Genomic DNA, 72089 nt, shown 5'->3' on the forward strand with positions numbered 1-72089 from the left:
CTTTCAGACTTGTTGCGATTACATCCATTGCATCCATTCATCCATCATTTATACCATGGCTTGTTATTAATCTGCAATCAAGGTTATTACTTCATGTGTCTTGCATCACGCTTTCATAGCGACATCTAACTGGGGGCAAATGTTCTTAAACCTACTGATGGGAGTGGATTCTCCATTGCTTGTGATTCATTGAGTTGCTCATTCAAAAGCATCTTGAAATAATACCAAAAACATTCATAAAATCTTCAAAAATCCCCAAAACATTTGCAAAATGTCCTAAACAAAATACCAAAAACATTTACAACATCAAAAAATCCAAAAACATGACAAAAAAATCAAAATCAATCAAAAACATTGCAACGTATATTATTCCTTGTACATACACATCGCAAAAGACACGAAACAACTTTTGAGCTACTCATACGATGACCACCTATCCAAACAACCAAACAATCAAAACATTTACATACAACCATCTTCACTAGGATGCATCTTTTCCCACAAACAAGACATGGTAACATTTTCTTTGACAAGAAAAAATTGTTTGGCTGATAAGCACTTGGTTGATTTTTTATTTATTTATATCAGGTCCCTATGCTACTCTAGGATATCCACAAGTGATTACGGTAGTTAGGATGGTTTCTGATATCTTTTTTTTTGTTTTCTGTCTGCAGATTGTTCCAATGAAGTTTTGGGGCATATACTAATTGTGTATACGTGGGAAGTTCACTAAGCTACATGATCCTATGCAAAAATACAGTCATGGATCACTATGGCTTACTGACTACAATGTATACCTCAACCATTTGTACATGAACCAGAATGGAGGGGAACTTTTCTTGTCTGCGATGTTTGCTTACAAGTGAAACGCTCAACCTTGGTTTCTGCTCCCTCGGCCAAGATTGATACTACCATGCTTGATGATGAAAATTAAGCACTGTGAATAATCTATGGATCACCATTTTATCTCATCTGTATATATTGCATTTTGTTGCATTGCATCCATCCATAAATCCATATCGCTTCATATCATTTATACATAGTCATGACAATGGATACTCTATTTTTTTATCCTCTTCCATAGGAATGGGTCCTAAGTCCTCCATACCTTCTATTTAACATCGAATCACCCCCTCACCCTTCCCATCTCGATCATCATGTCCCATCAACGCAATCAAGCCACATTCATCACCGTCCATCTCTAACAGGAGGGGTTGCATTTCCCATCCTAGGTCACCCTATAAGCAAAGAAAGTTACTCTGTCTACATAGGTACATCGACTCCCACACACCAAGACTATCAACAGATACTTTTTGATCAAGTATCTTTGAGTCTCAATAGGTAATCAATTATGACAATCCTAGACTATAACATGCATTTACATCAATTGCCTAGTCTTAATAGTCTGACAAACGCCACAACCAACCTACAACGCAAACACTGTCAATTGATCAACCAATCAAACACAATCAAAACATATAATTACATCAATTGTCTAAGTCTCAACAAGTATTTTTCTTCAGATGCCTTGACTTCATCGGGCACTTACATCAATTGTTTAAGTCACAATAGGTAATTTGACTCACTTACTCAGACTTTCTCCTATCTAAGCGAACAACTGACATCAATTGTCACGCTTTGACTCAACTGGGGCAATTCAACCGATTGCACTAGATTTTCCAACCAATTTTGATCAATTGTAAAGTATCAATCAACAACACAACACTACATCTGCACCGTGACCCCTGTGTACTTTCGAGGCTTACCATTTCTCCGTTTCACCCCCGTCTTCCTCCATTATCTCACCATTATTTCTATTTTTTTCTATTCTACCTCCCCCCGACTTCTTTCTCTTTTTCGAAAGATCGCTCGTTTTTTCAAAAAAAAATTGGCCCATCTCTCGAGGGGGCATACCACCCACTAAATTAACATTTATGGGGCATATTTCTCATACCTATCTTTCTTTCTTTGAAACGACGCGATAAACCGCACCGTCTCAAAGAGGGGCAAATGTAGACATAAATTTGTCCACTAGATTAAGTAAATATTTAATATTTATTTGATACACTAATATTCCTCTATTAATTAAATTCACATTTAATTAATTCATTCAACCCCTATTCTTCTCTTTTAATTAAATATTATTTAAATTAAAATCCCTATCTATAACCTAGTTATTAAATAAATCTAATTTATTTAATTTCCCTCATTCCTCTCATTTAAATAAATCAACATTTATTTAAAAACACAAATCAAATTCCCCTTTTAAATAAATCAATATATTAAATCCCATCCCACTTGCATTCTCCTACAAATGCAAATTGCACAATTTTTGTTGAAATAAATCAATTTTATTTTAATTAAAATCCTATTTTCTCTCACCCACCAAATCCACTTGCTCACTAACCCCATTCTAGACTCTTCTAATCCCCTTCTAGATTCTTCTAACCCATTCTAATTAGCCTAATTCCTCTCTCTAATCATTTGCACATTCTCAAACAAAGGTCACTTCTCAAAAATGCCTCAAAGTCTTTGAAATGCATTAAAGGCTTTATGTCTTTAACAAGTTAACCCTCAAAGTCTTCCAAACCATTTATGACTCTTACATATCCATTAATGGTTAACTCAACTCACTCACATGGTTAGAGGTTTTCCCTCTAACTCAACCCTCATCTAACTCATGCGTCTCTTCAAGCATTCATTGTTTTGACCATGGTTATCCCCATTAACTTTTTCACAAGAGTTTATCCATTGGATAAAGGCATTATTCATTAGATAAAAGCTTTATTCACTAACTCAAGCCTAACCAAACCCTCCTAGGGTAACCCTCATATCATCTGAAGTATTTAATGTGTCTTCCCTCTCCTCTCAAGCCATCTCATGTTGACACTTGTCATCATGGGATTGAATTGAAAGTCATCACATGGATCACAAACCCATCAATCCTAGCCCTTGTTGAGATTACTCAATCTCAACCATCCATTTCTCTATTTTCCCTATAAATAGAGCCCATTCCTTCTTCAAAAGAATCAGAAATATTTTATGCATCAAAATTGTAGTCATTTTAGAGAGAGCTTTTAGAAGCATTTACATTGTTATTATGCTAAAACTTACATAGACTAATTAGGTGCTTTCTCATAGTAAATCATTCACATTTGCATAAGCTTTGTTTTGTCTTTCATTTTAATTATCACAACCATCTTGAATCTTCATAAGACATCCATGGATAGTGCAAAAATATGAGAGCTACACTCATGCGGGATTTGGAGAGAAGAGGAACAAGGGTGGAATAGCTATGAGCATTTTGGGGAGCATCTTTGGGGGTTTTCTTTCCCTTTTCCATTTTTTTATGCTTCTTATTGTCTGCTTTACACCTATCTTGATATGCATGTTAAGGATTGTAAGTTCATTTGTATTTCGTTGGTGATGACTAATTTACTAACATCTGAACTTGTTTTATGCCTCCTTTTGCATAGCATGAATAACCATAGTGCAACAAGTGCTAACACATCCAAATATCCATATCTCCAAAGTATATAAACATATCAAGTGAATCTCATACCATCAATATATACAACCCATAACATGCAATCATAAGCTCCCAGTGCACTACCTATCACATACACATGTAGAAACTCCTACTACATAGGTAATGCCAAATTTGATATGAATCCACTAATAGCATCACATAGAAAGTGTAACCATAGCCATGTACTATCAAGGAATATCCATAATTAAAAAAATAACTCATAAACTATAACATTGTAGATTGTATCCATGTACAATTTCATCCTCACTTAGACCTCACCTTGGTGCTTCAACTTCCGATGCATGATGCCCATTCTAATTGTTCTCAAACTATCCACAAACTTGCATTTTAATATCCATCTCTTCCTTTCATCCAAGCTTGAGTCTTGATTAATGGGATTAGGGTTCCCATCACCCTAGTCCTCTTAATTACAACCCATTTTTGGTCCCCATAACAGTCATCTCAAATGAGCGGGAAAATTGATCCCATGTCAACCTACTCTGAAAATTCAATTAATTTTTTGGCAGTCAAGTATAAAAGGAGGTCTACCCCTCTCATTTGAATCCTAAGTCATATAATGATCTTAATTACACTTTAGCAAATTCAAGTGAGCAAGCAATTAGTCATTCATGAAGCATTGGAACAAAAGTCAAGTCAAGTTCATGCATTCAAGATGGAATCCATGATCAACCTTCTTTGAAGATATTCTACATGAAACCCTAAAACCTTTGCATGGGGATAAAACACAACTTCATCCAGGTATATTTCAATTACAAACAATTTTACTTTAAATCTGGCCTTTCCATTAAATAGAAAGTATTTTGCAACAATTTCCATTTCAATTCCTATTTCAATTTCAAGGTTAATTCCCAAATCAGGGTTTGTCATAAGGAAAACCCCTATCCACAGCATCTTTCCCTCTCTTTATGTGTGCAGGAAATAGTTTCAAGATCTATGCTCAGGGATTCCAATAGAGTCAATAGTGACGAACAAGTTCGGCTTTCAACAAAACAAAATTTAGAGGACTAGGGTGAATCTGTACTACCCGATCTCAAACAATCAAGCCAAACTTCTAGGAACATGTTCTAAACATCTTCTTTTACCCAAATCTTAGTTTTTGGCTCTGTGGGATATCTCTAGTAGTCTGTTTTTAGTAGTTTACTTCAATTATTCATTGTTTTACCCTAATTTCATAATTACCTTCCAAATTTAACTTAAAAAGAGGGTAACAAATCCCAACTAGTGAATCTAATTGGAATTTTAGCCCTTTCCATATTTGGATTGTGGCTAGATCTATTAGGTTAACCCCTCTTTCAATGTATTGGGATAGTTTCGCTTGTTAGTGGTTTTCTTATCTTAATTGAAACACTAATTCCAAATTTACACCCAATACATTTTTGGTGAACTTGACTTCTTTCATTATTGTTTTTGATTTATTGTCTCATATCTGATTTGTATGCACTTTAACATTAATTTTTGCACTCACAAATTATATTTTCAATTGAATTGCATTCACAAAAGTCCTCATTTATTATTCTAAAATTGACTTGTGGGTTGCAAAATTTTTCCATTGTGTTTTCAGATCTGATTATTATGACATGTTATGTTCAGATTTAGAAGCAACTAATATGAATAATATCACAATTCAAATTGCTTAAATAATTGGTTAATAAATCACTTTTACAAATAATTGTATTGCTTAACCATAGTTTTTGCATCCAATTATCCTTTCTTTGTGTATGAGTTTTGTTACCATTAGTCCTACATACAATATTTCAGTGAGAAGAAGTTATAGACTTAAGGCTTGTTAAGGTTTAAACATGAAGGATATGAAGCCTCAATTGGATAGCTTGTTCCATGAGAATGTTGGTGTTTCCTCTAATCCAACAAATGACATCATTTATCCCCATGCTTCTCATACTTCTCATGATGTGGATGAATCACTAAATAGGTTACCATTGACCAATTGGAGAAGATTGACAATGAATATGAGAATCTTCAACAATTAATCAGTCAACAATACCAAAAAAGTGAGGTCATCCCCTTGATTTAAGGATTAAAACAATTGGTTCGAAATGATAAAATAGGTGTGGAATTTCTCATGTTGTTGACACTAATATTATGCCAATCAAAAGTTGTGCCAAAGTCCTTGGTTATTCTCAACCTACTTGCCAAGTTATTCATTCCATTCCTTTGCCTACATCCTTGCCTAGTGTTCCTACATTTACATATTCTATCATGACTACCACACAAAATGTTAATCCTACACATGTTACTCATGGGGGAAATCCTCTTAACCAATAATCTTACATACTTCCTTTTGTGAGTCTTCCATTTGTTTCATAACCATCTCCCATACCAACACACAATAATGTTCCCCCTTCCTATTCTCAACCTCCACCAACTTACAACAGTGTTACTCCTCCCTCATAATTCAACATGTCTAATTTCAATCCATCCACCAAAGCAACCAACAATAACCTAACCCAAATTGTTACATCCTTACAACATCAATTGGCTTCCATAACTCAATCCAAGTTCAATGTTCCCACATTTGATGTAGGGAGCCCACTATCCAATGACATTGTTCATGTGGTTCCTCCTAAGCATATGGAAGCCTCTCATTTGGAGTTGTATAATGGAAAAGGTGACCTCTTGACTCATGTGAAGACATTTCAAACTTTATGTAGTGATTTTTCTCATGACCAAAAACTTATGGCTAAATTGTTTACTAGAACCTTTGGAGATGAATCTTTGAAATAGTATTTTTCTTTGTCTCTTTATTTTAATTACATCTTTTCAACATTTGGATAATGCTTTCATTCAACATTTTCAAAATAACATTGGTCCAAAGATTACTTTGATTGATTCGATTCATTGTAAGTAAGGAGTTAAAGAAAAAGTGACTAATTTTATTGGTAGATATAAACATTTGCATTCTCAATTGCTTATCAATTTCCTAATCATGATGTTCAAATATTTTTTATTGCTAATTTACAAAAAGACATTAGAGACAAACTTCTATTTTCTAAGTTTATTTTTTTACACAATTGTGTGCAGTACTTCATAATTATCAGCTTCAAGTGAGTCAATTTGAATTATCCCCTTCAATGGCTTTGGTTGATAAGAATGAGAGTTCTCAACAATCATTTGTGAATTTCAAACCCCAAAAAGGTTTCATCAAGATAAATGACAACATCAACACTCAAGTGGCAACCACAACATCAGGTGTGGCCCCTTTATCCAAATACTTTAGAAAAGAATTAACTCCTCTTTCTGAGTCTTTGCATAGTATAATGTTGAGGTTAATGAATGCTAATGTGTTTCAACTTCCTCGCATAAAGCCAATTGAAACTTATAAACCATTGCCACATTACCACGATCCTAAAGATTTTTGCCAATATTACCGTCAACCTAGTCATGATACTAAGAAGTGTTACTAATTGAGAAATAAGATTCAAGAATTTATTGATAATAGTACTATATACATCACTGGTGTCAATGACAAAGGGAATAAGTCCATAGCTTCCCCTAATGAAAACCTCCAAATATATACCAATCTATTACCTTCTCATTCTACCAATGATGTTGAGTCAAAGTCTCTTGCTTTTTCTCCCAATGACCTTGACATGGAATCTAATAATGTTGTGAACCTTGTTGACAAACCTACATCTCCAAAATATTTATGCATTACTTTTGATACTAGTGAAACTATTGTTGCACCTGATGTCCCATTATATATCACTGCAAAGATCAATGACAAACTCTCATGAGGGGAGCTCATTGATCTGGTGTGTATAGTGAATGTCATCATTAAAGAATATCTTTATATTTTATAATTGCATCAAGTAACATATGATAAATATGATTTTGTGGTTAAGGTGTATGATGGTTTCTCTTGACCTACTATTGTTTACATTACTCTTCCCATTGAGGTTGGTGTTAAGTGCTTAGATGTCATATTTGTTATTATTCCTTCATCAAATCAATTTTGTGTGAAGTTGGGACAACCTTGGCTCTCTTCCATGAAAGTTATCCCTTTATACAATTCATAAATGTTTCAAATTACCTCATAATGACACTATTATAACAATTAGTCATAAACTTTACCAACCCATGATGAAGCGTGACAATCTCACTCTTGATTACTTTTGGCCTAAACAACCTAAACCTCTTAAGCCTCAGAATGGCAGTCTTTTCTTATATTATCAAAAATGGAAAAATGAGATGATCATGTCCTTGAGTAAACCTAGACCCATGGATATTCCTCCTCCTCATAATGGACATGGTATTCTTCCTACGCCTTCTATTCCTCCTATATATGCCTCAGTTCTACCACCTACTTCCTATAAAAGAAAGTGTTTGGAATCATCCTCTATCTCTCAACCTATTGGCATTTATTTTGTTCGTTCCCCTATAAGGTAAGAAAAGAATCCTATGTCCATTGATCCTATACCTTCATAAATCTCAACTAAAACTAAAAGGAATCATTGTGAAAGAGAATGCTAACGAAGACATCATGATAAGGCTCATGAGCTTGCTTCCCAAACCATTTCTTACCCAAAGATGCCAAATGTTGACTTAGTCTCATCTATCCAACATTCACCTAACCCTAGGGAGGAATCTCAACTTCTTTTCATGTCATAAACCCTATTTTTATTAATCTCAATAATGATATGGATGATGATAATGTTTTTCACACTAACAATGTTTATTCTAATGATTTTGATGATATGTATGAGCTTGTTGAGATTAATCATGAGTTATCTTCACATTTTTTAAAAGTATTGACCCTAGCTCCTAGTGATGAACAAAGTGACTCATTATTAGAGCACGGTCCTTGTTTGGAAATTAAATTAGCTCCATCTATTACAGTCAAAGTGGCTCCTCTTGTATCTTGTCCACCATCCCTAAATATTGTTCAACAAGATTGGGAAGTGGATGATTTGTATGACTAGTTTCATTCATGTAGTGGATTCTTTTTTGTGTGTTTGCTTGTTCGTAATGTACTCCCCCTATGATGTGTTGCTTGACATTTTTTGTGTTATGTTAGGTTCTCTTTGGATGACCCTTGTTACTCCATTGGTGCAAAGTAATATTAAAGAGATCGTTCATATGTTATGACATTCTTCTATCTCAATTCTTTTATATGTTGTGCCTTTTGTTGTCTACTTGAGGATGATGCAAAGCGTTGAGATCTCCTTTTGGTCTCTTCCATGTTGACTAAAAAAGGCACCTGTTTGTTCTCTCTTGTGGTCTTTTATTGTGTTTGTAGTTCTACTACCTTTGGGAGATGAGGTCAATTCAATACAAATATTCTCGATATACATTATTTATCATAAGAGATTATTGACCCTAAATTTAGTGGATCCCTCATGTGCTTTTTCCTATATGTTTTGTGACCATTATCCTTTGATTGTTCTTTCTTGGGGCATCTCATTGTGGTAACGTAATTTCCTTTTTGGATAAATGCTACCTTAATGCAATTGATCTGGATAAGGCATATGCAATGGTTTTAATATGGGGGCATATACTCTACTCAATGTTACACTTTTTGCACACCATGACATGTTTTCGATACTCAAGTTACTTTGCAAGCTGAGCCTTTTGCTTTGTAATTTGGTATTTTTCATTCTTCATGACTCATAGTAAGCAAATATTACTAGGCCAATACATTCATGTTCATTCTCTTCTCCTTTCATGTGTTGTCATTTTTATCTTGGTATTAGAGTAGTAAGATCCTAAAGTCCCTAGGGGATTGGTGTATCTTGTCTCTTTGATATCTTGGTGAAAGTTTTTCAACATAACTCTATACTTTACCATGATTATGCTTAGTCTCATACTCCCACTAAAGTGGGGGCTAAATGTGGCATCATAAATTGTATCTACATACAATTTTGTCCTTGCTTAGACCTCAACTTGGTGCTTCGACTTTCAATTTTTTATGCTTTCTGATTCTGCTCACACCATCCATAGACTTGCATTTTCATCTCCTTCTCCACCTTTCCATTAAACTTCAGTCCTGATTGATAGGAATAGGGCACTGGGTGCCCTTTCCTAGCTCAAGACCAAGGTGCGCAACATCCTAGTCCTCTCAATTAGGGCCCATTTTTGGTAACCATAACAATCATCTCAAATGAGTGGGAAAATTGATCCCATGTCAGCCTACTTGGGAAATCCAATTAATTTTTGGGTAGTCGAGTATAAAAGGAGGTCTACCCCTCTCATTTGAAACCTAAGTTGTCTAATGATCCAAATTACACTCTAGCAAATTCAAGTGAGCAAGAAACCAATCATTCATCAAATATTGGAGTAGAAGTGAAGTCAAGTTTATGCATTCAAGATGGAATCTATCATCAACCATCTTTGAAGACACTCGACATGAAACCCTTAAACTTTTGCATGAGGATCAAACACAACTTCATCAAGGTATATTTCAATTACAGGCATTTTTACTTCAAATCTAGCCTTTCCCTCAAAAGGAAATCATTTTGCAACAATTTCCATTTCAATTCCTATTTCAATTTCAAGGTTAATTCCTAAGCTAAGGTTTGACCTAACGAAAATCCCTATCCACAAGATCTTTCCCTCTCTTTATGTAGGAAATAGGTTTAGGAGTTGTACTCAAGGATTCTAATAGAGTTGATAGCAATGAACAAGTTCATATTTCAAAGAAAAAATTCGAAGAACCAAGGTGAATCTGTAGTACTCGGTCCTAAAAAATTAGGTCGAACTTTTGAGAACAGGTTCTAAACATCTTATTTTACCCAGATCTCAATATGTGGCTCTGTGGGATATTTGTATCAATTTGTTTTTGGCAGTTTACTTCAATTATTCATTTTTTTACACAAATTTCATAAGTACCTTCCAAATTCAACTTAGAAAGAGAGTAACAAATCCTTACCAGTGAATCTAATCATAATTTCGGTCCTTTCCATATTTGGATTGTGGCTAGATCTATTAGGTTCACCCCTCCTTCAATGTATTGGGATAATTTGGCTTGTTAGTGGTTTTATTATCTTAATTGATACCCTAATTCCAAATTTACACAAATACATAAACCGATAACCTACATGTACAACTCTCACTACAAGTATCCAGTGCTCTCCCATGTTCTCCACAACCAACAAAAGAAAATAGATAAAGGAACCTGCATGTCATCTCCCACATGACAACACATGAACACAAACTAGTGAACACATAGCTCCAAACAACCTCAAATCCAATGTAACGTGTGAAATTGAACATCTAGGAAGATAACCAAGACCAAAGAGAGAAACATTGCAAATCAAAACCTGTAGCATGTCCTTCTACATAAACCTCTAAATTCCAATTATGTCGAGTATGATCTTGTCTATAAAACCCTCAAATGAAAATCCATACCAACACCCAAACTTGTTCAATACCTTGAACCAAACAAACGTATATAATACATAATCAACATGGATGAAAGCCTCTCATAACCAAGAAGATAAAACTACTATCCATTCACAATCCAAGGAATAAGCCCAATAAACCATCTCCTAAACTCAATATCAATGAATGCCATCATAATAACAAAACAGATGCACAAGGAGATAACCAATGTCAAAACATCTCTCAAATTGAATCCTTGAGAACTAACCATCTCCATAGCTCAAGATCCATATCTATGAAAGATAAGCATAAGAAGAATGCACCTGAAAGGTACAATGGGAAATACCTCTCAAGCAGTAAATTGTCAGGTAGACCAAGAGTGGGGAATAAGAATGTTCATCAAGCTATCCAAGTCATCATGTCTCATAATAAGAACAATATCCTCTCAAGTCCATACTAGGTGAATGTTCCTCGGACTTCCTACTAAAACTATCAATTGTCTCAATGTGTCTCTAATCACAAGAGAATACCAACATCACCAATGTTTCCATGTATCCATGAGCACCTTTAACCAATCAATCCATGTCAAAATCAAAATGCAATACATCATCATCATGAAGTAATCACACAAATAATTATGTACCCAATACAAAGAGAACTGCCAAGATCAATGTCAAAGCTCCAACTACAAAATCAAGAACATAAACATGATAGCATGATTTGACCATCTCGTCCTTGGAGATAACACGCTCCATGTGAACATATCAAATAACCATAACATGCCAAAACTCTAATACAACTCCTTGAATCATTAAAGATGTCAACATCCTTGAATATCATGAAGATCGCCATCTCCTACAAGTGTCCTTGCAAATGTAAAAGACCCTTTTGATTTTAATTTTCTTTACACCCCACAAGTGGGGCAATGATTTAAGTGGTTATAGACATCGTGAAGGGGGACTAGCCAAGCTAGGGCTGGTGTGTCAGATCACTGGTTAGCGAAGTATTTTTTGTGCAAGTACCGATAGTACCTACCATGGTATGGTACTATCTATACTTGCAGGGAAGGCAAGCCGCAGGGTGGTCTACGGACCCTTGCAACCCCACTCCCACCCTCGTCTTTTTTATTTTTCTTTTAAAAAAAGTGATCATTTTTTCAATAGAATAATTTCTGCAAGAATTTTTTAAATTATTTTTTTATGACGACTTGTGATTGGGTCATATGGTCGTATGACCTAAAAAAAACAATCCTTTGTCCAACATCATTAAAATAGGTTAAATTTTATATCAAAATTCATCTCTTGAACTCCCTGAACACACCATGGGGTTTGTTTTGTCTAATGAGATCAAATACAAAACTTCACCCCCAAAACCCACATTAAGAAAATTCATGGAAATCCATTTTGAAATAAAATTTTATAAAACCAAATCTGCAAAAAAGCCCACAACATTGCAACCCCACAACTTGCAACAAAACCTCATATATTTTCTTGTCTTACATTCTTTCATGCATTTCATAAATTCAACTCCTAGAGTTATAACACCAAAACCATATCTCTAATACCACTTGAAAGGAAACTTGCAACCATACATGTGATAATTTCCACATAACCCGGTTGATATATCAATCAAATAAACGCATAGAATCCACATGCAAGGAATTGTGCAAAGAATGGACAATATACCCATCATAATTGACACATGATATAACCTATAAAAACCTTCATGAGGGAAAAACCCAGCCTCCAAAAGAATCTAACATTCATGTATTATCAACAACACAACATTACTAATACAACCCCAACCATCAACAAGCACTCCATGTGAACAAGCTGTTGGTATTTTGATGATGTTTAGTTGTGATTGTCATTGATGGACACACACACTTATTTGTTGTATGAATTATTCTCAATCGGTACTATGTGATGTATTGCTCATACCGGTATTATATGTCATTGTATGTATAGTCTTTGTTTGTAGAAGACTATCAGTGTTTTGTAGAAGGAGCTTACTGGTCAAAGCATGACCGAGGACTTCAAGCGATACGAGGACCCCAAGTGGCAGCCAATCTTTTTAAGATCAGAACACTATGTTCTAGTTTACTAGTCTTTGTTTGTAAACCGGCAATCGATATACTTTGTTTTGTTAACCAACAAACTTGTAAAGTGTGATGAGTTATCATCCACCGACACCGATGCGGTGATTTTGTGTCGTGTTACAAATTGTGTCTAGATGCACTATACCTAGCAAATTATAGTCTAATCTCATTGGACTGACATGAACTCAGATTCCTATATGAGGACATCATGTCTAGGGTTTTGTATGTATGTGTGTGAAGTGTTGCATAAGAAGATTAGGTCTTTGCAAGAAGATATCTTGCGATAGAGATTGAACATGCAAAGGAAAGGAGACTGAAGTAATGTTGAAATGCATTAACAGAGAGAATTCAAGGATCTAACTAAGCATTTTGTGCTACTTTCTAGATCACTTAATTGTTGATTACTAATCTCTTCGACAAGTAAACCCTTAACCGGGTAGGCTTAGTTAAGCCTGTTCAAAATCCTCTAACAAGGTGGTTCACAATTGTGGATCTGAAATCCTTTAATAGGGTAGTCTTTAACAGGACTTATCTCCTAACAGAGATTTGGATTCCTAACAGGGTCTGTTCTGGTGAAGAACATTGTAAGGCCTTAATTCGTCTGGTTGCTATTCTACAAATAGTAGACTTATGAGTTTTACTCACCATGGTTTTTCCCATTTGGGTTTTCACGTCAAAATATCTTGTGTTATGGTGATTGTGTTATTGTGGGTGAATGCTTTATTTGCTATTTGTCTTGTTTGTGTATTAACCAGTTTATTATTTAAGGGACTATACCGGTCTGCAGTAAAATTGATTAAGTGTTTCTTAAACTTATTGGGTATACTAATTCACTCCCCTCTTAGTATTCATCACAAGCATGTAACCAAACATCCCATGTCATGCATCCAACCTCCACAAATGATAAAGTTGGCTTACCCAAACCTACCCTTATTGATGCTTCTATAGACAAAAGCTCCCACAAAACCATCAAGTGCTATTACATCAAAACCATGTGCTAATACCATAGACTAACTACCCCATTGACTCCACATATAATATTAAGTACTTTATTAAATTGTTGGTTGAAAATTTTTTACACTCATGAAAGGAAACAAAATTGTGGCTTCAACCACAGTGTGTGAGTATGAAACTCTCCTAATTAAGGGAAGGCTCCCCCTATCTATCTAAAACTGAAATAAAAACAGGATGGGACAACAGTCTTCCTTCTTTCTTCAAGGAACCCTATATCCTTTTCTCTCCTTAGAAAAGTGATAACAAGAAAATGTATAATAATGGTAACAACTTCAAATGAAAACGAGAGAAAGGAAATGAAGTTTCCTGAAAGCTCAAAGACTCCCGTCACTTCTTTCGGGACGAGACATCAATATCAAGCTCAAAGACTTGACTATTGGAAGTCCTATCTACCCTTTGCTATACTAAATTTTACAACGAATAAAAGACAACACCTCAAAGACTGGAATAATCTATTCTTTCAACACAAAGACAAGAACTAATGCAAGCTCAAAGACTTACTGATATTTCTTATCAAACAATAATTTTTCCTCAAGAATAGATGCAAGTTCAAATACTTGTTGCTCCTTCTAGAGATTTTCCTATTTTAATTAATCTTCTCTAATTGTAGCTCAAAGACTTCAAATCAGATTAGACTAAGCTCCTTTAGAAACACTTTGCATGGAAGAAATAAAAAGATTCAAACTCAAACATGTAGCTCAAAGACACAAAACTTGAGTAATCCTTCTTTATTATTCTTCAAAACTTTCAATTCACATACATAAGCTCAAAGACTTCTTGCTATAAATTTGACAGAGTTTTTGCTTGCTTTCCAAAAGATAAATATTACAAGAAACCCCTCCAGTATTTATAGAAGAAGAGCCTTGAGAAAAAGGTGGGAGGATCTTAACTAACTCGAGAGATTCTCTCAACCACCAAGACTTATTCAATAACTAACTAAGACTTCATTAACTAACTAAGACTTATTTCAACTACAGTCCTAATCGGACACAACTTGTAGTTGTCTTACATGTAATTACAAAAGTGCAAGTAATGTGTAACTTGCTTTTTACAAAAAATACTTTTACATGTAACCTGTCAAAACAAAATTACAAATGCATAACTAAAATTATTCCATGTGTCTAAAGACACGACTCTAACTGCATCATCCTTTGTCTATGATGATCTTCATGTCACTTCAGGATGCTAGAAATTGAAGTATTCTAGATTGGTAAAGACATCTTGAACCGGAATAGGAACTTGCATCCTTGTCTTCTTGCTTTGGGTAGTACTGGCTTTTCAAGAGGGAAAGGTCGGCCTTCCTCTTTTTATGTCATGACCATCTTTGTCTTGAAAGCATTCTATGTTCTCAACAATGAATTGTTGTTTGTATTTCTTCTTTGTATCATCCTTCATTCTTGAAATTTTTTTAAAAAATAAGGCCCATGCCTTAATCCAATGATTTGGTAGATCGTGTGTGAAAACCAGACTGACAAGGGAAGAGAGAAATTGATGCAAAAATGGGCTCACAAGTGAATTTCGGGTATTGGAAGCTGCATTAAATGTGTGGAAAAAACAAGAGCATTAACTTGTAATTGTGGAGAAAAAACATGCAACTTCATATGTGTAATGGGTAAACACAAGTTTGCACTTGTAATTGGACCTTTAGAAGTCATTTTCAAGTGTTTTTTTTAGTGCATTTTGGACCAATTTCGGGTTCTAGATGGCTGACCGCAGGTAGACTTTAAATGGGAAAAATGAATGAAGGTGTGAAATGAGTGGATGAAATGGTATGAATGGTATGTACGGATGATGGAAATGAATATGAAAAGATTTTGGGAAGATCATCTTCAAGAAAATGGTAAGAACTTTCAACATGTAATCTAGTTCTAAAAACTCGATTTTGAAAGAATGGGTATTTTTCATCTTTGCAACTTGGAATTTCAACAAAAGATGGTTAAATATTTTATCCGTAAGGGAAGAAAAATTATTTTCATCCAACTTGTAATCGGGATTTAAAATCCCGAATACAAGTAAAGAGGGAAAATGGGGAAGAACAATGCAATTCTAAAATTGCTTTACAAAGGGGAAAATCTCTCTCACAAAACCGATTTTTTGGGGAAGAACCAACATATTTGAAAACAAGAAAACAAGAAATCTTACCTTGCTCCAATCTGAAAATACTTCTTCAAAAAGATGATTAATCTTTGGAAGAAGAAAGAAAAACTCTTAAAAAGAAATTAACCGCATTCCAAAACCCTAGCCACATTTTTGAAAAAATGCCCAAAACTGAAAAACGTGGCAACAAATGCATGAGAAATGGCATGAAAAATGGCCAAGACTCTTTCTAACCTCGATGCCTTAGCATACCAAGCCAAAATGATTCATAACATTGTTGATTCGTGGCATTCCAAATGGCAAAAAAAGTGGTTGTTGTTATAAAGCTAAAAACTAGCAATCTTAACCTCCATGTGGCGTGAAAGGTGTTTGAAAATGCATGGAAATAGGAAGGAATCCAAAACGCCTTCTATCTCACAAAAAATCTCCACAAAAATTTTCGCTAAAAATCCTCAAAAATGTTTTTCCTTGCAATTCGGGTTTTTTGGAACAAATAGCAAGTTTTAATTTGCATGAACCAATGAAAATCGGGTTTTTTGGAGGAAATAACAAGTTTAAAATTTCACTTTTTCAACATGTTAGGCAAAATCGAGATTTTTTGACCTAATAGCAAGTTTAAAATGTAAAAAATGCACTTTATAAGCAAAATCGGGTTTTGGAGACAAAGTGCAAGTTTAAAATTGTCACTTTTTCAATCACAAGGCAAAATCGGGATTTTTGGAGAGAGATGCAAGTTTTATGCACTTGTAAAGGGAAAATAAAATCCCTACAACAAGTTTTAATAACTTGCACATATGTAATAGGGGTTTAAAATCCCTTTTACATGTAAAAACCATTAAAGTAGGGTTTTTTAGACCAAACTGCAAGTTTACTTGTAATTTAACCAAAAAATCCCTATTTTAACTAAAAAAGACCAAAAAACAATAAAAATGATAAAAACAACAAAGGAGAAATTTAAAACAAATTACAAGTAACATCTTTTAAATAAAAGTGCACATGTAATAAGCCAAAAATTCCCCTACAAAGACCAAAACAATGAATATCATTAAAACTTGCAGTTTGAAGAAAATTCTCCACCTGCAGTCGGGATTTTAAAACCCAAAATTGAAGGAAAGACATAGCAAACGAACCCATAATTTGATGAAATTTGAAACTTAGTTAGAGGATGGACTAAGGATTAAGCCAGTCCAAGGATTAGTCAAAATTATGCCTTGGGAAGCATGCCATAGAGTAAAATCTTCGGTCTTGTAGTGACTATTTTGAAACCCGAAATTGCACAGAAAGCTAGGAAAAGGAAGACCAAAACTCACCAAAACTTAGACAATGATAGCAAAGACACCCCGCAATGATTTGACACTATCAAATGTGAGTTTGTACCTTGTAAAACGTGCCTTGGAGACAAAAATGACACTTTTTAAGCAAAAATTTGTAGGGGTTGTCACATTTTTGAGAATCCAAAAATGAGGACAACAATTGGCTCTGACTGGGGAACTTCCTTTGATTGTTGGGGCGATTGAAGGGAGTAGAATCCAGAACTCTAAGTGCCTTAGTATCGATTGGGTTACAGATTCAATCAACAAAGACACGAATGACAATACAAATGATATGACTAACGCAAAGCAACTAACTAAGACGCTAACTTGCGCAACTACACTTATTGAATGTGGAAACCTACCTATCCTAAACTAGCCACAAAGAAAACTTTTCAAATGAAACCATTCACTGGCTCAACAAGATAGTTGCCTTTCTTCAACAACTTATGGTACCTTGCATGATTATGAGTAGCCACAACCAATTGAAGAACAAAAAATTGTACCAGAACTTGATGCAACACTCCTTGGAAAAGATGAACAAATTCACCTTCCTCTTGAAATGAATCATACAAACCACTGCTCCAAAGTAGATTTTTGAAACCAGACTGTTCTTGCTTAGCTGAAAATGCATGTTTGGCATCTTCCTCAAGTGTATCTACGAGCTCAGGAATAAGTGAAACCTTTGTCCTTTCATTGGCTTCCAACCAAACAAGATGTCTAATTGGACATCCTCTTGATGGGACAAAAACAAAATTCTTCTTGCTGATTACACCTTTATCAGTTGTTTTTTCAACCATAACCTTATGCTGAAAAGAATGAGTTTCCTCATGTGAGCCAAATGGAAACATGGCTGCATAGCTTGCTTCATCAAGTTGTTCACAAACTTCAGATTTGAGAGAATCGTCAACAAGACTTGAACAACACTCTTCTATAGAACTTTCTTGAGGACTTGAACAAATATCAAAACCTTCATCTTGGAAAATAGACTCTTGATTTTCATCTTTCTCAATCTGCTCGTGATCTTTTAACTTATGAGATATCAGTTTGACATCAAAGCTTGAACAAAACAATTCCATCTCATCCCAAAATGTATCCTCTTCAATATCTTCCTTACTCTTTTGAATAGGAGAGCTGAAATTTGTTTCATGACAACTCTCATCAAAATTTCCAAACTTCAAAATAGAATTGTCTTTATGTTCATAAATCATCTTTTCACATACCATGACATGATTGTCCTCCTTTATTAGCACCTTGGAAGAGTGGCCTTCAACCTCTTGTTGGGTATTATTCATGGTATCTGGCACGGTCTACATAAACCATATTTGAGAGTCGCCAGCTACGTCTACTTCCTCATCTTCTTGGAAGAGACCAGCAAGATCACTTTGTTCAAATTCAGAATCCTCCACTGCTACATTTGTTGGTGGTTCCTAAAGAGCAAGCCCTTCTGGTGTTGAAGGAAGCTTGTCTTGATTTTCAGCTACATAACTAGGAGTAATATTTGGGTATGGCCTCCTTGGAATGTCTTCATAAGGTGAAGAGAATACACATTGAGCTATTTGCCTTTTGAGGGCAATCAACTCATTAGCCAACTTCTGCAACATGGGATTTATTCTCTTGGTAGCACATGATCCCAATGAAGAGATTTCTTTGGACCCATTTGATTCTATCTTCATCTTACCAGCAAGGATAAGATCATCTTCAATATCAATTGCCAAGGCTTGTGCTGCTGCAAGGTCTCTCGGAACTTCCCTTCTCAACAAGAAACATACTTCTGGCACTTGAGCATTGATGAAGAAGCACTTCAAATTTGTAGCGATAGGCTGAGCAACAACTGGAATTTTGTTACACAACTTATTGAATTTAGCCACAAAATCCCGCATGGGTTCATGTGACTCTTTTTTCATTTGAGCCAACTGAGCTAACAATGCATGCACATCTTCTAACGGATTGAACCTTTCTTCAAACTTGACTTTAAGTGTGGCCCAAGATATAATCGAACCAGTAGAAAGATTATAAAACCAGTCAGCTGCAATACCTTGGAGAGTCTCCACAAATAGCCTTACAGATACATCTTCATGTTCAACACCATGAACACCACATGCAATGTAGAAAGCAGCAATGTGTTCATCAGGGTGTTGTTGTTCATCTCTAAAGAACTTGGGAAAGTTCTTCCACGAACCCTCAGGAACAACATGCAAAGGTGGAGTCAAATTCAACAGACCAAAAGCATTCCCCCAAGGACCTTGAGTAGCCATTTAACATATCCTTGGTGAAAGTTTGAGAAATTACAAAAACAAGAATTACAATGAATAGCATACCGGTATACTTCAAACAAAAGCGTGAGGCTTTTGAATGTGTATAGTATCCTAGAAGAAACCCAAGAAAAGTTATTATTTTTTTTTTTTTAAATCAGCAAGACACTAGTCTTCAAACGAAAGCTTGAGGCTTCCGAATGCATCCGTGTCCCCAGCAAACTCGCCAAAAACTGTTGGTTGAAAATTTTGTACACTCATGAAAGAAAACAAAATTATGGCTTCAACCATAGTGTGTGAGCATGAAACTCTCCTAATTAAGGGAAGGCTCCCCCTATATATCTAAAACTGAAATAAAAATAGGATGGGACAACAATCTTCCTTCTTTCTTCAAGTAACCCTATATCCTTTTCTCTCCTTAGAAAAGTGATAGCAAGAAAATGTATAATAATGGTAACAACTTCAAATGAAAACGAGAGAAAGGAAATGAAGTTTTCTGAAAGCTCAAAGACTCACGTCACTTCCTTCGAGACGGGACATCAATATCAAGCTCAAAGACTTGACTATTGGAAGTCCTATCTACCCTTTGCTATACTAAATTTTACAATGAATAAAAGACAACACCTCAAAGACTGGAATAATCTATTCTTTCAACACAAAGACAAGAACTAATGCAAGCTCAAAAGACTTGCTGATATTTCTTATCAAACAATAATTTTTCCTCAAGAATAGACGCAAGCTCAAAGACTTGCTACTCCTTCTAGAGATTTTCCTATTTTAATTAATCTTCTCTACTTCCAGCTCAAAGACTTCAAATCAGATTAGACTAAGCTCCTTTAGAAACACTTTGCATGGAAGAAATAAAAAGATTCAAACTCAAACATGTAGCTCAAAGACTCAAAACTTGAGTAATCCTTCTTTATTATTCTTCAAAACTTTCAATTCGCATACATAAGCTCAAAGACTTCTTGCTATAAATTTGACAGAGTTTTTGCTTGCTTTCCAAAAGATAAATATTACAATAGACCCCTCCAGTATTTATAGAAGAGGAGCCTTGAGAAAAAGGTGGGAGGATCTTAACTAACTCGAGAGATTCTCTCAACCACCAAGACTTATTCAATAACTAACTAAGACTCATTCCAATTACAATCCTAATCGGACACAACTTGTAGTTGTCTTACATGTAATTACAAAAGTGCAAGTAATGTGTAACTTGCTTTTTACAAAAAATGCTTTTACATGTAACTTGTCAAAACGAAATTACAAATGCATAACTAAAATTATTCCATGTGTCTAAAGACACGACTTTAATTGCATCATCCTTTGTCTATGATGATCTTCATGTCGCTTCAGGATGCTAGAAGTTGAAGTATTCTGGATTGGTAAAGACATCTTGAACCGAAACAGGAACTTGCATCCTTGTCTTCTTGCTTGGGGTAGTACTGGCTTTTCAAGAGGGAAAGGTCGGCCTTCCTCTTTTTATGTCATGACCATCTTTGTCTTGAAAGTAATCTATGTTCTCAACCATGAATTGTTGTTTGTATTTCTTCTTTGTATCATCCTTCATTCTTTAAATTTTCTTGAAAAAGAAGGCCCATGCCTTAATCCATTGATTTGGTAGATCGTGTGTGCAAACCGGGCTAACAAGGGAAGAGAGAAACTGATGCAAAAATGGGCTCACAAGTGAATTTCGGGTTTTGGAAGCTGCATTACATGTGTGGGAAAAACAAGAGCATTAACTTGCAATTGTGGAGAACAAACATGCAACTTCATATGTATAATGGGTAAACACAAGTTTGCACTTGTAATTGGACCTTTAGAAGTCATTTTCAAGTGTTTTTTTAGTGCATTTTGGACCAATTTTGGGTTCTAGATGGCTGACCGCAGGTAGACTTTAAATGGGAAAAATGAATGAAGGTGTGAAATGAGTGGATTAAATGGTATGAATGGTATGTACGGATGATGGAAATGAATATGAAAAGATTTTGGGAAGATCATCTTCAAGAAAATGGTAAGAACTTTCAACATGTAATCCGGTTCTAAAAACCCGATTTTGAAAGAATGGGTATTTTTCATCTTTGCAACTTGGAATTTCAACAAAAGATGGTTAAATATTTTATCCGTAAGAGAAGAACAATTATTTTCATCCAACTTGTAATCAGGATTTAAAATCCCGAATGTTGGTGTAAATAATTATTCATCATGGATATTATTACACTTACTTAAGTTTACTTAGGATAATGCATTTCATAGTAGTTTGGATATGAGACACTTGGGTGTTTGTGCCACATTGGGATAGTGTGTGTAGGAGAAATTCCACCTCTTATGGTGTTGATCTTGTTATTACACTATCATATCCACTTATTGTGGAGTGATAATTCCACCTTCGGTGGGTGATCCACCTCATGTGGAATATTATATTATTTCTCCTACCTACCCACACCTATTTCCTACCTACCCTTGTTTCTTATTGAGCCACATGTCATATTTGTGTGCTCATACATATCCCTAGCCTTGCCTATATAAGCAGGCTCATCTACATTGTATGTAACTATTGAACAACAGTTGTTGATCATTTTCTATTGATGAGAATACAGTTTATTCTTGTCCCATATTATGTCTCTATCTTGTACATTTCAATGACTTCTTGATCTTGGCAAAATCCAACACCGAATACAAGTAAAGAGGGAAAATGGGGAAGAACAATGCAATTCTAAAATTGCTTTACAAAGGGGAAAATCTCTCTCACAAAACCGATTTTTTGGGGAAGAACCAACATATTTGAAAACAAAAAAAATGAAACAAGAAAACAAGAAATCTTACCTTCCTCCAATCTAAAAATGCTTCTTCAACAAGATGATTAATCTTTGGAAGAAGAAAGAAAAACTCTTAAAAAGAAATTAACGGCATTCCAAAACCCTAGCCACGTTTTTGAAAAAATGCCCAAAACTGAAAAATGTGGCAGCAAATGCTTGAGAAATGGCATGGAAAATGGCCAGGACTCTTTCTAACCTCAACGCCTTAGCATACCAAGCCAAAATGATTCATAACATTGCTGATTCGTGGCATTCCAAATGGCAAAAAAACGTGGTTTTTGAAAAAATGTGGCTGCTGTTATAAAGCTAAAAACCAGCAATCTTAACCTCCATGTGGCATGAAAGGTGTTTGAAAATGCATGGAAATAGGAAGGAATCCAAAATGCCTTCTATCTCCCAAAAAATCTCCACAAAATTTTTCGCTAAAAATCCTCAAAAACGTTTTTCCTTGCAATTCAGGTTTTTTGGAACAAATAGCAAGTTTTAATTTGCATGAACCAATGAAAATCGGGGTTTTTGGAAGAAATAACAAGTTTAAAATTTCACTTTTTCAACATGTTAGGCAAAATCGGGATTTTTTGACCAAATAGCAAGTTTAAAATGTAAAAAATGCACTTTATAAGCAAAATCGGGATTTTTGGAGAGAGATGCAAGTTTTATGCACTTGTAAAGGGAAAATAAAATCCCTACAACAAGTTTTAATAACTTGCACATATGTAATAGGGGTTTAAAATCCCTTTTACATGTAAAAACCATTAAAGTAGGGGTTTTTAGACCAAATTGCAAGTTTACTTGTAATTTAACCAAAAAATAATAAAAGTTTATTTTTTGTGTACATGGTGTGTGCTTGCTATGTACGGAAGTTATTTATGCCCAATATATTAAATAAAAATAGAAATAAAAAAGTAGACGAGTGGGAGGCCACGCAGAGGGCCTTGATTTTGGAGCAGCAAGTAGAACATAGATGGAGGCTGAGACAACTTGCTGAAGGACGACCCACCGAAGGGTGGCCCGAGGGGAACCAAGGAGGTGTCACAGAGGGTGCAGAAGCCGACGGAAATTTCTACGCATCGCCAGAACACTGTAGGTTGCGGAGCCATGAAGAGTTTCTGGAGGAAACAAGGTTAAGGAGAGATCTAGTCGAAGAGACCCGAGATTGGTTCAAAAACTTATCCCTTACACCATAAAGTGAGGATCGCCAAAGGGAGCCTAGAGTGGGCGCGGGTGACAACGAAGGGGAGGATAATCATACAGTAGGTGCCACACTCAGCAGGAAAAACACCGTACTTCCAGTTACCCACGCAGGACACACCACCGACACCGGAGGGAGAGGCACAGGGGCTCAGACACAGCCACAGCCACAACCACCTCAAGGAAGACGACCCCCATCGATGGGGAGTAAATAGAAACTGTCGAAGTTCAATGGCGATGGGAAGGACGATCTCGTCTGCCATTGTCGAACGTGCGAAACCATATGGTCAGCGAACAGTGTTACTGACCAAAATGAATGGGTAACACAGTTCCCAACAACTTTAAGGGGAGTGGCCATAGACCGGTACTCAGACATGGATAAGGCCAAAGTCAGCACATGGCCCGACCTGAAGGAGTTTGAGATAGAGTTCCGCCTCCTGAGAGATGACAACAAAATAGTCACCGAGATCTATGGAATGAAGCAGAACAAGAATGAGATTGTCCGAGCCTATAGTCGGTGGCTGAAAGAACTATTGGGAAAAATGGAGAATCAACCAGCAGATGGGTTGAAAAAGCGATGGTTCATGGAGGAACTAAAGCATTCCCTCCGAAAGAAGATGAAAATCGTTCCACCTACATCGTATGAAGACGCATACAATAGAGCAAAGGATCTCAAGAGTGAGAACAAGACATAGAAGAAAAAGAAGAAGAAGGATAGCTCGTCCGAGGAGGATGACTCGTCACAGGAAAGCAGCAGCGACAACGAGGCTGGCAAACGGGTGCAAGCGCACCGGAAAGACATGGAGCAAATGAGGGAATTCAAAACAATGAGAAGCACAAGTTGGACCGAAGGGGACATATGGTGCACTGAGTGCAAAGAGGAGGGGCACACAAAGGGTACTTGCCCGAAGAAGGCATTCTACGAGATTTTCCAAGTGATGGGACACTCCACCAAGGAGTGCCCATACAACATGAAAACCTGAAGTACGCAAATGAGCCAAGTGTTGTTCACGGAGCAGGCCACAATATCCACACTAGCAGGTACGACCCAACAAACCAACATAATGGCATCATCTGGAGGTTACCGGGACAATAGACGCGGCGACAGAAGGAATAACAACAATAACAATAACGGAAGCCGTATCCAGTATGATGCCAAGGGCCGGCCAATAATCCAATGTAGGGCCTATAATTAGTGAGGGCACTTCGCCCGTGATTGCACGAAGGAAGCCACCCCTTAGTACCTATGTCGATGGTGTGGGCCAGGCGACCATGAGGACGCAAATTGCCCATAGGCAGGGGTTAATCTCCTCAACATTGAGAAGGTTGAGAAGGTTGGTGAGAAAGAAGTACTGGCAATCACCCGCGCCCAGACAAAAAAAACCACTTATCCTGACCCCCGTACGGAGAAGGAGAGATTACGAGAGGCAAAGGCCAATATTGAACGTGAGATGACGACCGAACAATGGGACAACGAGGTGGTGAGTACATCATCCCGTACGGAAGTAGAAAATAACATCATTGGGCAAGTACTGCAGATGGAAGTACCTATAAAGGTAAAGGACCTTCTAGAAACAATGCCACAATTAAGAACCGCCATTTTTAGTTCCATACAAACCACTGCACAGGCACCTTTGCGTGCCACACAGGCAGAAGTTCCGGTCAGCCCCTCGACTGACCCAATGTTGTTGGCCTTAAATAGTGGCCGACATCCTGCTATAGTAGAGATGGGAATTCTCAGGGCTATCCTCAAAGACACCATTGTGGATGGAGGTTCAGGGGTGAATGTACTGCCAGAGGATACATGGAAGAAGCTGGGGAAGCCAACACTATGGCCACCCACATTCAACTTGGTAGGTGTAGACCAACACGACATCAAGCCACTCGGCACCCTGATGGCCCAGCCGGTCACCATCGACACGCAACCTTTCATACTAGATTTTGTGGTAAGCCCACTCAAGAAGAAGGGGTACAACACCATCTTAGGAAGAGGGTGGCTGGTTACAACAAAGGTGAACCATGACTGGAAAAAGAACACCCTTTCTATGGAGAAAGGGGGGCGGAAGTACACCATTGATCTGAGGACCCAGGTTGTTGATGATGAATTGACATCATCTTCGGAATCGGAGGGTGACAAAAAAGGCTACCCGAGGGATGAAGGATGGGGCTATAGGGAGCTCAACGACGAAGGGATTCTCAAACTAGGAGAATGCTCCGAGGATGAGACAGGGTCATTGAATGAGCTCTTCCACTGGCAGATGGAGGATTATGAAATGTTTCAGAGCTACAAGCTTGAAGTAGAGGAACCAGAGAAAGTAACAGAGGAGGTGTACCTGCCAGAATACATAGAATATTGGAAGGGAGACGACCCAAACCTCGATGACGTAGATAATCCAAAGATCAATTGTGTCGGCAATGATTGGAACCCTGTGTGGAAGGCCTCAGCTTTCAAAATCTTTATTATTCTTCTTCTTCTTATGTACAGGAAGGAGACCGTGCTCCCTGTAGAATTTGTGGTTCCATGTCTTGGGATGGCCACTGAAAATAGACTTGCCACCAACGAGTCCAAATTGAGACCCTACCATGCGAAGCGCGCAGGGGACCCGAGAGGCCGAAAGGACACCCGAGAGGCCGGAGGGAGACCCGAGAGGCTGGAAGGGGACTCGAGAGGCCGAGCAGGCGACTTGAGAGGCATGGGACCAATGCGGGAGACTCTTGGGCGAGGAAAACTGAGAAGGATGAAGGGCGATCCCAGAGACAAGGGACCCGAGCTGACGACTCTCTAGACAACTAAAATAAGAAATTGGATTAAAACAAAAAAACAAAAAATGTATGGTCGTACGGGTCCGTACGACAGTTGACTGTATGACTGGGTCAAGAAAAATATGTTCGTACGGGTCCGTACAACAGTTGACCATATGACTGGGTACAAAAAAAAAAAAGAGAGAAGGGAGCACGGTGGAACCACCGTATGGTGGGACCACCATGCGGTGGACCACCGTACGGTGGAACCACTATGCAATGGACCACCAATGGTGACCACCGACAGTGGACCACTGGTGGTGGTAACTCCGACGGTGGGACCACTGTACGGTGAACACCGACAGTGGTAACCACCGTCATGCGGTGGCACCCACAACTACAAAGCCAAAAAAAATAAAAAATTAAAATGCAAACAAGAAAGGAAACCCCCGCAATACAGCCACACAAGGAAAAAAAGGGGACTGCCATGCACAGCAACGTAGCCATACACGCAACCCCCGCACAAACAAACACATAGTCGTACGGTGGAGGTGTTGACCACATGGGAAGGTGGCCGTATGATTGGAGGTGTCAGTGTTGTTGTTGACCGTAAGGGGAGAGGTTGTATGGCCGGGGTGCCATCGGGGACATTACAGAGGAAACAAACAAAAAAAAATGACGACGACCAGATTGAAAAATTATTCGATGACATCTGGAGCCAGGACACTGCAAATATTAGAGTGGAGAAGAAGGGTTTTGACATCATAAAATATCACAGAAATGATGTGCGCCATGGACTTTCATATGGTTCCGAAGGTTGTAAATTGGTCTTGGCAGTGGGGGCATTACCCCTCGACCCCACCATGTACTGTGACAGGGAGCGCACTTGGGGCGCTGCCCCTCGACCCCGCTGGGGTGCTGCCACAGACCCCATGGGGGCGCTGCCCCTCGACCCCGCTGGGGGCGCTGCCCCAGACCCTAGTTTATTTTTGAGCTATAGTACACTTGTTGGAGTTGGGCGAAGGGCATTAGAGATGTTACGATAAGTGTTGTGGTTGTCCGTACTGTGAGAAAGAAGCCTGCAACTAAGCATTGGTGGGGAAGCCATAAGCCATAGAGGGAGACGGATTTGGAGGTTGGGAACAAACAGAGTTTGAGGGAAGGCATTGCAGGCCCGTGCAGTTGTATGACACCAGGGAGTTATTTAGTTCAGTTTTTAGCCTTTTGGGGGGTGTGATGGAGGATTTGAGGTGTCTCGTAGCCTTTGTGACAAAGGGTTGTGGCCACCTCCAGGCATGAATGGTACGCTTTGAGGAACTTGGAGTATGTCTCGGCTGGACGTGCGGTTGCCTTGGTGGATGCAGAGAGGGCTCGAGAGGAGCCGACCACCAGGTTGGAGGCAGTACTAGCATGAGACGTAGCTCAGCCTACCCAAGAGTTGGATGCCGAGAGGGCAACGCCAGTGGCTATCGAGGACAAATTGGCTAGGGAGACAATATCATTTGAGTAGCAGTTGGTGGAGGCTGAGACTGAAAAACATGTTTTGCAGACAAGTTTGGTTTAGGCACAGGAGGATTGTGATGTCAAAGGAAGCACTAATGGTAAAATCCGCACTTGAGCATAGGATGGTAGCAGAAAAGGGTTTTTAAGTGAGGACGCAACAGGTGTATAAGTTTCGGGCTTGACTGGCGTCAGCAGTTCTGTTTAATGTCATTTCTATTTTGTATTAAGTCGTCCGAAGATGACTTCATTTCTTTTGGGGGGGATGATGTTGGCGGCAATATTGTACATGGAAATAAAACTAGTTAATTAAGTTGTAATTGTGTTGGTTAGTTGGCAACCGAGGGGTGGTAGTTGCGGTGCGACGGTTGGAGCTCGCACCCCCTTGGCATCTTTATATACTTTGGAATGTAACTTGTAAAGGAGAACGAATTATGAATGGAATAGCATCGGATATATTGCATCTGATATCTATGGCATTATTATTCTGCATTACGTGCTTTATCTGTGTACTTTAAGTTATTCACCCGAGAAGGCAAACAAAAACAACAAAGGAGAAATTTAAAACAAATTACAAGTAACATCTTTTAAATAAAAGTGCACATGTAATAAACCAAAAAATCCCCTACAAAGACCAAAACAATGAATATCATTAAAACTTGCAGTTTGAAGAAAATTCTCCACCTGCAGTCGGGATTTTAAAACCCGAAATTGAAGGAAAGACATAGCAAACAAACCCAGAATTTGACAAAATTTGAAACGTAGTTTGAGGATGGACTGAGGATTAAGCCATTCCAAGGATTAGTCGAAATTATGCCTCAATAAGCATGCCATAGAGTAAAATCGTCAACTTGTAGTGACTATTCTGAAACCCAAAATTTCACAGAAAGCTAGGAAAAGGAAGACCAAAACTCACCAAAACTTAGACAATGATGGCAAAGACACCCCCCAATGATTTGACACTATCAAATTTGAGTTTGTACCTTATAAAACGTACCTTGGAGACAAAAATGACACTTTTTAGGCAAAAATTTGTAGGGGTTGTCACATTTTTTAGAATCCAAAAATGAGGACAACATAAATTACTTTCCCAGATATTAAAAATTACAATATAATATCTCAATGTAATAATACTACTTATCAAGTGGTCGTGAGAGTATTCCAAGGGAATTTCTAGACTTTACATGTCCATGTACAACTCACATAGTAAAATAACATATTACAATTTTTTAAACATTATACAAAAAGGTCTACCTAATATAATACCTTTTAAATATACTTGTGATTGTTTTTTATATTAAAAGAAGCCAAAAAATAAGGGGGTGACCCATAGGAACAATAAGGAAAACAGTGGCAGAACCATTGTCTGCATAATATCAGCAGAGTTACAACCCTTTACCTCTATCAAAAACTATGATCATTCTACGTAAGTTTAGCAGATATAAAGCAGTATTAAACAAGTTTTAGACATATGCCACGCAGGTCAATAAACATAAAAGTTCAAATAAAAACATAAGCTAATGCTATCCGCCCACAAACTACTAAGAGTAGACAAAAAACCAACCTTCCACAACATAGAAACAAATCATTTCTTTTTCCTGTGGCTCCTCTTGGGAAGGAGCTTTCTTGCCCATTCCTTGGTGAGGAATTTGAACAGGGCCTTGTAGTCCTCATCATCCTTGCCTTTACCTTTGGAAGCACTTTCCTGCATGAGGCACAGAGTGGTAGCCGAACAACGCATCACATTCAACACGCATTTAGATACATCATGCATTTTGGTTTCCATCACCTCCAGTCTACTAGTGATATCTTCCACATTATCAGATAGGGCCTCCACTTTTTTCCCCAGTTCCGCCAGGTTGTTGTCGTCCTCCTCTTTTATGCTACTCACCTCCTCCACAACCATCAATTTTTTCAACCTGAAAATAGGGGAGGGGGAATTTGCAGGCTCTAGACTCTTAGAAGTTGTGGGGCTTTCAGAAGCATGGGTGGAACTGACAGAGTGTGGGGTCGGGTTAGGGTGGGACAAAACCACATTATCATTTGGGCTTGAGTTCCCAGTGTCTTGCAAGGAGGAGGGGTCTCTCCGAGGTTTTTCCAAGAGTTTAGAAGCCAATCTCCTTGAGCGGTGGGGGGTGTTGGCCTCGTCAGTGATTTCTATGTCAGAATCAATCTCTTGGATTCTGACTTCTTCAGGGGAGTGCTTTTAATTTTTCTTGTTGTAAGCACCAATTTCTGGGAGTCAAGGGGTGCTAGCACTAAGTTTAGCAGTAGGTTAGGTTGAAGGACTGGTATTAGTCACATTTTGAACAGAGATAGAACGGGGCGGGTAGAGGGCGAGGTGAAAATTGTAAAGGCAAAGGATGAGGTTCTGGTGAAGGATGGGGAAATATTTACCCTTTTTCTTGGCCTCGACAATATCTTTGACATAAACATCTAGAGAGTGCAGCAAGAAAAATGGAATGGAAATATAGTCCTTATTTATCAAATGGTTAAGGAAAGGGAGATGGTAGTAATAGAAGATTCCATACCTTCCCTCCAGCATGAAGTATTTCATCACAATGTAACAGACCTCATCCCACGGAGAAGGGAGTTCCTCCCAGTTGAATATGCCCTCCATCTTCACAGGGTTTTCACCATCTCAGAAGAACTGGTTCGGGCTGGTGGTATCCATAATACGACTCAGCTTTTTCCATTTTCTTCCCTCTATAGAAAGACACATCACTTGTGCAATAAACTCCTCATTAATTTCGAAAGAGATACCCCCCATGGTAACTCTTATGTCTTCCCAGGAATTCACAAATTGCTTGGAAAGTCTTTCATCGTTCCCCTTCATGCTTTCCACGAATTTATCAATGTCACCCTCTGAACAGACGAACCACACCATCGGCTTAGCTTTAAAATAATCAACTTTATCCGGTTCCAGTCTGAGCCTATCCCCCCCATTTTCGTTTCTTCCAGTTTAACAAAGTATATGTGAGACCTTCTAGCAGAATCGCATCGCCGAAGCAGGACTAAAGCAAAGTTGTAATAAAATTTGTGCCAAACTTGAGATAAGAATGTAATATTTGGTGTGATTATTATCTCTTATGTCCGAGTAGATATCAAAATTTGGAAATCTCTTATGTCCGGGTATGAACAATAAAAACCCAATTTTTACATTCGATACAACATCATAAACACATCCCTTGTGAGGGTGGTGACAAGGCCTACCATGGCTATGTGGCAGCCTGGGCCCATGATGGGCGGGATTCCCATCCCAATTTAAAATTTGAAAATTGGCTCTCTTCATTTGAAAAAGGTTAAACAAATTCCTCATTATTATCTCTTATGTTCGAGTATGAACAATAAAAACCCAATTTTTATATTTGATACAACATCATGTGATGGCACATCACAACAAACCCAAAATATTTATCATGAGGACATATGATTTCATCAAACACAAAATTACACACAATGATCTGAAGATAAAAACATGAGTTCTTGTATGTTAACTTCTGGAATAAGAATGTACACAAAAACTGCACTTACAAATACTCCAATACATTCAGTTTGCACATAATAAACTTCTTACTCCTACTAGACCTTTCTAAAACATAACACGTGCAACCCAGCCAACGACAAAATTATCTATTGCCCTTTCATGATACAAAAATGACTCACTACATATATGTGAGCCAAAAGATTCGAATGAAAGGACACACCCTTTCATCTTGCTAAACTAATCTTAACTAAAACCTAACACCTAATTGCCTAACTGCTAGACACAAAATATAATTACAAAATAAAAAATCAGTTCTGGTCATCCAATATTGTGTCACACTTTTGTATATGTTCTAAATACTTGTTGTCCTTATAAGTGTTGATGTTGAACATGGTGTCTCTGACAGCGATCTCCATAGTAACAAATTTCTCCATCTACTCACATGTATCCTTCATATCCAAAACATCTGACCGGGCAACATCAAGGGATGTGTTAAGTACATTTTGGCATTCTGAAATCCAAATCCCTTTGTCCTTTAACTACTCTGCATTATCCAAAATATCTGGTAAACCATACCTAACAATATCTTTGCAATCTGTACATTCCTGTTTAATGTCCACACCAAACTCTTTATGTGTATTCAACCTTCTTTGGATCTTCTCAACCACTTTCTCATCGGCACTCTTATCTTTCAAAAATGCCTTCAACATGTTCAAAGTTCATTTATGAGAAGCCATATTATCCAGGGTCTTCTGATAGTTTGACCAAAATTCTCTGAGAACTTCTAATAAATGTTCAAACCTATTTGTTAACAAAACAAAAGCAGCATCTACCCTGGCAGTCCTGATTTTCCTCTTTAACTTAATATTTTCCTTCATCTGGTCTTCATATTTCTTCTTCCATTGAACACCAGTATCAGCTATCTGTGGTACTTCATGACCATGACTTCTCAATAGGCCTTCATATAAATTCTTATATTTTTGACCCTCTTTTACCACCCATTGCATTTGGGCCTTATTCAATTTTGCAATGTCAATCCCCAAATTTGTTGTGACAATTGGATTAACCTCTCCCACTTTCAGCTTCATCATGTGCCCAAATGCCTTATCTACATCTATGATCTTGGGTCTCTTATTTGGAGGGTATAGGGCCCAAAGTAACATTTCCTCTTCATCTAGATCATACCTTGATCCAATAAAGATATCATCAACACCTTGTATGTCCAATTTTACATCCATTCTATCATAATGCAACAAGTTGTCAAAGATAAAAGAGGCACTTAAGTCCCATCATGGGAACAAAATGATGCTTGCCTCACTGAGAAGTTGTCTCCTTCTCTGTGTGTCATTGTGGCCACTTCTACATCAATATCTTCTTTTATTTTTTTAAGCATCTCTATTTCATTTTCTAGAGTAACATTTGGGATGTTCTCCCTCAACTTTTTCCCTTCATAATGGTACAAAAATGACTTGAACTCCTTTAACTGTACAAAAACCTCATCTGCAAAAAAAGTTGCATGCTCTTCAAGTCTTACATCTGCATTGGCATTTATTCTTACCATGATTTGCTCCTAGCTCTCTGCTACTTCTTCTAATTCAGGTACACAGAGGGTTGATATAGCTACATTCTCATCAGACCCACTCTCAGAATCTCCTTCTTCTCTTAGTTCCTGAAGCCTCTGCTTCTGCTCTTCTAATTTTTGGTTTAATTCCTCTAAAAGTGCAGCAGCCTCATCTCGTTCCCTATTTCTAGATAAATCTTCAACCTCCATGGATATATGCAAATACTCTCCCAGATTCTGGCTCTTCCTGTAGTGGTGAATATACCCCTCTGGACCATAATTTTTCTGAGCCTAGTGTCCAAACAAATTGTACTCCTCTACCACCTTATTTTCTATCATCTCATAAGCCTTGGTAGATACAATGGTGAAGTCTCCAAAATGCAAAGTGCCAGGCATAAATGTCTGCTTGTGTGTGTTGGCATATGTGTAGAGTGTGATGACATGATGATACTGTATGTTGTCATTGATGTCAATATGTTGAAGTATGAACCTGTATATTGAAGTAAGAAAACTGGCAAGTGAACCAGTATGATGATGTGAACCGGTATATGTGAAAAAGTGAAGCGGTATGTTGGAATGTGAACCGGTATATGGAAAAGTTTTGTATTGGGGTTTCATTTGGTATGACTACCGGTTGGTAGTCTCAACTTCAGGGTTTTCGGTTGCTGCATTCCAAGTCTGTGTGATTTGACCGATGACATTCTGTGATGAGTTAGCACTGCAATGAAGATCAGATCGTGTTGTCATGTCAGCCTTGTGCGCGTGAAGGATTTCCTTGAGGATCTTGCATGAAGAAGATTGATTTTATCTACCTTGGGAATGTGCGAAGTCTTAGTAAACGGTGGAGAGTGCGTGATGGATTATCAGCTTCCAAAAGCGGCAAAGAATGAATGATGGAGAAAATCTTGAGATTTGTTCAAGATCCTTTTACTCTATGCAATGTGATTAAACGATCAAGATTGAACCGATTGTATTGATAACCTAAATGTTTAGGTTTTAGGGTTTATGCCACCGACCTATCTGTTATCTATAAGGTTGATGATGATTTGCATTGTGAAGTTGTTGGCAAATGTTATGTGTGTATCCAAGTGAAGAGATACTTGATTCTTGCCAAACCGGAGAAGTGTGTTGATACTTGCAGAGTGTGATTGCAGAAGCAAAGGAACTAAAGTGGATCTGCATTGGCATTGAGTGTTGTTATCAGATTAGTGTATTACCTGTTGACTTCTAACCATTTCAGCAATTGGAAAATCCCTTAACCAGGTAGCTTTAACAGGCTTTCTGTAAATCCTTTAACAGGGTGACTCAAATTCATTGAGTTCTTCAAATCCTCTTGCGAGGTAACCTTTAACAGGGTTCTAACCTTTAACCGGTTATTTAGCCATCCCTTAACCAGGTGATCCCTAACAGGATCGGTTCCTAGCAGAACCTATTGTAAAGTCCTTAATCGGACTAAGCTCTTAACAGAGCGGACTCCAGAAGAGTTCAAAGGACAACTTGTGGGTATTCATCCCCACCATGGTTTTTCCCAGTTGGGTTTCCACGTGAAAAATAAGTGTGTCATGTGTGATGCTTTTTCATGTGATGATTAATGTTTTCTGTTAAGGGGTAAAAGCATGTTGATCCAGTGGTCCTTATATTTCTGATGTATTACTTGCTTATGCATATGGGTGAAATGGAAATGAGTTATTAGATTTTGTGAAGATCTAAGTGTTACCGGTTTATGTCTTTCATAGTCCGACTGTGTTTTACCAGTAGTGTCTTGATTTAGATTGGTGATATTGTTTACCAATTAGTGCAGTCTTTGCAGTCAAAGTGGTTTTCAGGAAGTTTTTGTCTATACTGATTCACCCCCCCCCACCCTCTCAGTATCTGTTGAGCATTTACTGATCATCATTATTCATCAATTGATATCAGAGCGTCCTCCAGGTCTTCTGTGGTGTAAGCTTAACCACTTGAGGAAAAGATCCTATTCTAATGATGAAGAGGGAAGGTCCTAAGTTCAATAGAGATAACTTTAAGATATGGAAGGATAAAATGAAAATATACATTAAAAGCATGGGTGCTCAACATTGGAGTTATGTTGAGAATACTTATGTTGTCCCTACCGATACTCTCACCGATGATCAAAGAAGAGAAATTCAGGAGAATGGGAAAGTAATGGAAGCTCTTATCAGTAGCCTATCTGATGTTGAGTTTATAGATGTTCAGGAAAAAGACAATCCCAAAGATGTATGGGATACTCTGGAGTCTATCTATGGCAGTGATGAGCATATGAAGCAAGCTAAGGAAGAAATCCTTAGAGGAAAGTTTGAAGACATGCGGATGGTTGAAGGAGAGACCATTCAACAATATGGGATAAGGATTAAAATGGTTGTTGAAGACATCAAGAGTGCAGGAGGTACAATGGATGACTCTACCATTGTTAGCAAAGTTTTGAGAACCTTATTACCGGTCTATGCAATAAGGGTTCCCGCTATTTAGGAGTTGAGATCTATTGACAAGACAAAGGTGTCCCTTGATTCTAACATTGCTAAGTTGACGACATATGAGCTAAACAGTTATGATGGCATTGTTCAGAAGACTGATTTAGCCTTTAAAGCATCTGTTGCACTATCCAGAAAGGGTAAAAAAGCTAGTACCAGCTGTGAACCTAGACAAAGCAGAGATATGGATGATGAGGAGATCCTGATGGATTTTGAAGCTCTTTTGGCCAAGAGACTTCCTAAGGGAACTGGAAAATACAGAGGTAAGCTCCCTTTGAAATGCTTTTCTTGCAATAGGATAGGACATATTGCTGTAAACTGTCCTAATGGTGATAATAAGGACAAACAAGAGAGGTTCAAAAAGTTCAAAGGAGGAAATAGGAGAAACTGTCTTGTTGCAGTTGATGAAGGTGTCACTGATGATGAATCAGAAGATGAAGAAAGAGAAGACATAGTATTTGTAGTTGTTAAGGAAGATGTGTCAGACAAGAAGGCTCTTGTCTCCCGCTTTGATATTTCAAATGAGTGGATTATTGACAGTGGTTGTTCTCACCACATGACTGGTGACCGGAGAAATTTTCTGTCTCTGGAAGAGTATGATGGAGGTGTAGTCCGATTTGGTAATGATGCACCTTGTATGGTAAAAGGCAAAGGGTCCATCTCTCTAAATGGAAAAAGCAGTGCTGATAATGTGTATTGGGTAGAAGGTCTCAGACATAACCTTTTGAGTGTTGCTCAGCTGAATGATAATGGACTCACTCTGGAATTCAAAGATGGAGTATGCAAAATAAAAGGAAAGAGTGGTGAACTGATGGTCACCGGTATGCAGACCAAAGGTAACTTATTTCAGTTAAATGCAAACATCAGTCAATGTCTAATGGCTAAGTATGATGGCAGTTGGATATGGCATAGGAGACTCTGCCATGTAAATTTTGATAACATTGTGAAAGCTGGTAAGATCAAGGTAGTTAGGGGATTGCCTATGCTGAACAAACCAGAGAATCCTTTGTGCAGAGAATGTCAACTGGGGAAAATGTCTTCCTCAACCTTCAAAGTTAAATCTTTTACGACAGATAATTTACTTGATCTTGTGCATACTAATTTGTGTGGTCCTATGAAAACTAGGAGTGTTCAGGGAGATAGGTACTTTATGATTCTTACTAGTGATTGCTCAAGAATGATGTGGGTCACATTCTTGAAAGACAAATCTGAAGCTTTTGGAAAGTTTAAAGCCTTCAGAGCACTTGTTGAAAAAGAAAGTGGTAAGAGAATCAAATGCCTTAGAACTGACCAAGGAGGTGAGTTTACTTCTAGTGAGTTCAATATGTACTGTGAAGAAAATGGCATCAAGAGGCAACTGTCTGCCCCTTGGACTCCATAGCAAAATGGCCTAGTAGAAAGAAACAACCGGACTGTAGTTGAAGCAACTAGAACAATGTTGACTCAAGGGAAGGTTGCTCACACTTTTTGGAGAGAAGCGATGAGCACTATAGTCTACACTATGAACCGAGTACTCATCAAGAAAGGTAAGCATAAAACTCCTTATGAGTATTGGACTGGTAAGACTCCTGTAGTAAGCTACTTTAGAGTGTTTGGTAGAAAATGTTGTATCAAGAGGAGTGAACACCAGAGCAAGTTTGATGCAAAATGTGATGAGGGAATATTCCTAGGATATTCCACCAAGAGCAAAGCTCTCAAGTGTTTTAACAATAGGACTTAGAGAATTGTTGAAAGTATCAATGTTAGAGTTGATGAAACCTCTGAGAAACCTGAGGAAATCAACAGTGAGCAAGTGGTAGATGAACCGGTTGTAACCTTCTAGGAACCGGTTGCAAAACAACCTAGTACCAGTAACAGTGCTCCTACACCGGTAGATGTTGATGCTGATGAAGATGAGGATGAAGAGGAAAAGCAAGAGGAAATAGTTAAGATCATTCCTAGGTATGTAAAGTTGAATCATGATCAAGCAGATCATAGGAGATAAGGATACATGAATTCTTACAAGAAGAAAGGTTAGAGAAAAATCTTGCATGATCTTTGAATTTGAGCCTAAAACATTTAAAGAGGCACATAAAGATGAAGAATGGATCAAGGCTATGGAAGAGGAACTTGACTGACTAGATAGAAAAGAATGGTACATGGTCTTTGTTACCCAGACCTGAGCATAAAAATGTTATTGGCACCAAATGGGTTTTAAGAAACAAGCTGAATGAAGATGGCACAGTGGTAAGAAACAAAGCCAGACTGGTATGTAAGGGATATGCTCAAAAAGAAGGAGAAGACTATGGAGAAACTTTTGCTCTAGTAGCTAGATTGGAAGGAGTTCAAATGCTTCTTGCATATGCATCCTTTAAGGGATTCAAAGTGTATCAGATGGATGTAAAATCTGCATTCCTGAATGGAATACTTAAAGAGGAAGTGTATATAGAGCAACCAAATGGGTTTGCCCTATCAGAAGACAGTGATATGGTGTAGGCTACATAAAGCCGTGTATGGATTGAAGTAGGCACCTAGAGCATGGTATGAACATTTACACTCCCATCTTGTGAAGATTGGATTTGAAAGAACAAGCGAAGATAGCAATATCTATTTGAAGTCAGAAGGAGATCAGATTCTGATCTGTGAAGTATTTGTTGATGACATAATTTTTGGTGGAGATGACAAGATGAGCCATGTATTTGTAGATGAAATGAAGAAGGAATTTGAGATGTCACTAATCGGAGAGATTAAGTTCTTCATTGGACTACAGATACAACAAATGAAAGATGATATCTTTATTACTCAGTCCAAGTATGTCAAAGAGGTGTTGAAGACTTTTGGCATGGAAGACAGCAAACCAGTTGGTACACCGATGGTGGCCGAATGTAAATTGTCAAAAGAAGATAACTCAACGTTGGTGAATGAGAAGGAATATTGATGAATGATTGGTAAGTTGCACTATGTAGTAAAGAGCAGACTGGGCATTGCACATGTAGTGGGCATTGCTACACATTTCCAAAAAAGTCCAAGAGAATCCTACTTGGTAGCAGTGAAGTGGATTCTTAGATATCTAAAGGGAACTATAGATTATGGATTGTGGTATCCTTACAGTAATGATTTCAACCTCAAAGTGTTTACAGATGCCGATTGGGCTAGTAATGTGGACGACCGAAAGAGCACAACCGGTGGTGCATTCTTTCTCGGTGGTAGAATAGTCTCATGGATGAGTAAGAAGCAGAGTTGTATCTCTCAGTCTACAACAGAAGCATAATATGTAGTAGCATTTATGAACCGCACTTAGACAATTTGGATGAAGCATGTACTAAGTGGTTTCAAAGTCCCTATATCTAAACCAGTGAGCATATTTTGTGATAACACAAGTGCAATTAATATTTCTAAGAATCCAGTATTGCATGCTAGAACCAAGCACTTCGAGCTCAAGTATCATTTCTTGAGGGAGAAAGTTCAGAACAAAGAGGTTGTATTGGAACATGTTTCCAGTAAGGAGCAGTTAGCAGACATATTCACCAAGCCTCTACCGAAGGCTACATTTACCTATTTAAGAGGTGAATTAGGGGTGCTTCTCCTTCAAGAGGTGAACTAAAGGTAAGTGCTCCACATCAGTCAGGAATTGCATTGTCAAATCTTTTCAGGATTGGTGTGTTGAAGGATGCTACTCCTTATGGGGAGCAGGATAGTGGAACATGGATGTATGTGCCTCCACTTTCGTATTGTTGTCAAAGGGGGAGAAGATGTGAAGTGGAGAGATATCTTTGTATATTGCCATCAATGCCAAAGGGGGAGATTGTTGGCATATGTACAGAGTGTGATGACATGATGATACTGTATGTTGTCATTGATGTCAATATGCTAAAGTATGAACCGATATATTGAATTAAGCAAACTAGCAAGAGAACCGGTATGATGATGTGAACCGGTATATGTGAAAAAGTGAAGCAGTATGTTGGAATGTGAACCGGTATGTGGAAAATTTTTGTATCAAGGTTTCATTTGGTATGACTACCGGTTGGTAGTCTCAGCTTCAGGGTTTCAGGTTGATGCATTCCAAGCCTGTGTGATTCAACCGATGACATTCTGTGATGAGTTAGCACTGCAATGAAGATCAGATCGTGTTGCCACGTCAGCCTTGTGCACGTGAAGGATTTCCTTGAGGATCTTGCATGAAGAAGATTGATTCTATCTACCTCAGGAATGTGCGAAGTCTTAGTAAACAGTGGAGAGCGCGTGATGGGTTATCAACTTCCAGAAGCGACAAAGAACGAATGATGGAGAACGTCTTGAGATTTGTTCAAGATCGTTTTACTCTATGCAACATGATTAAATGGTTAGGATTGAACCGACTGTATTGATAACCTAAATGTTTAGGGTTTAGGATTTATGCCACTGACCTATCTGTTATCTATAAGGTCGATGATGATTTGCATTGTGAAGTTGTTGGCAAATGTTATGTGTGTATCCAAGTGAAGAGATACTTGATTCTTGCCAGACCAGAGAAATGTGTTGATACCTGCAGAGTGTGATTGCAGAAGCAAAGGAACTAAAGTGGATCTGCATTGGCATTGAGTGTTGTTATCAGATCAATGTATTACCTATTGACTTCTAACCATTTCAGCAGTTGGAAAATCCCTTAACCGGGTAGCTTTAACAGGCTTTTTGTAAATCCTTAAATAGGGTGACTCAAATTCATTGAGTTCTTCAAATCCTCTCACGAGGTAACCTTTAATAGGGTTCTAACCTTTAACTGGGTATTTAGCCATCCCTTAACTGGGTGATCTCTAGCAGGATTGGTTCCTAGTAGAACCTATTGTAAAGTCCTTAACCGGACTAGGCTCTTAATAGAGTGGACTTCAGGAGAGTTCAAAGAACAACTTGTGGGTATTCATCCCCACCGTGGTTTTTCCCAGTTGGGTTTCCACGTGAAAAATAAGTGTGTCATGTGTGATGTTGTTTCATGTGATGATTAGTGTTTTCTGTTAAGTGATAAGAACATGTTGATCCAGTGGTCCTTATATTTCTGATGTATTACTTGCTTATGCATATGGGTGAAATGGAAATGAGTTATTAGATTTTGTGAAGATCTAAGTGTTATCGGTTTATGTCTTTCACAGTCCCACTGTTTTTTACCGATAGTGTCCTGATTTAGATCGGTGATATTGTTTACCAGTTAGTGCAGTCTTTGCAGTCAAAGTGGTTTTCAGGAAGTTTTTGTCTATACTTATTCACCCCCCCCCCTCTCAGTATCTATTGAGCATTTAATGATCATCATTATTCATTAGTGTGCACCACCCAAATGCTTTGTATTTGACATACTAATTTTCCTAACAATCTCCAAATAGGCAATCATGTCAGGAACTAATATAGGCAACATATACAAAACACCCTCAAAACCACAAACCCTTAAAAAGGTGAAATTCTGACATACAAACCAGTCACCCCAATTGTGGTTGACCCTGGTGTCTCCAAAAGCATGGGGTCTCAAGAACCTCTTAATCTCAGGTGAGATAGACCCATCACTTTCCACTCCAAACAATCTGTACAAAGGCTTAACAAAATATTCTTCAAACAACACATAATGTGAATTGACAAACCTTGAGTCCCAAAGGGATACCCATAATTGAACTGGTTGGTCCTATCCATCTTTGTTCTTGGGAGTCACCCTTAATTCCTCTGGCCACAAACCCTTTATCTGCCCATGAAACAAAACTATATGCATTAGCAATGGGTAAAATTTTTAAGTAGGGTTAGGTTTCGTCTACAAACTCAAAAACCCTTCATGCAACTTCTCTGCCAAGTAAGTTGCATAATCAAATGGCCTTGGCTCATGCATTTGAATATCCGCAGCCAACACCAATGGGCCTATCCTTGTGACATCAGGCACTTCTTCCCTGCAGAGCTGGCCGCATGCCCAGTATGTGTATTGCAAGTATTGTCTGAACAGAGTAATTTTGAAAGGAGGACCATCCTGCTCTGTGAGTCATCCTTTCTCCTTCTTATGAATCACTAACCTCCACATTGTGTGAGTGGTGTCCATTTGGGTATAATCTTCTTCCAGGTCTGTAAAATATAGGGGCATGTAAGGCTCATAAGACATACAAAAAACCTCTTGAATAGTCCCAGCAGATATCTGAATGAATAGATCACCATTGGACAATTGAATGCACCTTTTTTCTTTGTTGTACTTTCTAGTAAGCAATTCCAATAATCTAAGATTCAGAAAAACATTTGGGACCACCAGTCTACCCAAATTTGTCGTCCAAGGGTTTGATAGTGGCATCTCCTTGTTCTGCCTCAGGTAATGATATAGAAATAATTTGTGGCCTCTTATGGTTGTCCAGATATCTCTAACCTCTTTGTACTTGTCTTCCAGTTGATCCTTGGGCGGAAAATAGGCTTTAGACCTCCTCGACTTAGCACCAGATGACTCCATTTGGTCAATCATGTCCTGGTTCAGTTTTCGCTTTGGCACACCCTCTACAGACATCATCTTTTTTGATTTAGTAGACTCTGTGTCTGAAATCTCTATGACCTTCCTTTTCCCTTGTGAACTAGAAACCTCCATGATTAAATGCTTGAACTTTCAAATTACCCGCGCTTCTTGTCTGCAACTTCAATGTTGATGGTTGAAAACACTGTGAATAATTCTGGCACAAAAACTCTTTCTTTATGTTGGATATGCTACGACTAGAGTCTGTAACAATCATAAACTCATTAGATTTGATTCATGCGGATCCAATCCTCCCAATCACAAGCATTAAATAATGGTTGTCGCATCAGATATTCCAATGGCTAATCGGCGTAACCCTACTCGATAATTCAATTACTTGGCACCACCCGCATTTTGTGTTCATTCAATTACCTTTTGTCTTTCTAATCAGCATAGGTCACTCCGACCAGTCCACCGGATCTTGCCCTAGCCATTTCCCTTTCTTCCTCAAGGGTTGGCTTATCCCGATGGATCCTCCTTTCCTTTCTACTAGTCTATTTTGTTTTATGTTAAATTGGGGTATGTCTCTCCAATGAAACCTCCTTCTGTTTATCCCTCCAGTCGCTCCATTGGGCTTTAGAATAAATCACTTAATACCTCATCCAATGGTCACATGACATCTGACTTTCTTTCTGATTGGCGTAACCTTCCCCGATTGCTTCATCGGGTGTCGACATAGCATATTTTCCTTGCTTCCGATGGTTATAGCTTCCCTGATAGATCTGCCTTCTATCCCTCTATGGCATTCTGCCCATCGGGCATTGACACAACTCTGAAAATATTTCTCCAATAATGTAAGTTACCCCGATGAGTCTTTTATTTCAATCCACACCTTACTCTCCTTATCGGATTGCTTCAGTCTATCGGCGTAGGCTTTCCCGATGTAATCTCTTTGTTTGCGACGAGCTCGTCTCCCTCATCGGGTATCGGGATAACTCAAAACACAGCTTCCCGATGGCCTAGCTCCCCTTTTTGCTTGGTACCAATTTATCGAAGAAAGTCTCTCTGATAGAGTCACCTTCTCCACTTAGTCTATCCGGTGTCAGGGTAACATAAATTAGGACCTCCCAATGACCCGATGACATCGCTATGAATACATCACTCCATCTGTTGTCAGCAAGAGTTCCATCGATAACCCCATCGGGTATCAGGATAACATTTTTTCCTCATTCCTGATAGTGTATGTTACTCCGGTGACTCCGACTTCTTATCATATCATCGCCATAACTCTCCCCGATGGATTACCACTCAGTCGCACTTCTTCCCACCACTCACACTTTTAGGAAACACCGTCGGCATGAGTCACTCTAATCAACACACTCTGTCCTCCTTGGGCGATCTCATTGGGGTGACTTATGCCGATAAGCAGAATTTTGCACTTTTTTACAAAAGAAGCCCTTCTCCATGGATGCAACTTTTAATAACTATACTGAAACGTTTCTCCCACACTATTGACACCTCTGAACATGTTCACAACCCTGCTCTATGTTGATCTTCCAAAAGTGCTCTTGCAATGAAACTAATTGTAAAGATGAGAATTACCAGAATGCCATCACACTCAACATTTCCCTTGAATATGCCCAAGTGATGTGCTTTCATGAAGACACTGCAACATATCACCTGCACATACAATCTAGCAGTAAATGCTCTTATGATGAAACTATATGCAAAAAGCATCCATATATAGCACATAAATATTTTGTGAAAATATGCGCTAACAAACCATTTGGTCAATCTCCTTTTGTTATTGGCACTGTTGTTGAAGATTTCAAACTCTGGGGGGAGCTTCCAACTTTCAACAATTTTTTTCTCCATCCAATTAGGAGGATTGGGGGGGGGTTTCCACTATGTCACTGATATATTTTTTGAAATCATCTTGAAGCAATTGTGTGAGACACTTTCAGGGGGGGGTTTAGTATCTCTAAAGATTATATTGTTTCTCTCTTTCCATAACGCCCAGCAAATGTGCGACGGTATTTGCCTCCATAATTGGAGGATGAGGCATTGGTGGGAGGGGGGATTCCATCCATAAACAAACTACTTAATGTCATTCTGGAAGACCCATTGGAGACCACATTTCTCAAGGGTTTTATTCCATAGATGTTTAGCAAAGGGGCAGAGGACGAACATGTGGTCAATAGTTTCCTCATCAGCTTTACATAAGATGCATCTATTGGGGAGTTGGAAGCCCCTCTTTTTTAGGTTGTCCAAGATTAGGGTTTTTTTATGTATTAGAGACCACCAAAAGAAGTTGATTTTGGGGATTAGTCAGGAGTTCCATATCTTCTTCCAACACTCAACATTAGCAGGGGGTCTCAGGAGCTATTTGTAAGCATATTTGACCGAGAATGTGCCTGATTGGGTCTCTTTCCAAATGAATCTATCTTCGTGAGGGGTCAGGGGGATTCTAATCTCCAACATAATATTCTGCAGATCCTGAGCCATGGGTAGCAGGTTGGGCCTGTTGAGGAAGAACTGGATAATGTTCTTCCAACCTCTCCTTCCTGGTTCCATATAATCAACAATATAATCCCCCAGGCGTTCCTTTAGGTGGTGCATAATTTGGTGGAAGCGAGTGTTAGCCAGGGGCCTGTCCTCCACCCAAAAGTCTTATGAGAATCTAACCTTCCTGTCATTTCCAATTTTCCATTTCATCTCTTCTCTTATTATCAATCTACTTTTCAGGATGTTATTCCATAGCTTAGATCCTTGGGGAAGGTCTCCCATACTCAAATTGTAATAGAATTGCTCCTGATCCAGGTACTTTTCTTTGATAATGTTACACCAGTCCACCTCACCTTTAGCCAAGGTCTAGCCAATTTTCTCCATTAACACCTTATTCAAGGCATTTATCTTTCTTATACCCAGACCACCCATGGACTTGGGTAAGCACACATTGTCCCAACTGACCAAAGCAAGGCATTTTTTCTCCTACAATCCCATCCATAGGAAGGTTCTTTGGATTTTCTCATGTTTTTCCGCCATGGCTCCAAATATTTTAAATATGGACAGGAAGTACACTGGAATTCCCTGTAGGGAAGCCGCGAGGAGTTGGAGCTTTCCCACGCTACTAAGGAATTTTCCTTTCCAACCAGCAAGCTTATTTTGCATCCTCTCAAGGATAGTGTTCCAAAAAGTGGGCATGACTTCTTTGACCGTGAGGGGGAGACCAAGGTAAGTCCTTGGAAGAGGAACGGTCTTGCATCTTAGAATTGAGAGAATTTTGAGTTGGAGGTCATTAGGGGCGTTGAAAAAGAAGAGAGTACTCTTCTCATAATTAATACATTTTCTTGAGGCCTTGGCATAGTCGGCCAGTAAGTTCTTCCACTGTTTGGCCTCCATGATGGATGACTTACCAAATAGAAAGGTGTCATTGATAAATTGTTGAATATTAGAGGGGGGAGCATGGAAGAAGCTTTGAATCCTTGAAGTCTTCCATTGGTTACTAGATCAGCCACATTTGTACTCAAGACTTCAACAATCATGATGAAAAGATAAGGTGACAAAGGGTCGCCTTTTCGGATACCTTTTTCAGCTTTGAAACATTCCCTAGGAGTCCCATTGATCAGGACTGAGAATTGAACCATGGTAACACACTCCCGTATCATATCCACAACCTTCTGGTTGAAGCCAAGCTTTAAGAGAGTTTTGAATTAAAAACACCAGTTAACTTTATCGTACGCTTTTAAGATATCCAGTTTGAAAGCCATACCTAGGATTCTGCTCCTATCCATGGAGTGAATTATTTCATGGGTGGCAATGGTAGCATCCAAAATTTGATGACCTGGGACAAAACCTTTCTAGGACGGGCTGATAAACTTCGCCAGGAGGGGTTTAATTATATTCATGAGGACCTTGGAAATTATCTTGTATATGTTATTGCATAGACTTATGGGTCAAAAATCCTTCATGCAATTGGGGTTTGCAATCTTAGGGACAAGAACAATGTAAGTGTTGTTGATTTTTTTCAGTAATTTACCCATCTTGAAGAAATCTTTCACAACTTTTGTAACATCATAATTAACAATGTCCCAATAATCTTGAAAGAACGTTGGGGAGAATCCATCCGGGCCCAGGGTCTTATAAGCACCCATCACAAAGACAACCAAACGGACTTCGTCTGAGGAAATAAGAGCAAGCAACTGACAGTTATATTCCTCCTCAATTGCATTTAGAAGCTTGTTCAAAAGGCTATCTTGAAGAGACACATCATTCCTTCGAGACTCCATGTATAATCCTATGAAAAAGTCTGTGGCACTCTGTCCGATTAAGGAATCACCAGTGATCTTCTTATCAGAGTCATCCCTTAGACTCTTGATGTAGTTCCTTCTCTTGTGGATGTAGGTCGATCGGTGGAGGAAGGCTGAATTTCTATCCCCTTCCTTCAGCCAATGAACTCTAGATCCTTGCTTCCCGTAAATTTCCTCCTTGGAGAGGATATCCTTCCAACTCTTGCGACACTCCTCTTCCTCCATCAAGATAGGGTCAGGGGGGTTACCAATAGCCATAATATTCTGAAGTTGTTCCAGTCTGGAGCCCAAAACCTTCTTTTTCTTGAAGATGTCTCCAAAGGTAGCCTTATTCCAACCTTTGACTTCCCTATTGATGAGTTTTAGTTTCTCCATAATTCTAAACATAGCAGTCCCTTGAACTGGGGTAGCCCACCAGTTCCTAACCAAGTTTCTGAAATCTGAGTGAGAGGCCCACATAATATCATAGCAAAAAGGGGGGGGGACCCTAGTAGGGTATATCCTTCCAATGGAGAAGAAGGGGTGTTATGATCAGAAGCAGTCCTTGGGAGTGTTTTCAGGAAGGAGTTATGGCTCGTGTCTCAGTTGGTGGAGACTAGGAATCTATCCAGTCTGACTTGAATTAGGTGCTTGCCTTTCCTATTGTTTGACCAAGTGAAGGGGGGGCCCTGGAGGTCAATATCAACAAGGCTAGAAATATTGATGAGGCTGGAAACATCTCTCATACTATCAGTAAAATCGACAAGACCTCCACACTTCTCATAGGGGTAGAGGGGAGAATTAAAATCTCCCGACAACATGTACTGAGCCTTCTAGTTTGCCAAGATGAGTTCAAAAATTTCCTCCCACACTAGTCGTCTTCCCACCTTGGAGTTGGGGGGATATATGTTAAACAACTAACAGCAGTGTTCACCATGTTGAAAGGTAATCGTCAAGAAGTTCTAGGAGCTAGCATAAAGCTTGCCTTGAATATTAATGGGGTCCGAGATGGTGGTAATACCCCCAGAAGACCCCAAAGCATCCACATACAAAAAAGCCACCCCCGGACAGAGTTTACCAGCAGTAGTAGAAAAAGCTTGGTAGGACATTTTGACTTCCTAGAGAAGGCAAATATCAATTTTCATTTCCAAAATGTATTGTTTTATAGCAAATTGCTTCTGGGGACTATTAAGACCCCTTATGTTCCAGGAGAGGAACTTCATTTCTTATTTTTGTTGATTCCATCAAGGGTCAACTGTCTGCCCCTTGCAATGTCCCTAGCCATAACTTTATTGTCTCAGCACCCTTTCTGAGGGTCTTCCGACTTTATTTTCAGTACCCCCCACATCTGCTTTCTTGGCCTTGGGTTTCTTCTTCTGGGTTATCCATTCTTCATTATCCGCACGAGGAGATCCTAGAGGTGAAAGCTTCAAAAGAGGGGACATTGTTAGGGAGTTTCCTATTAGAACAAACCTTTCCTCCTTACTAGGGGAAGAAGGGGGGTTGTGATTAGCAGCTTAATCTCAGTAGTGGGAGACATAGCTTCGTCTGAGATGGAAGCCTGAAGGGTTGGGGGGATAGGAATAGTAGTCGGCATGGGGGAGATGTTCTCTAAAGGCAAGCCAAGGGGTGGTGAGGGCTTTGGGGAAAGGTAGAGATTCATCAATGGTAGGATTTCACCTTCTTCCAGGGGAATAGCTGGGTTAACAATATTTTCAGAACCCACTGGGGATTTTAAGATTTCAAGGATCCTGTCCGTGTGGGGGTAGTCATCAGGGATTTCATTAACATTGGTCAGCCCCAAGGGAGCAGATTATGAGGGTGCACTTGGGCTGATGGGTTCAACCAAGATGACCTTTTCTTTAAGCTTGGGTTCTACAGATACTGGGGTCTTACACTCAGTGTAAGTATGGCCTTGTTTATTACACTTCTGGCAAAAGAGGGTAGCATTTTCATAAACAATAGCCTGGGACCATTTTCCCCAATTTGAATTTAGAGAAACAAAGTTGGGGAGAGCCTTATTAATCGCAACATTGACACAAAGCATGCATAAACCAACCTGGATTTATTGAGAGTGACCGAATCTGCTACAACATAGCTATCGAACGAGTTCCCGATCCAACGAAAGATTTGTTCATTCTAGAACTCCAACGAAAGGCCAAGTAGTCTAACCCACACAGAGGCCATGCAGTTGAGTTCAACTAAGGGCTCAAAGCGAGGCTTCCATTTAGCCAGAGTTAGGAAATGTTTCCCATAAGCCCAGGAACCCGATAGGACAAAGATCAGGTCTTCCTCAGCATTAAACTTAAACAGGAAGAGGCCCCCAAGCATTGATGAGATGTCAACACTACCTTTTAGTTTCCATCTTATTAGTGGACCTAAGGAGGGCGTTCTTCCAACTTTCCAGCCTAGGATGGGGTATATTCTTCCCTTCATCCCCAAGGCCAGAGTCAGTCAAAACTGGCGTGGAGGAAGGAGTGTCAAACTTAACGGTTTCTTCCATATGCCCCACAGACCGTGGGGTCCTAGCAGCAGGAACAACACCATGTGAACCGCTCGTGGTATCGGGTTGGGGGTCCGGTTGCAAGGAGGGAGGGACCTCCCCAGAGGGGGCGGTCATTAAGGGGAAATGGATTCAAACGATAGGAAGGCGGGAAAGTTGCAGAGCAAAGGTGAAACTAGTTTTATTACTTGTGACTGTTGAATGGTTAAGAAAATCCATAATTAAACATTTCTCAAGTCAACCATGGAGGCCAAGTGAAAATTGCAGCTCATGCGCAGTGACTTATTGGATCCATGAAATTACATCCATTAATGGTGATAATTATGCACTATATTTTTTTTTTGGTTAAAAGGCACAAGGCCTGAATTTTTAGTGATCAAAAGAAAATTACAAAAAGAGGTTAAAGCCCACCAACATAGCTATCCATTTCCTAGGAAAAAATATCAGAAGTAAAATCTATAAGATCAACAAAAACAATGTAACATTAGTTATGAGTATTGTAGAGGCTTTTAGATGTTTGCACTACTTTTTTTAAGAGTATTGTAGAGGTTTTTAGATGTATGCTTTTGAAATTTAAAGATAAAGATCTAGAATATTTGATTAATTTTCATATTTTTGTTGAATATAATTTAAATGTCAACTTAAATTATTAGAATATTTGAATGGAACCATAAAATTTATTAGAATTGATATAAGAAACAAACATGTTAATGTTGCACTTCTTTGTTTTTAAAGAGTTGCATATTAATCATGAAAAAATTAACTTTTATACTCTTATGAAAAATAAAGTACCTGAAACAAAGCATGAGGCAATTGTAGATATGGGTAGGTTACATACTAAAAAAATGTCATAAAGTTCTAGATTGAAGATATGAATTTTGATGTTTATTTAATTAATGCCACACAAACGTCCACACACCACGCAAACATCCTACGACATCTTAACATTCAACTGTTGTTTCTAAGCATTTTGACTCTTGTCACCTACCCAGGTTGGTGGAAACGACTTAGAATCTTCCAAAACGGCTTGCCAAATGCTTATTTCCCTACTATTCTCTATTTTAAATCAGTCTTTTTCACTTCTAACAATGGCTCTTTGTTTCTCTCTTGGTTCATTTAGCAATCTCTAGTTCTCTCTTAACTCTCACAACTTTCTCTCTCATTTGCAACAATAATCTCTAGCTTGCTACAATAGTCTTTGCATCTTTATTAGCTATCTCAAGCCTTGTTTGTAATATCTTTCTCACGTCTTTAGCATCTTGGGGATTAATCACATCCCTTATCTATTTGATCATTTATCATTTATCTATTTATCTTTTCATATATCTATCTATCTAGGTGTTTGTTGAGGTGGAAACATTGAAGCAGGGGTTTGACTAAGGAAAACCTCTATACAACCCCAATAGTTTTCCTCTTCCTCTTGTGTGCATGTTTATTAAAATCATCCAAACACATGAGGGTTTGTTTAAACTTTATTTATTTTATTTATATTCATTTATGTTTATATTTATTATCTAGTATTTGTCGTCACATTTCTAACTTTTGGGTTTTGCAGGTTATTTGAAGGATAGAGATGGGTTTTTCACATTTTTTGAGTTTTCCATTTTAGGTCGTGCAAGACTACAACATGCCACACTAGTTACCTTAGCCGAGACATTATGCTTTGGATTGAAAATTTTTTGTCATCTTCTCTTTTTGATTTTGTAATCAGAATCTTCATTCTCTTTATTTATAATTAGATATCTTCACTAGTTAAACTAGTTGGAGATATTTGAATGTATGTTGTGAAACTAGCTCTCAAAAGGCATAGTTTCCTTTCTATACGGTCATATTTGAACCATTACATTTTGGTGAACACTAATTTTGCATCATTTTCAAATAATTATTTATCATTGCTTCAATCAACATTATACCCCTTAAAAAATGGATAATTTAAATCTTTACCCTTCTTCCACAAAAAATGTGGGGTGTTACCCTGAACCCCATTTCATTCCGTCAAAAGGGATATACGTCGAACTTCGACCGAATTGTCTATATCTCTCTTTCAAACTAAAATTTCTATTTTCCTTCCTTTTATCCCTTTCCATCATTGTTAAGAAGCTTCAAGAAGTTATTGTACAAGCATGTGAAAGTGAATTCTTTTTTCCTTTCTTATCATTCTTTGTTGATCCCTCTCCCAAGGTTCCTTCTACTTGTGAGGATATTTTGGTGCAAGGAGATGAAATTATTGATACTTGTCTTAATGTTACTCTACCTTCTTTTCATTCTAGTGTGCTCTCTTCTAGAACTGATGCATTAGTGAAGGATGAATCTCATCACACATCCAATCTTCCATAGGTTGATGTTGAGAACATGTCTTAAACTAAATTTCCTACAAGTTGTAATGAGTCTGTGAATGTGATTGAAGTCTCTGCTACCCTTAGAAGGCTAGAGATACTAGTCATTTATGTGACTTTGACGAGTCCTTGTCCAAAGAAGGTAATTTCTATTCAAGGCGTTCCATTTACAAATGATTCACTAGATCTTTTTATGATACATGAAATCTAAGGCTCGTTCTTTTATATATTTTCAACCTATTCTTTCATATACTCCTAAACCACTGAAAATTTCAGGTTACTCCCACTAAGGTCCCTCTCTAGAATCTTCTTCTAACTTCTCCCCTTTATCATACAATGCTTCAAGAAGCTCTACGGAAGATCCTTGTGCTATCTTTTGCTAGAACAAGTGATGCAAATGCTCTAATGAATTGTATACGCTTTGATGCTTCAAAGATTACATTCTACCAATACGAATTTACACACACTATAGTACAAGACCAAGATCATCCATTAATGTTAGTTACTTTTGTAAACAACATTGGTATTATATGTACTCTTATTGATATTGTTTTGATGCTTAATGTTTGTATTATTGATCTTTTACCTAAAATTAAAATGGATCCAAGTTCTCTTGCAACTTCTTCTTTATCTATTCATGGGTTTGATCATTTTTGTTGACAAGTTCTAGCTACAATCACATTTCCTTTGCGGCTTGGACCTATTATTTTACCTACTCTAGTATATGTAATGTTAGAACATTTGCAATATAATCTTCTTCTTGGTAGACCATGGATTCATGCTATGGGTGAAATCTTGTTTGCCTTGCATAAGTCTATAAAATTCATCCATAATAATCAAGTAGTTACAATAAAGACTGATCCTAAGTTTGTCCACTATTACAACAAGGCTAAAGTTGATCAGCCTTCAAGTTGTACTACTTTTAAAAATTTAATTCCTTCATTATCTTCCAACCTTGTTATACCACCATTAGTTCCTACTCTTGATGATGGTGCTAATTTCCCTTCTTCTTCTCCATGAAATGCATGTCTTGGTGATGATTAGGATTCCTTGGATTTTACAAACCCCTCAATTGGAGAATGTAAAGTCAACCATGCCCACCTTTGACATCCCAAACATTTCATTCACACCTGCTATCAAGGATGACTATTATTATATATCATAGGATAATGGGTGTGTTATTTCCTATGCCATTAATGGTGATCCTCTCTCTCTTAAGGAGTTGCAATCATGTTATGGTCTAGGATTCAATATTCTTTCTAAGCATGGATATAGAGGAAATGGTCTTGGGTGCATGAAACACGGATTCAAGGTCCCTTTGGATCTAAATGTATGCTATTTTATAGTGGGTTTAGGTTACAAGCCTTCTCCTTTGTCTTCAACCCTTCATTGTCTGATGTCTCTATGTATTCTTCTTGTGAGAAAACAAACTTTTCTCTAAAAGAGAAAGGGTTGCTTCCTACTCCTCATTATTTATCCAAACAAGAGCATACTTTGTTGAGGCTTCACAAATCCCATTAGATTACTCTCCATCCTCCTACACATAAGAGGTTGAATAATGAGGATAAAGAAAAAAATTCTTTCTGTTCATACCATCGAGTGCTAGGTCATTCCATAAGTGAATGTAAGGTCTTGAAGGAAAAAATACAACTTCATCAATCGAGTGTCATCAATCTTTCATTTATTGATATGCCTTATTCTTCTTCTTTGCATAACACATGATATTGAGGTTTATCTATGTCCCATTCTTTTACATATTCCACTCTTTTGTGTATTCTTATCACATGATGTGTCTTTTTTCACTCATAGTGGTGCATGTCTATCTCTCACCTGTTGCGGTGACTATCTATTTGTTAACCGTTGTGGTGACTGTCTATTTTTGCCCTTTGCGGCTCTCATCAAATTCAATCTTGTATGTAGCAATTTTCCTCTATAGCATCGAGGTTGGTCGTATCTAGCATCTAGTTATCTCTATCAATAGTGGCTTTCTTCCACAAGCGAGGTTGGTTCTATTGAACATCTTTTGGTAGTGACCTTCCTTCATAGTGAAGTTGGTGCTACTAATATTTGATAGTGGCTTTCCTTCGTAACAAGATTGGTCCTACTTATCTTTAGTCACCTAACATAACACAACTTGCTAGATTGTGATCTATCTTTTGGTAGTGGCTTTCCTTTGTATCAAGGTTGGTCTACTTATCTTTGATCACCTGGCATAACACAACTAGCTTGACTGTGATCTATCATTTGCATGACTAATAGCAATAGAGCAAGCTAGTGTTTGAGTCATGTTGTCTCTTTGACATTGGTTGCTTCCTTATCTCCTGGATGCATTCTTCCTTGAAGCAATCAATCCCCACACTCTTCTCTCCTTTTTAGAATTCCTCTATGTATTGTTTCTTGTTATTTTGGTGATGACACATGGTATAGAGACAACCTTTTACATCAAGGTCTCTTTCACTTTGTAGACTCAATTTTTTTTAATTTGTTTATTATGTGTTTTTGTGTGTGTATTATCCACGTTCTTGTATATATATCTATATGTTTAACACATTCTAACCTGATGGCTTTGTTGCTCACATGTTCAAACCTTGTTCTCTTGTGAAGATTTTTTTATCTAATGCATTTTTTTTGTAGGTCTTTAGCTTGGGGCCATGCTCACTTGGTTTGATGATTTGTTTTCTTCTTCTATAGTATCCTTTTGACATCATGATGTTATTTTATGTTTAGTAGCGTAGACGTATAAAAATGACCATATTCCTAAATGAATATTTTATGTTCATTTCTGTATTTAATTAAATTGCCCGCATTCTTCTATTTAATTAAGTAAATTACTCAATTTATTTAAATTAAATTCACTAGACCTCTTTTTACCATTTAATGAATAAATCATTTTATTCAATTAAATCCCTTCTATCCACTTTTAATTAAATTCAAATTTAATTAAATAGTTTATCCTAAATTGAATAAATCTAATTTATTTGATTTCCCCAATTACAACCAAATTGAATGAAATTCATTTTATTCAATTAAAAATCCTATTATCCCTCCATCCACTTGCAAAATCCTACATCTCCCACTTGCTTCCTAAAACCTATTCCTAATTTCTTCTAGACTCTTCTAATCACTTCTAAATTAACCTAACCCATCTTCTAAACTTTGTCACATCCCTAAACAAAGGGAAGTCACTTCTCAAACCCTCAAAGTCTTCAATAACCATTAAAGGCTCCAAGTCTCCAACAACTTTCTCTTACAAACCATCAATGGTTAACTCAACCCTCTTACATGGTTAGAGACTTTTTGCCTAACTTAACCTCCATCCAACCCAAAGGTCTCATCAAGCATTCATTGCTTTGACCATGGTTATCCCTTAATCATTTGCACATGAGTTTATCATTTGATTAAAACTTAATCCAATGGGTAACCTTAACTTAAGCTTGACCCTTACCCCCTAAAGATAACCATGAGGTCTTCTCAGGCATTTAATGTCTCCAACCCCTTTTCTCAACCAGTCTTATGTTGACATTTGTCACCATTTCATTGGTGCCAATTGCCAACATGGATTCCCAACTTTCAAACTCAACCCTTGATTGAATCTTTCAATCCTGGCCATCCATTGCTCTATTTTTGCTATAAATAGAGTTCTCATCCCTCCATTTTGAGGATCCAAGTTTGTAGTATCATACTTATACTCAAATACATTCAAGCTTTCATATATCATTTATGCTCATCATTTAGCCTCTCTTTAAATCAGGAATTAATCTAAATATGCTAATTTAGAGTATGTTCCTTATCATTTAGCTTAAATCATAGACTAATATAGTATGCTAGGATAGTTTTGCTACTAATCTTCTCATCTTATAGTTAGTTTATTGCATTTATAACATCATGCATAGCCTAGGATGCATCTCATATTAAATCAACAAAAAGCATCCCTCGCTCTTGCATTTGCCATCCCTAAACCAATTTGCTCAGTGATCTGAGAGCAAAAACATTGGTTTGAGGAACCGTGTAAGATAAAAAACCATGGGACCAACCTTGGGAAGCTGAGTGATACTTCATTACTCCATAGCTTACACCAAGAAGTCCTGTGAGTGTGTGAGCAAGGCTCCATAGAGCTCCATTTTTCACATATTGAGTTCTATCGTCTCGCTTTTCCTGCATACATTTCTGGCGCCCACCGTGAGGCATTACCCCATGTATCTAATCGGTTTTGAAATATATCCACTTTTGCAGGTCCGCGGAAAATAAAAATCAGCGCGTGGGAATCATTCCCTAGCGCATCTTGCTAACAGCCTAGCGCATCTAGTTCCCTGTTCAGCGTGTGGGGTCCATCACCTAGCGCGTAAAGTCCATTTATCAGCGCATAAGAATACTAATTTTTCCTGTAGGTTTCAGTGTGGGAGAAAAACAAAGCAGCGTCTCTGGTACACAAAGTAGTGCATCCCGAAGACAATATAGCGCATCACTGAATTATTTTAGCGCATTACTGTGATTTTGTAGCGCGTACAGTTTGTTCTGTAGCGCATCACAGACCGAAATAAGAAAAACAAACATTGTAACCGAAAGTTAGAAATTATACTTGTAGAAGTCCACCAAGGTATCTAACTGGTTATTTTGCAGGTTTCTAACAACTTCATTGCAGATAGGAGCTTCATCTTAAGATTAAGATAGTTAGATTTTTACTAACTTACATATGTTAGTTTAAAATTTGATTTTCTTTTCTTAAAATTTAACTCACCTTGTTTTTAGGCTATAAAAAGAACCACTATCAAAAAATTTCTTGCTTTCATAGGAGAAAACCTTTATTTCAGGTTCTAAAAAGAACAACACAAACTTTTCTTTTTGCAAACATAGCTCTAAAAAGAACCTCACTTACGAAGTTTTGTTCAAAATCAAAAGAGGGAAGTTATTCCCCTTTTCTGATTTTCTTTTGTTGACCACATCAATAAATTTGCTTTGTTGACCAGATTCTTTCACTAGATTAAATAATCATTGCTTTGAGGAACTAAAAGGAACACCATGCTTTTCTTGGAGCAACATCTCCAAGTAGAGGTTAGCAAATCACTGAATTGAAGGTTTAAAAAGAATTTTTTATTGCCTTGAATTGAAAGAGGAAGGTATATGCTCTCCCCTTAACTGGGTGATCAAAAAGCTAGACCTCTCTTAAAAAGCTTTCTTTCCTTCAAAGCATTTACATCCTTTAGCAGGTCTGCCTTCCTGAGGAGTTGAAATCAACTCTTAAAGCCGTTTATGGCCGGTGTGAAGAGAACAACCTAAGTGGGGAATGGCTTTGACACCAAGTATTCCAACCCACTATAATCAAAAGTGAAAAGTGACGAAAGTCCTTTTCAACGGTTGCACGCAGCGATTAGCCTTCCCCCAGTATCCTCGAGATACGTAAAGCCTTTGTTCTAAAGGTTGGGAAGCCTCTTGAGGGAGTTTATCACTGACGGCCGAACAAGAAGCCTGATTACGAGCCATAGAAATAGAAACTTTGAACCGAGTCAGTAACCAAACATTTATAACATCATAGTGCAAGGGTGGGGAAGAATCCGCCCCCAAGATTACTCACCATATATCTCCCAAGATAACTACTCAACTGTGAAGCGATTCACTTTGAGTTAATTTCTGGCAAAAGGCAAAAAAAGGGCGCCCTCTAGGGGGTGACACGGCTGTTTGAGCTGACAGAGTATCGAGACTAGTGGGCTATGATGTTATTTATGACCTTTGAATAAAGAGTCTTTCTGAAGTGTATTATTCATATCCAAACCTGTTAAAACATTGGGGATTTGAACACATCCTCGCAGAACATACACTTTTTGTTAGATTAGGCAAAATGGTTGTACTTTTTGTGTTGTGCTTACATTTATTACTTCAGAAAATCATCTATCTAAACTGAAAAACTCACAATCAAAACCAAAAATTGTAGAAAAACTAACCAGAGGTAAAAATAGGGCAGATTAGCGCGTGAGGACAACTCCTTAGCGCGTAGGGTATTTCAGTTAGTGCATCAAACCATCCAATTAGCACGTCTGTTCCAAACAGTAGCATTTTATCCCAAAATCAAAACAGTGTTAAAACATTTAGTGCATCAGAGAAACAGTCTAGCGCATGGAAGCATCAGCTTAGCACGTAGCAACCAAACATTAGTGCATCAGGTTTAAAATTCAGCGCATCACAGACCCAGGTTAACGCGTAACTTTTTAAACAGGCAGAAAACAAATTTTGAACAGTCAAAACTTTAGCGTGTGTCTGGGGGCAGCCTAGCACGTGTGGTCATTCGTTTAGCGCGTGGAGTAATTTTGGTAGCACATTTCGTCTCTGTTTTAGCGCATGGCCAAAAACATATAAACAAGGGGCAAAACAGTGAGAAATTTTAAAAATTTTGAAAACATTTTCAGAAGCCTCTTTTCATCAGCAACATTTTTCATCAAAGCAGAGTAGCGAAAACAAGACTTTAAAAGCTATTTCTTGAACCAAATTTGTGTCAAAACGAACGTTGTAAAAATCCAAAACTAATCGCATGGTAAAACATATCTATCCTATCATAATCCAGAAACCTCATCATAAGTATCAACAGGATCCTTTACCATCTTACGGATTTCATCTCAAAAACACTTGTTTAACAATTTCAGGTTGTCAAATCAAGCCTCCATATCGGAAGGCTTTTATCCATATCATTTGACACGCTTTGTCGTGAAGGGGCATCTAAACCTTCATTTTGATAGAGTAAGACTTAAAATTTTCAAAACAAGATCAACTGAATCCAAACAAATCAAAGGAAACCATTGATCACTCATGCATGACTAATCCCCATATTCTGAGAAGAAAGAACCTTTATCGTAACATCACGTTGAAGAAACAACAACCTAGTTTTTCCAAATTCATCAAGAGAAATAAGTTTTTATACATCAATCGTCAACTCTTCAAATCTCATCAGGTATTCCTTCATCACGTCAAACGTTATATCCAAAACATATCCAACGAGTTTGACAAAGAGCCTTTAAAAACGCGGGCATATTGTCAAAAGTCCACTTTTAATCAAATCATAAACCGTGGAGGAAAGATCAATCCGACATTCTTACCCGATGAGTGCATCACTTATAACACACCCCGGTCAGAACCTCCAACTCCCAAGCACCACATTGAAGAGGATTTTGTCCCCTTTGTCACTGAAAGTTTCTACTAAAATGCCTATTACTCGCTCTCAACAAAACCAATAGAGCAAGACACATGCGGAGTCTAGTATGAATCGAAGGTTGTCAAATCCTTTTGAGGGTCCACACCTAGAGGATACTGAAATTTTTGAAGTGCTTCTTCAGGAATGTCAAGAAAACGCTTCATTCCAAAAGCTTGTAGAAAGGCTCATGGAAAATGACAAAGAAAAATATTTGCTCATGCTCACAAGTAAAGGAGTAAAACTCCCTAAAAACCTTGACGCAGATATGTTTAGGACCCACCCTCAACATTATGAATATCAAGAACGACAATGAGAAAGGGATATCCAAGACCCTAACAAAACATCTCGGATCAAAACATACCAGAACAACATACACCAATGCAAGACATCCCGGATCAAAACATACCAGAACAACATACACCAATGCAATACATTCCCGAGCAAAACATACCGTTTCAACCCAGGATCAATACAAGGGAAGAACTTTTCCCTCGGCAAAACAATGTACCTTTGGCTGCCCTTACTCAACAAATGCAAATGTTACAAAGACAAATGCAAGACATGCAACAAGGGACAACAGTACGGTACTCTTTAAACGAAATATGTCCTTATCCTTTTGACAGGAGATTACACATGATCCCTTTTCCTCCAAACTCAGATGTGCCTAAATTTGACAAATTCGATGGAAAAAGTGATCCCCGTGATCATGTCAGAGAATTCTGTACCATGAGTCTTGAGTTTGCTCATGATGACACCTATCTGATGAGGTTATTTCCAAGAAGCTTGGGAGGACAAACAATGGAATGGTTATCCAAAATTACACCACCTGTCAGATCGTTTGATGAATTAGTTAACAAGTTCATAACACAATACTCCTATAACATCCAACACGCCATAACCATGTTGGACGTCTGCAACACCAAACAAAAGAACAACAAAACATTCATGATATTCCTTCAACGCTAGCAACGTATGGCATCATGATATCCTCAAGATATTCCTGAAAAGGAGAAAATGGAAATCTTCATCGACAACTTGAATGGTGAAATGAGTTACAGGCTAAAACTCCAATGCATACCGTCTTTCTCTAAATTGATTGAAAATGGCATTCAAGTAGAGGAAGCGTGTGTCAAAAAGGGAACACTCAAATTCTTCAAGGAAGGAACAAACTCATCAAACTACAATAACCAGAACAACAGCAACTTGGACAAATCTTGATTTTGGACTCAAAACAAAAACGAAGGCAACAATGAATCACATGATCCCAAATCTAAGCAACCAGTGCTTGCATTATCCGGAAATCCTCAAACTACGAAAAATCCTAAAAATGCTAATCCAAATGCTAACACATATGCACCAAACACCAATCAAGGACAACTCAACACAAACAACACCAATGATACTCAAAGCAAAAACACGAATCTAGGACCTAACAACAATTCACACGACAACACAAACAATTTCCAAAAGCATGTCTTCACACCACTGGGGCAATCACTAGAATCGACATTCAGAGAACTTCTAGCAAATACAATTCTCTCCTTGCCAGTAATCAGCAACTATGAACCCCAAATCAAACCACCTTGGTGGAATGATTCACACTATTGTGATTTCCATCGTAACAAGGGTCATCGGACGAACGATTGCATGAGATTGAAAAACATTGTGCAAGACATGATTGATCAAGGTGATTTAACGGTAGATGGTCTCAAAACAAATGGTGATCACAGAGCCTTTAAAAATCCTCTTCCAAATTACAACAAAGATGGAGCTTCAACCTCGAATGATGCATGCGGAGCTCGTATCAACCATATCTACAACAACACCATAAATCACATATCAGCTGAAAAACATCAAGTAAATGTCATCACCATCCGAGATCAGTGTGATCATGAATCTATCAATGTGACAACCCAAACTTAGAAATATGTCTTAAAAGGGCATACTGCACCTTCAACTACTACACCAAAGATCCAATATGACTTGGTTAGCCAACTATGCAAAACACCAGCTCAAATATCTATACTAGAATTGCTGAAACTATCACCAAGACACAAAGACATATTGGAACAAGCGCTATTGGAAACCAATGTACCTCAAAATCTGGATACAGACAGATTTCAAGCCATGGTCGCCCATATGATAGGACCTCATAACCTCACCTACTCAGAGCATGACAATGCCTCCTTAAGTCATCCGCATAACACTCCTCTCCATATCGAAGTCATTGTTTGCAAACACCGAGTAAAAAGAGTCTTAATAGATGGAGGAGCTAGACTTAATATATGTACTTTAAAGCTTATCCGTGCATTAGGCTTCTCAGAAGAGTCTATTGATCCCTGCAAGAAGACTACCATAAAGGCCTATGATGATGAGGAAAGGTCCTCTAAAGGAACCGTAATGTTACCCATTCAAGTGGGACCCATGCAGAAGGATACTATGTGTCAGGTCTTAGACATAGATCTCACCTACAATATTTTGTTAGGGTGACCCTGGATACATGAAATGCAAGCAGTGCCTTCTACGTATCACCAGTGTGTCAAATTACCTTATGACGGACAAGAAATCTCCATATCCGCTGATCACAAACCATTTCAACATTGCAACGCAATGGGGGCAGCCCAGGACAGTTTAGTTCCTCATAATAGAGAAAAGCAGCGATCTTCAACATCAGATCTACAAACAGCACAACCCAACTCATTATCTGGAGATTTCAAACAGCACATGCAAATCAAAGACCAAGGTATGGGAGAATACTCTCTGGAGCCCCTATGTTTGGCCAAATTACCGACATCACCCAGATCTCATGGATTGCCTACTACATCAATGCATCTGGTAACTCAGCCCATCACCAAATTTGATGGTACCTTCATCCAATTGGGCACTCTAGCACATGAATCAGAAGACAAGGATATTCTTAGCTGGTTATACAAAGATAAGGAAGAAGATAACAAAGCAGCTGCTCTGGACATTGTTCTACCTACACACCTATATGGAAAATGATACTTAATCATGCAGCAAATGGGATATGATGGTAAAGGACCTATTGGGAAACACAAAGAAGGAGTCACTGAACCCATAGATCTTCCTTCGTAGCCCGGTAGAGACAAAACAGGATTGGGTTGTAAGCTCACTTTCCTATTAAGAAAGCCACCACGCATAACTGTGAAACCTCAATGGAAAGTAAAGAAAAAGTACAAAGAAAAATCCTGATAGGAAGCACTCTTTGAGTCTGCAGAAACAATCCGCAAGGCACAGCAACATCAAGAACAAAAGTTACATCAGGAGAAGCGTCTAAGCCACAAAAGGGCCATGTCTGCAGTAGTAGCTCATATTCAAGATCCACTATTTCAAGAACAAATAAAATCATCTCAAGAGACCATTATTTCTCCCCAAGGGGGCACAGTCTATGAACAAATACAGAAAGTAGAAGCAGGATCTAATACCGAATCAACAAAAACTATCAAAATGGTATCCATTATCAAAGATTTGTTTTCACCATACAACATACCAGTTTACAACACTGATAGAATTTGGGATGATGCCTCTGAAACTGATTCCAATGAATATGAGTGGGGTACCTATTCAAATGCTACTACAGATATCCCTAATAACATTGACAACATACCCCTTTCTCAGGAAGAGCATAACACAGAAGATAGACCTCTTGAATTTGGACCACAAAACATCTATGATGCCAAGGAAAGCAAACAGAAGCATTATGAACAAGTCTATACGGAAGATAATACCATCGAAGACCTTGATGAAATCCTTGGCTTCTTTACCAAAACCAATCACGATGAAACCTCTGTCTTGACACTTACAGTAGCAGAACTTAATCCACCAAACGATTCCTTACCACTTGTCTTTCCTGACCTCATCGACTGGGATGAACCTAAAATCCATGATATACCAATTTTCCCAGATGATGAATCTATTATCCACTACCTATGTACCGTTAACCCAGAAACAAGCTCTACCAGTGAACAAGGTAACGATGTCTGCCAATCAGGGAGTGCCAAGTCTCTCAGTCGCAAAAATGAACCAAGTAAAAGATTTGATACTGAAAACCAGTCAATGGCAGCTCTAGATCACAAAAAAGTAAAAATAAAGGATGCATCTAAGGGTGAAAACCTTTTTAAGTCACCTAACGATGGGAGACTTGACACTCTTCCTGAGTACTTTCATGAGCGATCACCTATATTGATTGAGCCCACCCAATCAATCAACATTGGTACCACAAAAGCAGTAAAAAATATACACCTTACAGAATCTTTGACAGAGGAGGAAAGATCAGCATTCATCATTTTCTTTAAAGAACAACAAATTAACTTTGCTTGGTCATATGCCGATATGCCCGGAGTGGATCCACACTTAATCATGCATCACTTGTCCATCTCTCTAAGAGTTAAACCAGTCAAACAAAAGCTACGAAAGATGAATCCATAGGTGGCACTCATAGTCAAAGCTGAACTGAAGAAACTATTAGATGTTGGATTCATCCGACCCATTGACTATGCAAAATGGATTTCCAATATAGTACCAGTATCAAAACCAGACGGCAGTATCAGAATCTGCACTGATTTTCGAGATGTCAACAAAGCTTGTCCAAAAGACGACTTTCCTCTGCCCAGTATCGACATAATTATAGACCTCACAACAAGACATGCAATGCTCTCACTAATGGACGGTTTCTCAGGCTATAATCAAATCAAAATAGCCCTGAAAGATAAAGATAAAACCGCGTTCACCTGTCCTTGGGGAACGTACTATTGGAATGTTATGCCTTTTGGCTTAAAGAATGCAGGGGCCACTTATCAAAGAGCAATGACAACAATATTTCATGACATGATGCACACATTTATGGAAGATTACGTGGATGATTTACTAGCTAAATCCTTCACTAGAGCGGAACATCTCAGCATCCTAGCAAAAATCTTTGATCGATTGGAGAAATTCCAAGTCAGGCTCAACCTTAAGAAGTGTGTCTTTGGGGTTACATCAGGCAAGTTACTAGGCTACATAGTCTCAGCTAAAGGTATTGAAGTAGATCCAGCAAAGGTACAAGCCATTATGGAAATGCCACCACCAAAGAATATCAGTCAACTCAGATCTCTACAAGGATGACTTCAATCAATCAGGCGATTCATCGCTCAGCTAGTAGATAAAAGTCTACCATTTAACCATTTACTACACAAAAATGTACCATTCAGATGGGAGACCAAGTGTGCAGAATCTTTTTACCAAATCAAACAGTACCTGATGAATCCACCAGTTCTAGTACCACCAGTCGCAGGAAAGCCACTTATCCTATACATCTCAACAACAGATATATCGTTGGGGGCACTATTAGCACAAGAAGATCAACAAGGAAAGGAACGAGCCATCTACTACATCAGTAGGACATTGAATGGCTATGAACTCAACTATACATTCATTGAAAAGGCTTGCCTAACAGTGGTCTTCGCATCTCAGAAGTTTCGACATTATATGCTAGCACACACAATTAAGCTAGTGGCAAAAATTGATCCTCTCAAATATCTACTCGGCAAGGCAGCTCTTATAGGCAGATTGGCCAAATGGGTCATGATTCTCAGTGAATTTGATATCCACTACATAGAAAGACAAGCCATCAAAGGACAAGCAATTCCAGATTAGCTGCCTAAAGCACCGCTACCAGGAAAACAAACTATGGAGATTGAATTTCCGGACAGGGACGTTCTTGCTATTTCTACCAAACAATGGACCCTATACTTTGACGGATCCTACACACAACATGGTTCAGGTGCTGACATTCTATTCATCACTCCTAAAGGACACACTATACCAAGATCATATAGGCTTATGTTCCCATGCACAAATAATGTGGCTGAATATGAGGCATTGGTTATAGGCATCAAAACGGTCGTCGAATGGAAAATCACAGAGTTAAAGGTCTATAGCGACTCACAACTAGTCGTCAATCAAATCAACAACGACTATCAGAAAAAGGATGACAAGCTGCTACCCTACAAGCGAATGGTGGATGACTTCAAACAGTATTTTGTACATATCACCTTCAAGCAAATACCAAGGTTGAAAAACAAAGCAGCCGATGCCATGGCTACTATCGCTTCATTATTGCAAATTCCAGAGCAACAGAGTCATTACGAGTTCCTCGTAGAGCAACTGTTCTCCCCAGCTTATGACCACTCTGAATCCCATGTTATTTATGCCTTGACTAGTTCAGATTCTCCATTATATGAACCGATATACAACTACCTCAAGAACAATATCTTACCCATTGACCAATCCCATAACCAGAAACGTAATTTTATCTGGCAAGCTGCCCGTTATACCCTTACCGCTGATACTTTGTACCGTCGAGGTCTAGATGGTACTCTTCTTCGTTACCTTGATCGTAATGATTCTGATTCCGCTTTACACGAGCTTCACGAAGGTATTTGTCACACACATTCAAGTGGTACTACTCTGGCTAAAAAGCTTCTAAGGATGGGATACTACTGGCCTACAATGGAGAAAGATTCTTACCACTTCGCCAAGAAATGTCCTAAATGCCAGATCCATGACAATCTGATACATGCACCAGCACAGGAACTACAGCCATTTACAACATCCTAGCCCTTTTGTCAGTGGGGACTAGACTTAGTTGGCAAAATTCATCCTTCATCTTCAAATGGACACGAGTTCATTATAACTACAACGGAATATTTTACCAAATCGATAGAAGCAGTTCCCATGACCACAGTAACTGGGAAACAAATTGCCTCTTTTATCCTAAATTATTTGATCTGCAGATATGGTATTCCAAGTTCAATCATCACAGATAATGGACGACCTTTCAAAAACCAAGATGTACAAGAACTATGTGAAAAATTCAAAATCCAACATCGATTCTCTACACCATACTACCCACAGGGAAATGGTCAAGCAGAAGCATCTAACAAGACAATACTAAAGATCCTAAAGAAAACAGTGAATGATGCAGGCAAAGATTGGCACGTACAACTTAATCCAGCACTTTGGGCATACAGAACCAGCATCCGCACACCTATAGGAGCAACACCATACTCATTGGTATATGGATCAGAAGCCATTTTACCCCTGGAGGTAGAAATCTCATCTCTTAGAGTCTCTTTGAAAGGTTTAATCCCTGATGAGGAGTATTGAGTTAACCGACTACAAGAACTTGAACTATTAGATGAAAGACGTCAGTATGCTTACACTTATCTCAAAGCATATCAGCAATGCATGTGCAGGAGCTACAATCACAAGGTCATCCCTCGCAACTTCAAAGTTGGTGATCTAATCCTCAAAGAAAATCCAAGAAATCAGCAAGATCGAGAAAAGAAAGGGAAGTTTGAACCTAACTGGTTGGGTCCCTATGTCATCATATCAATCTATGGATCAGGTGCCTATCAGCTAACAATTTCAGAAGGAGATGTGCTCGACGACCCAACTAACAACATCCATCTGAAGAAGTACTACACTTGAGTAGTCTAATGCACGGAAAAAGCCAAAACAAGCAAAAAAAATCAAAAAAAAAATCCAGAAAAAGCAAATAAAAAGGTACAATAAAAGCAACTGGTAAAAACCTGGTAACAGGCGCTATTGTGAAAGGACAACTCCTCTATCTATATCCATACCGTTTTATCAAACACTATCGGCTATCGCCCGACACTTAGCACATATCCATTCAGGACATACTTAGCGTAGTCACTATCCTAGTCTATCCATATATATCCTCTTACCACATTCCACCATGGCTTAGAAATCACTATACATATTCACATCAAGAGGCACACTCAGCTAGGGGCAATAAATCGTCAAAACTTGCAAACATTCAAGACATCAAAACTATTTACAAAACTCAGAAGCATTGCATCCAACAACCAAAACTACGCTTCATCACAAAACAAAACAAAGAATCACAAAAATACCAAGGATGGATGATTTTCTGAAGTACTAAATGTTGCATTATCGCATAAAATCTTGACTATTTTTGCATTTTGAACTTTTTACATTATTGGATTCTCTCCCTTTTTCTCACTAAATGCTTCAAAGCTAGAGATCATGGGGTACCTCCAATATTTTCTTAGTCTTTTGTCTGGGAGGCGATCACTTGTACTGTGTAAATACTTGCCTCGAGACGTGATACATCGAATATCACTGAAGGCATGATTCCACTTCACGCATACCAATGGTTTAATCTTGTCTGTTTATATGCAATCCACATTCTTGTCGTCCTAGTTCAATTATACCTTGACGCTTGTGCTATCTTGCAAAATCAAACATCATGTAAATTTTTCTCAAGTCATTATGGTTCAATTATACCATTATGCTTGTATAAATTTTCAACATATCCCAAAATCAAATCAATGCTCAATGATGACACTTGTCTTGAAAGCAAATAACATATGGTTATATCAGGATGACAAATGCAACATGAGGATGCTTCAAAAACAAGTAGTTGCATATCATTTTACAATTAGTTACATATCATTTTACAATTAGTTGCATATCATACATCTCATTTTCAAAATACATCTCACAGCATATCATATCATACATCTCATTTTCAAAATACATCTCACAGCATATCATATCATACATCTCATTTTCAAAATACATCTCACAACATATCAAAGCATACATCTTGCATCATACATTATATCACATATTTTAGCATTGCATCTTCATAAAGTAAAGAACAGAACGCATAAGCACATACATTCATATAACACACCACAGGATCAAAGATAATGAAGCCGTATATATATATATATATATATATATATATATATATATATATATATATATATATATATATATATATATATATATATATATATATCTCAAAAATGATCAAAACGTACAAAATATGTCATCTCAGTGCCCAGTACAAAGAATACAATGATAAAAAATACAACAGAGACAACGTCTCTCAAGTATGGCTATCCCCTAACGGAGATGGTCTAGCTCCAGAAGTCCCCACCCCTGGATCTCCAGGGGGATCATGTCTCGATGGCCCTGTCACACCTTGGCTCTCGGACTGCGACCCCGTATCTCGCGATCGACTAGATCTCGACTGTGTAAAGCTCTGTACTCGACGATCCCTGGGTACCGCAGCCTCATAGTGCCGACGGTGGTACTCCACCTCCTGATCTCTCAAAGATAGCTCTCTCAGAGTTTCTCTCATCGAACCACCCGCCGCTGCTCTCTGCGCGCTCGCTGCAAGCTCCTTTGCTCGACCCCGCCGCTCTATCTCCATGTCTCGCTCAGTGGTCAACTGCACAATCTGTCGCTGATATGTCAATAATTGTGCCTGCAGCTGTTGTACCGTCACTTGTAGGGTCCTAATCTGAGCATCCTCCACCTGAGTAGCGATCCGGACCCATAGCGGTACCTGTGCAGGGGCATCCCCTCTCCCTTCGCCTATCCTCGGTGCAGGAGGCGGTAGCACATCTGTCCTCCTCCTCTGCACTAGCCGTGTCACCTTGTCGGTTCCCCCCACTGTAGCTAAAACCTCTCCCACCCTCCCCTCTCCACCTGCTCCAATGGCCAACTCGCCTCTCCCTCTGTCCATCACCGCCCATCTAACTGCTCTCTCCAAACCTCTATCTCCTCTCCTCCCTCTATCTCCTCTCCTCCCCCGATCTCCTCTCCCTCATCGTCCTCCTCCACCATCTCCATCATCCTCATCATCTCCACCTCCTTCATCATCATCGTCATCAAATGACGGCCGCATCTCCTCTAGATCTAATATCCTCGCCACTACCCGCGTGGCAAACAATCTAGCAAACTCGTCTGTCATGCCTGCATCCAAAATCTCAGGGGCATAATCCCATATCTGGCCCGCCAAACTAACAAACTCCTCCACAGCCGCCGCACTATCAATAGTCGGACCCCAATCTGGTATGTCCTGCCTCCGATGTGCATACAAACAGGCCCCCTGAGGTATACCCTGCTGTTGACCAAACTATCGCAAAACTCTGGTAACCACAAACCTCTCAATCACGAATGGGGTCCTCCCGATCAAATATCTCGTCATAAAAACATAGGGCATCTCCAGCCCGTCCTCCGCCCATACCTCGCACCCTGTATACGGTCGCCAAGTGACCGTATCAATGTCATCCAGCACTCTCCTCCAATGCTCTAGTTTGCCCAGCTTTCGCTGAACAACTAGACCCCTGTACCCATAGGCATAGGCACGTCCAACAGGCCTATCTCTATCTGCTAATGGCCTGGCTGCTGGAATGTGCTCCCAGCACCATACCTAAAGGAGCATCACGCCAACTGACAAACTGTCGTAACCAAGGTATACCACCTCGTGCAAGTCCCTGTATAGATGGGCTAGCATAGTCGATCCCCACGCGAACCTGCGGTCCTGTATAACCATGTCCTCTAAAACCAGCCCCCATCCCACAGATAGTCCCTTCAACCTATGGTCGGGACATAAAAAGCCACCTATAAACCCTGCCAGTACTGATGGAAGCAGTGCATAATCCAAGTCCAGGAACTCCTGCCAAGGGATCTCATATCCGCATACTGTCTCATCATGGAATATACGATGAAGTGCCTCTGTACCGCCCTCCTCCGACTGCTCATAAGGTAGTAGTGTACCTACTACTGGTATGTGCAGAATCCTATAACAGTCCTCTGGCATGACTGTCATCTCACCCGTGGCAAAGTGGAAGGTGTTCGTTTCATTGTGCCACCTCTCTACGAGCGTTGTAAGTAACCCCCGGTTCACAATGAACCGAGGCATATCCAACAGGGACGTAAGACCGCATCTCTCGATAATGTCCAGGTCAGCCTGTGTCAACCGTGGTATCAAAGTCCAAGGCCTAGGAAATCGCTCACACGACTGAACTACGCCCAATCGCTCCTGTCAACCGGCAAAACAAGTCCAGTATCAGTTTACAAGCCAAAACAAAGATATCAAAATCAAAATCACATCAACAAAATGAAACAATTTGCTCATCTACATCAAGTTCAACATCCTATCACTTCATATCAGCTTGTAACACAACTCAAGTTATCAAAAACCATATCAAAACTTGTAAAACAACTCAAGTCCCCAAATCACATAAACTTGTAAAACAACTCAAGTTTCCCACCCATATCAGCTTGTAAAACAACTCAAGTTTCCAACCCATATCAGCTTGTAACACAAATCAGGCTTCACACATTGAACTTGAAACAAAGTGCAAAAACAAATCATGCTTTGATCAAAACAACACATTAATATCTATGCATAACTTGAAATATCGCAAATCAAAACAAGTTATATCAACACTCATATTGGACAAATCAATAAAAACCATGACAACAAAACACAGCAAAGCACCAATTACACCTATCCTGACAAAACTAGCTTTATCCTATCAATTTTTTTCATTCACAAATCCCCCCATCTCACAAAATTTTCCTGATGCGCTCAAACAGATTCTTCCCGCGCTAAAATACACCCATGCGCTAAGCTGTTTTCTCCACGCACTAATCTATTTACCCTATGCGCTAGACTGCCTCTACGCGCTATTCTTTTTCCCAAATGCGCCACCCTACCTATTTGACCCTATGCGCTAAAACCTATTTATGCACTAACCTATACCTTGCTGGCGCTACCTATTTGACCCTATGCGCTAGGTCTACCCTACGCGCTAAAACCCCTTACCCATGCAAACCCCTATGACCCCTATTGGCTAGGTCTCGCTCATGCGCTACCCTATTGACCTGACGCGCTACCCTATGTTCAACATGCGCTACTCTACTGCCATGTGCTAACCTAGAACTTTTATGCGCTATACTATTTGTTTCGGACACAGCCCTAAATTCAAACACTATGCGCTACCTAAATTATCGTATGTGCTAAATTACGACTTTGACGCGCTAAACCGATAAAACTGAATTTCAAAAATCAAAAACTGACCAAAAGCGACAAAATAAAAAATCAAAAAAGGGTCAAAAGTGTTGACTTATTGGTGGTCCATATGCGGCAGGTCTCCGGTACCTCCGAACGCGCTCAAAACGATGCCTGGAATACGGAATAGGCATTTTGACTTCTCTCCAAAAATCTCTTTCTCCAAAGTCAACAATGCACAAATGAATCAAATCAAAACACTCTTCCCCTTTTATAGGAAAAAAATGAAATTAGGGTTAGGGAAATGGGCATGTAATTTGCTCGCGGTCTCCCGTATACCCTAAAACATGTAAATTATCAGGAGATGAATCAATTTACACATTTCACATAGACAAAATCATACACACCAAACACGAATAACCAAATCAAATCAAAATTTTCCAAATATTGATTCATCTCCCAAGGGGGCATCACCATCAAATCAAATCTGGGGCACGACTTGAAAATCATAAAAGCAACATAAAATTGCATTTGATCATAAATCATGATAACACATCATTTTCTTTGAAATAACATGTGCACACACATCACTTCAAAGAGGGGCAAAATGTAGACGTATAAAAATGACCATATTCCTAAATGAATATTTTATGTTCATTTCTCTATTTAATTAAATTCAATTTAATTAAATTACCCGCATTCTTCTATTTAATTAAGTAAATTACTCAATTTATTTAAATTAAATTCACTAGACCTCTTTTTACCATTTAATGAATAAATCATTTTATTCAATTAAATCCCTTCTATCCACTTTTAATTAAATTCAAATTTAATTAAATAGTTTATCCTAAATTGAATAAATCTAATTTATTTGATTTCCCCAATTACAACCAAATTGAATGAAATTCATTTTATTCAATTAAAAATCCTATTATCCCTCCATCCACTTGCAAAATCCTACATCTCCCACTTGCTTCCTAAAACCTATTCCTAATTTCTTCTAGACTCTTCTAATCACTTCTAAATTAACCTAACCCATCTTCTAAACTCTGTCACATCCCTAAACAAAGGGAAGTCACTTCTCAAACCCTCAAAGTCTTCAATAACCATTAAAGGCTCCAAGTCTCCAACAACTTTCTCTTACAAACCATCAATGGTTAACTCAACCCTCTTACATGGTTAGAGACTTTTTGCCTACCTTAACCTCCATCCAACCCAAGGGTCTCATCAAGCATTCATTGCTTTGACCATGGTTATCCCTTAATCATTTGCACAAGAGTTTATCATTTGATTAAAACTTAATCCAATGGGTAACCTTAACTTAAGCTTGACCCTTACCCCCTAAAGATAACCATGAGGTCTTCTCAGGCATTTAATGTCTCCAACCCCTTTTCTCAACCAGTCTTATGTTGACATTTGTCACCATTTCATTGGTGCCAATTGCAAACATGGATTCCCAACTTTCAAACTCAACCCTTGATTGAATCTTTCAATCCTGGCCATCCATTGCCCTATTTTTGCTATAAATAGAGCTCTCATCCTTCCATTTTGAGGATCCAAGTTTGTAGTATTATACTTATGCTCAAATACATTCAAGCTTTCATATATCATTTATGCTCATCATTTAGCCTCTCTTTAAATCAGGAATTAATCTAAATATGCTAATTTAGAGTATGTTCCTTATCATTTAGCTTAAATCATAGACTAATATAGTATGCTAGGATAGTTTTGCTACTAATCTTCTCATCTTATAGTTAGTTTATTGCATTTATAACATCATGCATAGCCTAGGATGCATCTCATATTAAATCAACAAAAAGCATCCCTCGTTATTGCATTTACCATCTTTAAACCATTTTGCTCAGTGATCTGAGAGCAAAAACATTGGTTTGAGGGACCGTGTAAGATAGAGAACCATGGGACCAACCTTGGGAAGCTGAGTGATACTTCATTACTCCATAACTTGCACCAAGAAGTCTTGTGAGTGTGTGAGCAAGGCTCCATAGAGCTCCATTTTTCACATATTGAGTTTTATCGTCCTGCTTTTCCCGC

This window comes from Cryptomeria japonica, chromosome 6 (assembly GCF_030272615.1).
Source record: "Cryptomeria japonica chromosome 6, Sugi_1.0, whole genome shotgun sequence".
Lineage (NCBI taxonomy): Eukaryota > Viridiplantae > Streptophyta > Pinopsida > Cupressales > Cupressaceae > Cryptomeria > Cryptomeria japonica.